At 40.3% G+C, this 72089-nt stretch overlaps 1 long non-coding RNA gene and 2 pseudogenes across 1 annotated transcript; all 3 read right to left on the bottom strand.

Moving 5' to 3' along the window:
- Positions 1 to 11704: 11704 nt before the first annotated feature.
- LOC121445645 lies at positions 11705 to 21637 on the bottom strand. The gene is made up of 3 exons (XR_005973977.1): positions 21608 to 21637; positions 16659 to 16707; positions 11705 to 11814 (listed from the first exon to the last, which is right to left on the bottom strand). It is a non-coding gene; the product is annotated as an uncharacterized LOC121445645 (long non-coding RNA).
- A 3015-nt stretch (positions 21638 to 24652) lies between these two features.
- On the bottom strand, positions 24653 to 24991 carry LOC121445647 (annotated as a pseudogene).
- A 12501-nt stretch (positions 24992 to 37492) lies between these two features.
- LOC121445646 lies at positions 37493 to 48924 on the bottom strand (annotated as a pseudogene).
- Positions 48925 to 72089: the final 23165 nt, after the last annotated feature.

The following is a 72089-nucleotide window of genomic DNA, read 5'->3' as shown; positions in this document are numbered from 1 at the left end:
GTGCCAGCTGCACAAGTAATGACCATGTATAAAAAAAAGCAACTATTTGGCTTCTTTGTCAATGGGATCAGGAGTTATATAGCCCTTGATCTCTTTTTAAAATTGCTGATAGAACTAAACTTAGCTCATGATGCTATGAAAAAGGATTTTTTGAGTAAAATAAAACCTAACATTCCATTTCAAGTATTATTATTCGATACTTATCAATATCATACAGGCATTTTAGCCCAAGATATATTTCCCCTTGAGTGGATTTACAAAAAGCATATATTGTCTTAATAAACAAGTTATGAAGAAATGTTCGTCTATGGAATACAACAACAAAGTCTTACTTTCACAGGTCTAGATTGTTCTACTACCATTTTTGCATTGCCAAAGGAAAAAGTAGAATACATGTTTCAGCTTTAAGAAGCTTTACAAAAGCCTGCAGTTTCTATTAATGAAACTTTGAATATCATTTCCCCAAATAAAATTGTGCAACCATTTACAAAAAAAAAAAAAGAATTTGTAATGAATAATACTGTAGCTTTCAGGGGATGGAAAGATAGCTCAGAGTTTAAGAGCACTGGCTGAGTTAAATTCCCAGCAACCACATGGTGGCTCACAACCATCTGGCGCCCTCTTCTGGTGCGCGGGCATACATCGATCAAGCCAGAATGCTTTATACATAATAAATAAATAAATCTTCAAAAAAAGTATTGTATCTTTCAATCCTTCACCTGATGCATTTACTATTTTTACTGATGGTTGATGAAACAAGTGCTAATTGGAAAGAATTTAAGTCCTGGGTAGAAGTTACAGATTACTCTTCAATATAACAAAATTAATTGTCTGCTGTTGTTAAAGCCAAGCAAGATTTAACTCCAGAATTAAATACTGTAGGTGATACAGCTTCTCTTGTAGTAATTGTAAAAAATACGTTTAATAACGTACATCATTCCAGGAAGCATCCCTTGTTAACTTTGTTTAAATTAGTATTAACTCTTAATCAAAATAAAAAATCTCGTACTCATGTACAAAAACACAAATTTGCTTGGATATCTTACATTTGAAAATGCTGACATGATGAATTAGTACCTTTTCCTCTGTTCAAGGAGAACATGAACATGTACATACTAATGATAATAATGTACATGTCCAACGTAAAATTCCATTTCAATGAGCTAAATCAATTATTTTTAATTCTCAAATTTGTCATCTGTTACATATCCATTCTATTCCTCAGGGGGTTAATCATCAAGGATCTCAATCAAATGAAATTTGGCAAATTCTTGTTACTCATTTCAGAATTTGGACATTTATCTTTCCTCCAAGTAGCCATAGATACACTTTGATCATTTATGTGGGCTACTCCTTTAGCTGGAGAACACACAAGTTATACAACACTTATTAAAAGCCTTTTCCATCATGGCTGTTCCCTCTTTTACTAAAACAGATAATGGACCTACTTATATAATTCCAAAAAATTTCCTAGGTTCTGTGAATCATATATCATTGCTCCTGTTACAGGTATTGAATATAATACACAAGAACAAGATATTGTTAAAAGCGTCCATGATACACTAAAACAAATTAAAAAATCAAAAATGAGGAAAAAGGAACATTATGGTATGGAATTAATGTGGGATTTTCAGAATAATCTTAGAGCCAGTTTACATCAAGCGTTGCTTATATAAAATTTCCTAAATACACCGCATGCGCATATTTTAACCCACAAAGAAACGTTTTATAAACACCACAAATACAGAATATGAAAAAAAATTAGGGCAAAAATGCAAGATAATGAATGGCAGCTGGCATTGCTAACGATGAAAGGGAGAGGATATAGTCTTCCCTCTGCAAGATGGGCGTCAGTTATGGATCAGAGTTCGGAAAGAGCAGAAACTATGTAGTCATGATGGCACTTCTGTCAAAGAAGACATTCTAGTATTGCCCGTGGCACAATTCTCTCTATGGAAGCGACCTTGATGACATAGGTCCTCATCCAAACCGACATGGGGTCAGGTGAAATCTCTTGCAGCTTAGGTTCAGATTATTGTACAGCAGTCCAGAATACCTGTTATGGATGAACATCATTTTCCAGCCCTGATCGCTCTGCTATCTGTCTCTTCAGTTCGGGGATCAGATGTAAGTTAATGGGCTTATGTCCCTAACCCACCAATGTTTGTGCCTGTCTTTTGGGGAGATACTGATGTGTTAGTGTATACCACTCCCAGTATCCTTACTCCTCCTTGGAATAATTTGACTTATGCGAATAATTTTGACAGGACTCCATATAATATTACTTTTATGGATAAAAGGGAGCCAATACAATTTGGAAATGGTCCTTGGTTTTCAATGGGATTTCAGCAATGGTCACCACCTGGTATTAAAATAGGAAAATCTGGCACTCATCCTCAAAGACTCTGAGCATAGTCCATTACTGAGACCTAGGATAATAATACTGAAAATTATGAATTTGCACATCCTCTATGTCCAGATTTTAAATATTATAGTTTAAAATATCAGCCATTTATTTGGAAAATTTCTTTTGGCAAATTTGGAAAATAATTCAAAATAAATGGATCAATTGGCGTCCATATGGCGAATTTATTAACACTTGTTCTGAAAGGAATATTACCACTTGTGATTTGCTTAATGGTACCAGGATGAATAATAAAACGATAAATGGAAGCTGTTGTCTGGCATGTGGAGATGGAGGAATCAGTGATGATCTTATAGCCTTATTGACAGTGCAAACTGCAATAAAGATGCATAATTGGCAAATCGCAGCCACCGTAAAACCTGCTCAGGTTTTTAATGGATCATTAGTTGGAACAGAAGTATCTGCCTCTACTTATATATTTACCTTATTTAGAAGTCATAATGTTACTGCTTCTGTGCCGCTACCACATGTATTTTTTTTTGAAAGAATCAATTGTACTATTGGAATTAGTTTTAATGATTAGCTATTGTAGTCATGCATTGATTCCTCTATTCAGTTAAATCCTCATCGTCACTTATGATACTAGAGCAACATACACAAATTTAGCTGTCTCTAAACTTAGGTCATGCTTGGGATCAAAATTGTGTAGATCATATTTTTGTTGAATTTTTCACTAAGATATTGAAAAGAACAAAGTTCATGTTAGGTTTAGTAATAGCTGTAATTCCTGACCTTGTTGCTGTTGTTGATACTGCTAATGTGGCTGGTATTGCTTTACATACATTATTGCAGACAAAAGACTTTGTAGAGCAATGGCATATACTCATAAACTAGTTTCAGCAAGTAAAAATATATGCTTGACTTTGAACAGAGATTGATATACCAAGGCAAACTGTGGGTTCACCAAGAAAAAAAACTTGTATCGCTACAGGTACAAATAAAATTACTTTGTGTTGTGATTGGAATTCAACCACTATTTGCATTACTGATTTGGATTATAATGATTTTTTACGGGAATGGAATAATATTCCAGCTTATCCTTTGGGCAATACCTCTGCTCAATCTTTCAATGATCTCTTACATGATCACTTCAATGATCACTTACATAGGACTTTTGTTGAATCATAACCCTCGAACATTGAACAAATTCTTGATGACAAATTGGCAGGTTTAGATCATAAGGGATTCTTACAAAGCATTCTTCATACCTCCAGTGGTATGATTATCGTGATCATGCTTATACTCTTTTATGTTTGATTATGTATCAGTTTTATATTTGACTAAACATAATAATTAAATACTTCATGGCTAAAACACCATTTGAATTAAAATTAAAATAAAAAACAATGAAATTGTGGAGACACAGAACTGGCTCAAAGTGCAGGCTCCTCCTGGGGCAGATGCGATGAAGCTGGGAAACATTTGTTTTGCAAACAAAGCATAGACAAAAGCAAACTTTCTCTGCCCATTTTGCAAATGTTATGTCTGAATAAGGACCCTGGATTAAGGAATGGACTTTGAGCTCAGTTCTTCACACACTACCAGTTATAAAACAGTGCTTTCCTTCTGTATTCTTTTTGCCTTATTTCTATGTACTTCTTTTCATTTTTATTAGTGTTATTAATTGAGGTATTGTTTCTTGCATGGAGAGGCAAGAGTTTCTCAAGACCATGTATGTGAGTTGGGGGGGGGAGTTTAGAGTTAAGGTACTGCTTTTTACTCTGTATAAAAGGTCATACTAAATGAATCTTACTATACCTTTGTTCATACTCTTCATCATGTGGACTGATTTGCATGAGACACATACCCAGGGACCACGAAGCAATAGATGAATACAGGGTAACAATAACCAAAGTCGAGGACATCTACAAAATTAACATTTAGCTTTTGGTGAGAGAAATTGAAGAATACACCAGGAAATGGAAAGATCTCCCCATGTTCTTAGATAGTGAGGATAAACATAATAAAAATGCCAATCTGTCCAAAAGGAATCTATAGATTAAATGGAATCCATACCAAAACAACAACAAATTATTAATGTCAGTTTAAAGAGCAATAATCAACATCAAAAAACCAATGATAGCCAAAAGAACCATCAACAGGAAAGTAACTTCCAGGGAAATGGCAATCCATCAACCTCCATTACAGAGATACAATAATGGAAACAGCTTGGTATTGGCATAAAAACAGAGACTTGACCACTGGAATCAAGTCAAAGACCCAGGTAGTAATCCACACAGAAGTTCAGCTGACTTTTGCCCAAGAAGCTAAAATTATACAATGAAATAAAGATAGCATCTTCAACAAATGGGGCTGGCATAACTGTATGACATGTAGAGGAATGAAACTAGATACATATCTATCAACATGCACAAAACAAATGTCCAAAGGAATCTCTGAAATATATAAAGAACTCAAGAAATTAGACATCAAAAGATGAAAATGCCTTACCTTCTCTGAGGACTGAATGGATATGGTAGGGAGGCTGTTTGTTTGTTCCCAGATGCTCAAACCTAAATAATAAAACAGAAACCATATTGCTTGGAATACTCATTGGACAATAGCTTAAGTGTATTTATGGCAAACTCATATCATAAATTAACTCATATCCATTAATCTGTATATTGTCTTCCCTTGTAAAGTTCCAGCATCTGTCTCCAGACAAGCTACATTGCTTTTCTCTGACTCTGCCTTCCTTCTATCAACATTGACTTTCAATTTCCAGACTGGCGCAAACACTGCAAAGTCACTATCTGAAACAGATTTGTTATTAACCAATGGTATTCACAGCACAGACAGATGGAACTCTCATATCACCTTAAGCTGAAGAGAAAGCTGCTAACAGTCTCCTCTCATTCTCCTATGGTTAGAACCATATATTTCTTTAATTCTACTTCTCCATTTGTGGAACCCACATTTTTATATTCTTATCCTTATGATTTTTGATTGCCAACAAGTCTGCTTCAAAGTGAGGAAATAAAAACTCCATTAATACAAAATGCAAGGGGACTGAAGCATTGGGGACAAAGTAGTGAGGGCAACTGTTGCAGTACTTTGTCACACTAAGCATGCACCCAAGCAAGTTCGCCATTTTGTCTGCGAGGTCCCTGGCCAGCAAGTGGCCTTATCCCATCCAAGTTTTCCACCAAGGAATCCTATACATTTGCAGGGTGTTGAGGTCCACCATCACAGCCTACTCTAGGGTAGAGTGGATGTAGGAGAATCCAGAGCTAAGAGAACTAAGAGAAGGCAGACCAAGAAAAAAACACAGGAACACAGGTAGCCACAGCAAAGATCGTACCAAGCAGCCTTAATAATCCAAACACAAAAGATACAGTATTAAGAAGGAATATAAAGAGCAGCAAAGGAAAAAGGTCTAATACTAATTAGTAATATATAACAAAAATGACTTCAAACTTAAAGCAATCAAAAGAGAATAAGATGGAAACTTTATACTCATAGCACAAATATTTCATCAGGACGAAGTATGAATACCAAATATAAATTTCAGTAATATAAAACCACCCACATTACAAGAAATAAATGTATACCTCAAACCACACTAATAGTAGGAGTCTGCAGCACTCATCTCAACAATGGACAGGTCAACCAGACAGAAATATAACAGAGAAATAAGAGAAATAATGTAGATAATTAAATAAATAGACCTAAAAGACATCTGTAGAACATCCAACCCAAATATTAAAGAATATACCCTATCAGCATCTCAAGAAACTTCTCAAAAATTGACCACATACTTGATAACAAATAAACCTAATATGCCACAAAAAAATTTTGCTGAGGCAGGAGGATCTCTGTGAGTTCGAGGCAGGCACGGTCTACAAGAGCTACTTCCAGGAAAAGAACCAAAAGCTACAGAGAAACCCTGTCTCGAAAATCAAAAAAATTAAGAAAAAAAAGGGGGGGCTGGAGAGATGGCTCAGTGGTTGAAAACATTGCCTGCTCTTCCAAAGGTCATGAGTTCAATTTCCAGAAACCACATGGTGGCTCACAACCATCTGTAATGATGTCTGGCACCCTCTTATGGCCTGCAGACACACATACAGACATAATACTGTATACATAGTAAATAAATAAATAAATAAATATGTAAAGAAAATTTGGCAAGCACATGAGCCTTATCAGATCAACATGGATTAAAGTATAACAACAATTATAACACCAGAAAGCAAACAAACTCATGGAAACTGAACAGTCAACCACTAAACCACCCCTGGGTCAGGGAAGAAATAAAGAAAGAAATTAAAGTCTTCCCTGAATTCAACGAAAACAAAGACACAACATAACCAAACCGAAAGCGGCACTAAGAGGAAAATTCATCGCACTAAGTGGCCACATTACAAAAACAGAAAAATCTCACATTAGACACCTAACAGCACAGATAAAAGCTATAGAAAAAAAAGCATCCTGACCCAGGAGTAGAAGGCTGGAAATTATCAAACGGAGGACTGAAACAAACAAAATATAAACACAGGAAACAATCCAAAGAAATCAATGAAACAAAGAAATGGTTATTTGATTGAAAACAAGATTCACAAGGGCTATCCAATGCAATAAAAAGGTACATAAAGAGAACACGCAAATTAACAGGATAAGAAATGAAATGGGGGACATAACAGACACTGAGGATATTCAGAAATAATTATATCTTAATACAAAGACCTATATGCCACAAAGTTGGAGAATGTAAAGTAAATGTACTTGTTTTTAGATAAATAACATATACCAAAAATCAATAAGACAAGGGAAACAATGTAAATAGACTGTGAAGCGGTGAGGAAATATAAGCATTCGTAAAAAACCTGCAAACCAAGGAAAGCACAGCACCAAGTAGTTTTAATACAGAATTTTACCAGAAATTCCAAGACGAGCTGATACCTAAACTCCTTAATGTGTGTCACATAATAGAAACAGAAGAGTCATTGCAAAGCTTTCTATGAAGCAACAGTGTTACCATGATACCAAAAAGAAAAAAAGAAAAAAATCCACCAAGACAGAATCCCAGACCAATCTCGCTCATGAACATCGATGAAAAAATTCCTAATAAAATCCTGAAAAACGTAATACAAGAAGGCACCAAAAAAATAATAGGAGGCTGTATCCCACAGATGCAGGGCTGGTTCAACACATGGAAATCTATCAATCAAATCTATCATATAAATACACTGAAAGAAAAAGAAACCATATGATCCTTTCAGTAGATGATGGAAAATCATTTGACAAAGCTCAACACTCCTTTATGATAAAGGTCTTGAAGAGGGTAGGGTTACAAGGATCATATCTAAATATAAAAAAGCAACATACAGCAAATCAACAGCAGATTTCAAAGTAAATGTAAAGCAACTCAAATCCATTCCATTTCAAATATACATGTCTGTCTCCTGCCCAGCTGCCATGTGTATACCTGCCTGGTACCAGCCACTGCTCAAGGACAGACATGCACCTCTGCCTGCGACTGGCTGCTCTCACAGCCAAGTGCCTGCCACCACATGCCCTGCAACCACTGCTTAGGTCACTGCTCTGGGACCTGCAGCCATCTCTGCCTGGGACTGGCTATTCCCAGGGCACACTGTCTACTGCCACATGGCCCGCCATCACCATTTGTAACCTACAGCATTTCCGCAGGGGATCTTGCAGCATTTTTTAAATATATATATATATATATATATTAAAGTAACCTCCATGCCTCCGAGGACACACAGGTATGGAATGTCCTTTCCAGGAAAAATTTGATCTACACTGATAAGGTTTTTTAGTTTCCCCCTGCAAGGTGAGTCAAAGAGCTCAAGCGCTAGCGGTTGCCAAAGATAAAAACCAATTTAGCAAAAAATGCCGCAACTGATCGCAAGCACTGCGACACTTAATCACAATACAGGGACACAGGGCCCACAGCACTCGGCCTATTTATCAGCAGTGCAGTGGCTGTGCCTTGCCCATTGGCCACTAGAAACTCTGACTTTTGGTGCTCTGTGCCTGGCCTATGGATTTTATCTCTGTGTCCATCTGACCTCTCAATTGACTCGTTTTTTGCCAGTACGACCAAAAATAGCAGAGCATATTTGAAAACAGGAATTGTCAGGATGCAAATTAAACAGCGCCATCTGCTGGACGACAGTTAAATTGCATGTTTCTTTTTCATTCTCATTCTTTTTTTTTTAACTTTTTTTTTATTGAGAAAAGAGAAAAAAAAAAAACAAATTTCCTCCTCCTCCCAGCCTCCCATTTCCCTCCCCCTCCTCCCACCCTTCTCTCCCTCTCCCCACTCCTCTCCCCCTCCCTCTCCAGCCCAGAGAGCAGTCAGATTTCCCTGCCCTGTGGTAAGTCCTAGGTCCTCCCCCCTCCGTGCATTTCTAGGAATGTGAACATCCAAACTGGCTAGGCTCCCACAAAGCCAGCACATTACGTAGGTTCAAAACCCCATGCCATTGTCCTTGGGTTCTCATCAGCCCTCATTGTTGGCCATGCTCAGAGAGTCCAGTTTTATCCCATGCTTTTTCAGTCACAGTCCAGCTGGCCTTGGTGAGCTCCCAATAGATCAGCTCCACTGTCTCAGTGGGTGGGTGCTCCCCTCGTGGTCCCGACTTCTTTGCTCCTGTTCTCCCTCCTTCTGCTCCTCATCGGGACCTTGGGAGCTCAGTCCAGTGCTCCAGTGTGGGTCTCTGTCTCTGTCTCCATCCATCACCAGATGAAGGTTCTATGATGATATGCAAGATATTCGTCATTATTGCTCTAGGATAGGGTCATTTCAGGTTCCCCATCCTCAGCTGCCCAAGGAACTAACTGGGGAGCTCGGCTTGGGTATCTGGGAGCCACTCTAGGTTCAAGTCTCTTGCCAACCCTAAGGTGGCTCCCTTAACTAAGAACCGTGCTTCCGTGCTCCCCCATCCAACCTTCCTTCATCCCAATCCTCCCCCTTTCCCAAGCTCCCCCCCATTCTCCCCTTCTCCCCCCTCTCTCCCCATCTCCCCTTACCCCCATCCCACCCCACCCCCAAGATCTCAATTTTCTCCCCGGCAATTTTGTCTACTTCCCATAGCCAAGAGGAAAACTATATGCTTTTCCTTTGGTTCACCTTAATAGAAAACACTATCCTGAGTGAGGTATCCCAGAGCCAAAAAGATGAACATGGGATGTACTCACTCATAATTGGTTTCTAGCCATAAATAAGGACCACGGAGTCTACAATAGGTGAACCTAAAGAAGCTAAGGAAGAAGGTGAACCAAAGGAAAAACATATAGTCGTCCTCTTCGCTAAGGGAAGTAGACCAAATTTCCGGGAAGAAAATGGGATCTTGGGGGGGGTGGGATGGGGGTAAGGGGAGATGGGGAGAGAAAAGGTAGAAGGGAAGGAGGGGGGACCTGGGAAACGGGAGAATTGGGATAAAGGAAAGGTGGATAGGGGAGCACAGAACCACAATTCTTAGTTAAGGGAGCCACTTTAGGGTGGGCAAGCGACTTGACCCTAGAGGGGCTCCCTAGTGCCCAAGATGAGGTTCCCAGTTAGTTCCTTGGGCAGCTGAGGATTGGGAACCTGAAATGACCCTATCCTAGAGCAATAATGACGAATATCTTGCATATCATCATAGAATCTTCATCTGGTGATGGATAGAGATCGAGACAGTGACCCACACAGGAGCACTGGACTGAGCTCCCAAGGTCCCAAGGAGGAGCAGAAGGAGGGAGAACATGAGCAAAGAATTCGGGACCACGAGGCGTGCATCCACCCACTGAGACAGAGGAGCTGATCTACGGGGAGCTCACCAAGGCCAGCTGGACTGTGACCGAAAAAGCATGGGATAAAACCGGACTCTCTGAACATGGCGAACAATGAGGGCTGATGAGACACCAAGGACAATGGCAGGGGGTTTTGATCCTACTTAATGTGCTGGCTTTGTGGGAGCCTAGCCAGTTTGGATGTTCACCTTCCTAGATATGGACGGAGAGGACCTAGGACTTAACACAGGGCAGGGAACCCGGACTGCTCTGTGGACTGGAGAGGGAGGGGGAGAGGAGTGGGGGGAGGGGGAGAAGGGTGGGAGGAGGGGGTGAAGGGTGGGAGGAGGGGAAGGGAAATGGGAGGCTGGGAGGAGGTGGAAACTTGTTTTTTGTTTATGTTTTTTTTCTTCTTTTCGCAATAAAAAAAAACTAAATAAACAGACTTTATAACACCTACCAAATTAACTCAAACAGACACTAAATTTGTTATGTTTCTGACTCTCCAGCTACAGATATTTCTTCCAAAGAGAAGCCCATGTTCTAGAGCCCACTCTACAAATGGAGGTAATCTCCTGCTATGGCTCTGAAAACTCTCATGCCCCTTGAGGTTTCAGATAAACTCAGTCTCAAAGATGCCCTACACACTAAACAATGTCAAAGAATAATCTAATGTCTATTTCCTGCAACATAGATTATGGTACAAGTTGTGGAATCTATTTTATCCACCCAACTAACACCAAGCATAACAGAAAAATCTCTGCAGCTCAGAAACTCCTTTTCTCCCCTTCCTAGACGCAGACAGGGCCATGGTCTAGGAAATTTGTAATTTAGTAGAAATTCTTCCAGTCTTGTACACCTTCCATTACACACTCAATGTCCAGTGCAGCCAAACACAAGTCACCCTCTAACAGTAACTGTTGTTACTGTGTAACTAATTGTTAAAGCAAAAAGAGGCCATGAGTTAGAAAACAATGAGGGTCATGGTAGGGCTTAGAGGCAGGAAAGAAACTATATATGATGTAGTTATAATCTCAAAGAATTATTTTGAAAAGTTGAAACAGGCTTTATGACCATGTTCTCCAGAGACTAGGGATTTGAAAGAGAGCACATGATGGGTTACTCAACCTTTGCTCCCAGGATGTGCATCTCAAATCATAGCCACATAATTTAGCCAGATCTTCTAGTCTACTTGAACAAGTGTAACTATAGTAATTTGACAGGGTCAGATTTTATCCTGATTCTTGATTGCCCTCATCTGTGAACACCAGTAAATGGTCAGTCAGGATATTTGTTGATTATCTAAACCTGACTACCTGATCCACATTGCTAACCTCAACTACTGCAAAGCAGGAAAGCTTTCAACCTCCATCCTATCCCTCCCTTTCTGCACTGTGACTACATCAGCTTCAAAGTTGGTCATTGAACTCAATTCTTGAACAGGTCACTCTTCATTTTCCCAAATAAAAGCCAGAGATGTTGCAGGACACTCATTAACTGGTCTATGTTTCTTTCTTACTTACCAGTCAAGGCCCAGCCTGGAAGGAGCTGCAGAACTGTCTTCCCAGCACTGGACAGCAGAGGAAGGAGTAAGTATTCAAGTCAATTATCAACTTGACAGTGTGGTGCAAGCCTGGGATTGAGAAGGCATTGCTCTAAACAGAAATAAATCAATAGTACTTGAGAAAATGAAATGAAATTCCTAACGACTGAGAAACACTGGAGAACAGAAACAAATAGAGATTAGCACAGTAATGCAATTAAAAAAAATGAAATTTTCAAACATGATACCAGTAATTGGCATTTTTAAATGGTGAAAATGATTTATTTTTAAGATAAAAAACTTAGCTATATTGACTTAGAAAAAGAGTAGTCCTTTGCCTAGTAGAGGGAATGCCATTAATAAGAGACTGATAGATGTTGGCTGCTGAAATCTGTAACCTGACAGAGTAACAGTCAAAGTTCTGTTTATCAATCTTTGTGTCAAGCAGGACTGAACATATTTGCAGAGAAAAGTTCCCTAGGGCTGGAGAGATGGCTCAGAGGGTAAGAGCAATGGCTGCTCTTCCAGAGGTTCCGAGTTCAATTCCCAGCAAGCACATGGTGGCTCACAACCATCTGTAATGAGACCTGGTGCCTTCCTTGCCAGCAGTACATTGTATGCTTAAGAAAGAAAGAAAGAAAGAAAGAAAGAAAGAAAGAAAGAAAGAAAGAAAAGTTCCCTAATTGGAAGATCTTTATATTTGGCTCAAGCTAACCTTCTCAATGTGGAAAAACTACCAATTTGGTCTGCCTTCATTCACAGGACGTGAATTAATACACGCTTGGAAATTACAAAACTACTCCCCCTGCCACAATCAAGTCCTTTTTCATAATTGTGACTCCAGCAGCTAATTGTTGACCTTGTTTCCCCTCTGCAGTGTACACCATGAACTATTTTCCCTATTCTAGTGTGAAGGCAGAAGCCATGCTCCTCATGGAAATCTTTTCCTGTGACTGCAATAGGTAGTTAATAATTTAAAAATTTGAAAATTCCAAGGTAGTACAGTCATTTAAGAATTTAGGAAGTGTACTATAGAGGATAGCAAGGTCAATGACCTGGAGAGCAACAGACTGGGATCAAGGCTACTGGAGTCAACAACATAGGAGAGCTTGTTTCAGAAATATTTTTCTAAAAGGCTGGAAGTGCAGATGTTCTAGAATTAATATGCCTTCCCAAGAAGAAATCACTCTACACACTTAAGAGTTTAATAAAGAAAACTGCTTTAGTACTAGTATGCTTCTTCACCTTACTCTAATGCTCAAAGAGGAGCCAGCTTAGAACAGACTTTGCATTACAAACTTCCTGTCATTCTTATTTTAGGTTCAGGCACCAGGTCACACTTTGAACAATTTAAATAGGGACAGGAACTTAGCACATGGAAGATTTACACAGCAAAGATATTCCCAGAATTATTTCTTAAGTATAACAGTGACATAAAATAACAGGTTATTCTCCAGTGACAGGGTCCTGAGGTGGAGGTGCCAGAAATGAGAAAGATAGGAAATGGAGAAGGTAGAAAAGATAAAGGCTGGGGTGAAATGGTCCTGTACAAGCTATGCCTCTTACCAAGTAAGCTTCTTAAAAACAATAATATCGTGTATACTACTTCTAGGGGGGAATGGAAAGAAATGGGAGATTTTTATGAAGTCAGCAGAAACTGTCATGAGCTATTGTGGGCCAGGATGCAAATGCAGCAGATAGCAATTGATAATTCTGATGTCAACCCACCAGATGAATAATTCTCTGATGGAGGAGAACCTTGTTCAAGCAAGGCTTATGGAACTACTGACTCTGGAAACTGTTGTTTCTCTGTAATTCCACATGTGCAGAAACAACTGTGGTATCTCCCCAATATCTGCACTATAATGTGTATCTCATATGATATGTATATGTAATCTCATGATTATATCTCAATCTTGTGAACACATATATCCATGGATAGTCAGGAAGATGACTTCTCATTAACCTGTATAATTTTGAAGAACAGAAATATGCTAGGATATGCTTCATAACTGGTCTATTGTCCCATAAGGTCTGGTTTTTTTTTCACTCAGAATAACATAAGAAAATAACAATTTCCCCCAGTCTAAGACAGGCTACACACATTTAGCTGATCTGAAACCTCAGAGCAATTTCAAACTAGACTGAGTGGGTTTGTATACACATCGTAATTTAAAACATGAAAAAGGACAGTCGTAGATGTCTAACCAAGGCTATTAATACAAAGCAATCTAAAGTACTATGACAATTCTTTGCTTACTAAAAGTCTAGCTGATAAAGATCACAATCACTCCCTGTATGAATTCCTCAGCAGGGTGTCTCACAAGGCAATGTGGCCCCAGGTTCAGGATGGGAAACTAGGGACCTTGAGCTCAGGCACTGCCATGGTTACTCACTCCCCTCAGTTTTTGTAATTTTTTTTATTGCAGAAAGTTTGTTGTTGAAATAAGCTGTGGAGAATTGGAGCAGAATGGAATAAAGAGAACAAGGAGAATAAAACAATGAAGAGAACTAGAGCTGAAGAAGAATAAAAGGGAATGATCCTCAGATTGTATGAATCTTCTTAAACAGGAAATCGTTTTAAGCCCTGCTACTCTAAAAAGTATTTTCTTAGTGACCCTGGGTGCAGCCCTGAGAGCTGAACTCTCCCAGGCTGCAAAAGAAACTACCATACAATGGGACAAATTCAGGGAGGTCTAATAAAATAATGCCGTAAAAGGGGAACACAGTGTATCTTAAGAACATTACTGACCAAGCCCACAGAGGCCTTGGGACTGAGAACCATAGCTCCACGTGATGGGAAGAGTTGGATTCTCAGGATCTGAATCAACCCCTCCCACAAAGCCCTGGCCCCAGATCATTACCAGTGAGAAAGCTTGGGGGGGGGGGGGGCGGTAGATCAGAGCCAAGACAGGCTCTCCTAGTAGCCCTAATAGAGATCAGGCCTTAGTTTCGGTTCACTAAAATGGGACAGAGCTAAACAGACAGTCATCAGAAAAACCACAATTTAGGAGCAGGCATCCCAGTCTTCTGCTAGCTCAGCAGTCACCCCATGGCCCCTTCTGCTGGCTCAGCACATGACCCCCAGTCTCCTGATAACTAAAGATAGCTTTCCCTACCCTGCTGCTAGAAGGTCCCTAAGCACTAGGACCTCCCTCTAACCAATCAGACCCCAGACTAATCTTTCCTCCACCAATCAGTCACAGATTAGTCTCTCCTCCCTGAAATTTCCCAAACTCTGCTTAAAGGAGCTTGTGACCTTTTTTAGTGGCCGCCAAGTGCTACATTGGAACCAATAAAGCACTCTTGTTATCACATACATGGCTGTTGGTCTTTTCTTGGAGGCTTCTCTCAGACCCTAACAATTGGTGCATTGTCCATAAAGTTCCCCAGAAAACCCCACCATGATAAGCATCTGATAACCTGGCTGGCTGGTAAGTGAAGTGAGCCCTCTGTGTCTGGGTCTGTTCTGTCCCTTGTTCTGTGGTTTGTGGTTTGTTTTTTTTTTCCCCATCTGGGTGGCTCAAACTAACTGAATCTGTAGGCTGGGGTTTTGACTGATGGATGCATTAGAGGCCACGTGGGCTGGGAGATGTCCTGGGCCCACCTAGATGGGACAGAGGGTCCCTTTGGTTGAACAGGGAACACAGGTCACACCTGTTGCAAAACGGAACTCCCCAGGGAGACATGCCATCAGCCTACTTTGGTTCCTGGTTTCTTTCTTAAGTGCTGTGCTGATATATTTCTGTCAGTGTTATTTTTGTGTTTTCCTGTTGTTTGTAATGTTACCTCATTTACTTCTCTTAGGAGTGGATCAGTCAAACTCAACTTCTTCCCTGGAGTCTTATTTTGGACCGCTCCAAGGACTTTCAAACCCAAGTCAGTGACTTAGGGCTCATTATCTGGAGGGGGTGAAAGCATTCTTGATAAGGACATGGCAGGACTTTGGGTGCCTAACAGAGAACCAATGGCTGATCACTGTGGTGGCTGGGGAAGCTGATTATCATTGGTTAGGGTGAAAAAGAAAACCCTACTGCTAGTCTTAGATGTTTCTCATGGTACAAGTTTTACTGTGATGATGCAAATTTAGAGTTATTTCTGCTTTGGTATATGTATGATTCTGTTCTTTTTTTTTTTTTTTTGTGGTTTTTCGAGACAGGGTTTCTCTGTGGTTTTTGGAGCCTGTCCCGGAACTAGCTCTTGTAGACCAGGCTGGTCTTGAACTCACAGAGATCCGCCTGCCTCTGCCTCCCGAGTGCTGTTCTTGTTTAAATATTAAAGGCATACAATATTCTAGACTACTAAAGGAAACCACAAGAAGAACTTTGATAAAAAGTTTTCATGTCTAGAAAGTAAGAGAAAAGGCAAGAGACTAAAATAATAAGGAGAAGAGAAATAAAAGATAAGGCTGTCTGAACAGAGATAGGAACCTGAGGATGTATAGTAAGTTGTAAAAGGCCAGAGGAGGTATGAGATTTGGCCATGTTATGTTAATTCTCATTCATTTTATTTAAAAAAAAAAGCTGATGATTCACTACAAAATGTTTGTGTTAGGAATGGGGTCATTCTCTTTAAAGGAGAGAGGGGGACAGACCACTGCCTACCACGCCCCTGTACCCTTTCTTTCTCCAGGCAACAGGGAGAAAGGGTGCTTTTCTATCCCACTACTTTACCCCCAGGTACCCCAGGATGAGAGGTATGGGAAGGCAGAGGGGGTGGGATGGAGGAGCTCCCCACATACACACCCATTCTCAAAAGGAGGAGTGACCAGCTGGGGAGAATTCCGTGGCCCTTCCATTGCATGCTGTGGACCAACCTGATGCTGGGGACAGGCAACATCTAGTCACCAGCCCTTGGTCACCAGCAACCTTTATAACTGGAAATTATAAAATCTTAAGTTTTCTGAGAAGCCAGCAAGGCTCACTGAACCTGTTGTATTCAGTTCTTTTCACTCACCAACCAACTTGGGATGATTGTTTTCAACTGCTCCAAGTCCTCTTCACTACTGAGGAGAGAGACAGGATTAGAACAGAAGCTTAGAAATTGGTTCTAGGCCCAGATGGAAGACTGGCCACCAAATCAGATCTCATAAATGTTGGGTTTTCTGTGATATGACTCAGTTGGGATTCTACATAGAAAAATGTAGGGAGAGGCTGAAAGTCCACCTCCAGACTCTAATGGGGGTTTCTGTCCAAAGTTAGTCAGGTATGCCAGGGCCTGAAGAAACACCAGGAGCATTCCCTGAGAGGGGGACAGAAGTTTATAACACCTATACACCCTGGAATCTGGAAGCACCAGAGAATTGGTCTGTAGTCAGCCCAGCTTTTGTCAACCAGTCAGCACCAGATATTCACCATAAGTTGCAGAGACTAGAAGGTTTTAAAGGTAAGAGGTTGGCTGAACTCATGGTGGCTGCTGAAAAATAATAGGGAAACCCCAGAGGAAAGGCAGACAAAAGGGCTTATGAGAGCTTTATAAAGACAGATTTGGAGTCTCATTCTGAGATTCCTGGAGGCAGGATTGCTATTTTTGGAGGTCAAGACTACATTGGGGACCTCTGCCAGATCCACCAGGCAAAGTCCCACTAGCCTGTCCACACCCGACCTCTGGAAGAGTCAGCAGACAAGGAAGGCCCTCCTGCTATGTCCAACCTTAGCCAGATCTAGCAGGCAAGGAAAGCCTGGTTGTCCATGACTAACCACCACCTGAGCCAGCAAGCAAGGGAGGCCCGCCCATTCCTGACCTCTGCTGGAGCCAGCAAGCAAAGATGGCCCAGCAGCCTGCCCATGCCCGAACTCCACCAGTGCCAGGAGACAAGGACGGCCCGCCCATACCCAACCACTGCTAGAGTTAGCAGGTAAGGAAGGCCCACCCACTCCTGACCTCCACCAAAGCCAGCACACAAGGAAGGCCTGCCCACCCACGCCCAACTTCCACTGAAGCCAGTAGGCAAGGAAGGCCCACCTACCTGCCCCTAACCTCTGCTCTGCCATTGAGCAACATCTGTTGTGACTGGAACCATAACCCTAACTCCACCACAAGGAGAGACCATCTGAGCCTAGGATTCACTGGCACGCGGAAGACTGACCACCAGAGACACAACCCCAACTACACCAATTGGAGGAAAAGATGGGTAGACTGAACAACACAAAGGGGAACACAGCACCATGAAAAAAATCAGTGGCTCTAACAGCAGCAAGACTTGAACACCTCAACACAGAAGAAGCAGAAAATGCCCAAAAAAATAACTTTAGGAAAATGTTTCAGGCCCTTAAAGAGGAAATGAAAAATTCCCTCAAAGAAGTGGGGGGAAAGACAAACAAAAAATTGGAAGAAATCAACAAAATCCTTAGAGAAAACCAAGAAAAAGCAATCAAACAGATGAAAAAAAATGATTCAAGACTTGAAAACCAAAATAGAAACAATAAAGAAAACACAAACCGAGGGAATTCTGGAAATGGAAATTATGGGTAAATGATCAGGAACCACAAATGCAAGCATAAACAGCAGAATACAAGAGATGGAAGAAAGAATCTAAGGTACTGAAGACACAATAGAGGAAATAGATTCATAGGTCAAAGAAAATCTAGAACACCAAACTTAAGAATAACAGGGATAAAAGGAGAAAAAGTCCAACTTAAATGCCCAGAAAAATATACTCAACAAAATCATAGAAGAAAACCTAAAGAAGGATATGCCTATGAAGGTAAAAGAAGCTTACAGAACACCAAACAGACTGGACCAAAATAATGTCCCCTTGTCACATAATTATCAAAACAATAAACATACATAATAAAGAATATTAAGAACTGAAAAGGAAAATGTCCAAGTAGCATATAAAGGCAAACCTATTAGAATTACACCTGACTTCTCGGTGGAAACAATGAAAGCTAGAAAAGGTCCTGGTCAAGTGTTATGTAGACATAGAGACCACAGATGATGTGTTCTTGGATTCAGTTTGCCAGCATTTTATTGAATACATTTGCATCTATGATCATGAGAGAGATTGATCTGTAATTCTCTTTCTTGGTTGAGTCTTTGTGTGGTTTCAGTATCTGGGTAACTAATCTCATAAAAGGAGTTTGGCAATGTTCCTTCTGTTTATATTATGTGGAACACCTTGAGGAGTATAGGTATTTACTAACTAGGCACACCTACAGGTGGAACAGTGTGTCCAGTTGGCAACATTTGCAGTTACATCATGATGCAAAGTAAAAGAGAATTTCAGCTCTAATCAAATCTAAAATCAACTCAGTCAAGGCTGAATAACCTCAGTCTATATTGAATACTACGCTGTCTCCTATAAGGGACATACCAGGCTTCCTCTTGTCATCCTTTTAGCTACATAACTAAAAAGTTTGCTCTTAATAGTTGGCACTGCTGGTATTCCTCATTCTCATATCCCCTTCCTCTCAGCTTCCTACAACACTGGCTCCTGCAGTATTGACACAGAGAAATTAGGGCATTGTGGGTTTCTATGATACTACTTCATTCCTTGTTCTTAAATTCTTCCTATTAACTCTTGATATCATTTATTCTTTTGCATTACTCTTAGACTCCTGTGGTTAGAATCATTCTCTCAAGGACAATCATGCAAATATGTCATGTCTTGAACTACTGTGACTCTTTCAGACTACTCACAAGGTGCTTTGGAAAGGCAGCATCCTGTTCTTGAGAATCCTGAATTCAAGGTAATACTTCAAACAACAAAGGCTTTAAGAGCTGAATCAGATCCACTGTATATTTTTAACAACATCCCCTCTGGCTCACCCAGAGAAGAATCATCAGGGGAAAGTTTTCCTAATAAAATACTCATTTCATCTATCGCTCTAAGAAAGTGACACTAAAGGCAATCAACAATAATTTTTGTAAGGAAAGCAAGGAGAGCAGGTAGCAATATGCTCCTGGAGTCATGCCCAGAATTAGACAGCAAACTATATATTGGCCTTATCAAAAATGTTTTAAATTCTCCTTGGCCTTGCCAAAAGGAAAACTTATTCATGTTTTTCTCAGGCCTTGTCCCCCAGTGAAGTCATATTGTTCCCAGCATTAATGAGTGCCATTAATAAGAGACTGTATGACTTTGTCCCATGTAAAATGTTAGCTGCTGAGTGCTATAAGCTAACACAGATTTCCAGCCAATGGCCTGTGTCTCAAACCTCTGAGCTAACTTACTGTGTCAACCAGGATTGCACACATCTGCATAAGAGAGTTCCACAATTAGAAACTGAACATTCAATAGCTCAAGCTACCCTCCCTAAATTGTACACCCATTAATTCTGTCTGTCTTCATTCACATGGAAGAAATTAATGCATGCTGGGAAATTACACAGAATGTTGTTCACCCTGCCCTTTCAGGTCATTCTTTATGATGAAGACCCCTGCAGCTTCAGTCTGTGATCAAGCTATTGTCTAGTCGGTTTCCCCCTGCAGTGTACACAGCACACTGATCTTCTTTCATTCTACAGGGAGAAGCCATGCTCCACGGTCAAATCCTTTTCCTGTTACTGCAATGGATAGCCCACTATGCAACTCAAACTGGTAACTTTAGAACTGTGGTGCTGCAGACCTGTAAACTAAGAATTGAGGGTGGTCAGTTGGGAGGAGAGCCAAGGGCAATGCCCTGTAGGACTACAGACAGGGTTCAAGTCCACCTCAATCAATATGAAAGACCTTGACTCTAAATGATTTTCAAAAAGACTAGAGATGCAGCTGTTCTAGAATTAGTATACCTTCATGGCGCACCAGGACTTAATGTTGACTGTACCTGGAATGGCCCCTTGACAGCATTTAGAGGCCTGTCTTTTAACAAAGGGATGGGCCTTTCTGCTGACTATAAATCAGGGTTGTCTCCCTTGTTATGGGAATTCAGCTCTAAAGGTGATTAATACTGTTTAACAAAAAAAATTACTGTTTAACAAACTTTCCATCTTCCCATACCATTCTCTAACAGGCATGGTTAGTGTACTACTTATCTTAGGGGTATTTGGGATGGAGCCCGCCCTTACCTAAATTCTACTTTGTGACTTAAGTTCTCCTAAGAACAGGTAAATCCTTATACCATCAATTCTATTACAATTAATTCTACTCTTCTACATCACAGTCTAGACTCTATGTGATGTTAAGTTGGGAGCGTCATCCCCGCCCTTGATATCCATCCCAGCCCCCAGGCCTAGGAGTTGCGTTGGTCTGGACTCCAAATCCCAGCATTCCAGGGAGGGTTCAGGACCACTCCCACCGGGTATTTACGTGGGCGCCCAGAGGAAGAACACGTGGGTCCCGGATTTTGCACGTGCTCTCGGCCACCCGAGAGTGTGCACTTAATAAAACACGGGCGTTTTAATTTGGTTTGATTTGACCTGATTGGATTTCTTGGCGCCGGCGGAGCTGCTCGTCTTTTCCTAACAATCTACACAGGAGATAATCGTTTACAAGCCCCACAAAATTAACTCCAGGCGGATCCGAAACCTAAATGTTAAATGTTAGAAATGTAGAACTTTTGGAAGACGCTAGAGACCAGGGTTCTCCGAGCTTGGCAAATTTGCCTTCCACACTGACAATACAAGGACTACAGCGCGCCTTTCATAGTGACGTCAACAACAAGGATATTTCTAAGTACAGTCCTGCTCCCAGTGCTGTGTGCAGATGCAGCCAGCGGAGTGAGGTTATTCAGGGGCTGCCTCCCTGGGCCAGGGAGTTGCAAGGATCACGCAGGACCACACAGAACCAGCAGGAACACGCCGAACTCTGTCTAGCCCCCAGACTCCCACCAAACCAGGGGAGGACTCACCACACCACCTCTCGCAGCTCAGTCAGCCGCGCCACACAGTCTAGAGACAGCAGCCTCTTTCTCACCAAGGCCAGCCACTTCTCCCTATCTGTGGAGAACAGGCTCTTTTACTCACCATGGTGCAGTTGCCAAGCTAACCCGCTTTCTCCCCACGATGGAGCCCAAGGCACAACACACAGTGCAACTTCTGACTTTCACAGGAAACAAGCTGAGCCAGAAGCCTGGCTCCCAGAAGTACCCTCCCATCTATCTGACTGGTGGGTCCGCAAGAGGCTCTGATTGGAGAGTGAGGCCTGAATGACAGGACGGTGAGCTGAAGGCACAATGCACAGTAGTTCCTAGCTCTGGCTTCCCCTTTTAGGACAGACCTATCCATGTTGGCTGGAGATTTGTGCCAAATTCAACACCAATGGGTTCAGTTTTACAAATTCAGAAGGAGGCTACTTAGACAATTTTGCACGAGAGGAACACAGGGTAACTCAAGGGCATTATAAACAAGGTCCACAGTGGCCTTGGGATGGATAACCACAGACCCAACTGTAGAAAAACGTGGGTTCTCAGGATCTGATGCCACCCCTCAGCCAAAGACCCTACCATGCAATTTCCCTGTTTTAGAGAAGGTGTTCTCTTACTTTCTCAATACATCAGGACCTTAGATAAAAATTCCAAGGACTACATAGGTTGCCAAACTCAAAGGGGCCTAATTTCAAGTGTCTTCTAGAAGTTCTCCACTTCAAATTTGACATTTAGATGTAAAATTCTTCTGTTTTCACAAACCCAAAGAATTCTTGTGAGTTCCAGGGAGCCAAATTGAAGTATCCACCTTAAACAGGTCAGATACACCACTCTCAATTTCCTGATCCTAATTTTTTTTCCTAAACTTAACTTTGTTCTTTGTTCTGCCAATACATTAAAAAAGTATTAAGAGACTATCTACCCAGGATGTGACCAGCACCCAGCTTTCTTACCCCCCCCAAGATGACACCCACAAATAAGCAGGAAGCACTCTTGAGAATCTACCGCCCTAATTCCTTTAACCTGTTGTGCCTAACCTCCTGCATTTTTATTTAAAAAAGAGATGGGTATGTAATGGTCTGTCCTGTCCCTTTAAGAGACAAGCCACTCCCATCACCCACCCCCATCTGCTAAGGCAAGCTGATCTTCAGCTTCCAATCTGGGTCCACTGAAGGAGAAAGATGCCAGAACATTACAAGTAAGTCATAGACTCATGGCAATACATAGATTAATAGAAATGGGTTCATCTAAGATCTAGCTAGGAATATGCCTAAGCCATTGGCCAAACTGTGTTGTACTTAATATAGTTTCTGTGAAATTATCCGGGTCTGGGTGACCAGGAAACTAAAGCGCAGTCTCTGTCTACAGTCTACAGATGGTCTTTCTGTGTCAGGGTCATCTCAGAAAGAGAAAATGACTTACAGCAGAGAATAACCAAAGCCTCTACCCTACATCTCTGGCTGCTGAGCTTTTAGAAGCCCTGGTTTGTCAGCACCTGTCTGTGAACCCACAGAATTACTTCCTCTACACTTGTATTATCTGACTCACCTCCAGTCTCTCTAAGTTCCAGGGAGAGCTTTACAATAATAAAACAGTCAGTCATCTGGATGAAATCACTTCCCCAATATACTTGAGATCTGCCATGGTAAAAGGGCAGCTTCAACTGTCCCTCTTATGTCCAGGCTTCCACAGGAAAAGTCTTCACGGAAAGCATGTGGGCTCTGCTGCAGATTCCATTCACTGTGGCTCCTCTGGGGCTTCCTGCTTACACTGCTTAGCTGGAGCTTTTTCTTAGTATCAAGAAGCATTTCTTACTCCACTCCCAGTCCCCAGAAGGGTCATCTCAACTCTGCTTTCCATCATCAGGTGGGCCTAATCTGCACTACCATCCTAGAAGAGAGGTGACAGATCTGCTCCAACTCTGATAATAAATGAAGCTGGGACATGATCCTGAACCCACAGAGATGTAGTAAGAAGGGCCCTGAAATAATCAGACAAACTATATTATTTAAATCACTGCTTAGCCCATTAGCTCTAGCTTCTTATTGGCTAACTTTTACATATTAATTTAACCCATCTCCATTAATCTGTATATTGTCATGTGGCAGTGGTTTACTAGGTAAAGTTCCATTCAGCTCCAGCAGGGCTACATGGCTTCTCCCTGACTCCACCTCCTTTCTCCCAGAATTCTGCTTAGTTTTCCCTGCCTAGTTCTGTTCCCCTATAGCTCTGCTATAGGCCCAAAGCAGTTCCTTCATTAACCAATGATATTCACAGCATACAGAGGGGAATCCCTCCTCACAGAGAGAAGTGGGTACACCGGATCCCTGTATAGATACCTGGTATCTAAAGAGTTAGCATGCCTACCTCATGTACCTGTCCCTACAGACCAATACAGCACATGGTACTGTAAGGACAGGAGTCAAATGCAGGTGCTGGAGAGATGTCTCATAAGAGCATTTACTGCTCTAATAGATTTTCTTAAAAAGAAATTTCTCCTTACATGTGTTTTTCTTGGGTTTAATTACATACCTAGTGCCTATGGAAGTCAGAAGAAGGGACTGGATCCCTTTAAACTGGAGTGATATAAAGTAGCAAGATTCCCTGTGGGTGTTGCGAACTGAATCCAGATCCTGTATGAGAGAAGTATGCTGCTATTGTCCACTGGATCATCTCTCCAGCTTCCATGTTGTTTTATATTATCTCTCTCACTGGTGGGGTTTTCCAGCTTGTTTTCAGTCAGCACTTTCAATGTGGCAGCTCACTGACTTTTAGTGTCCAAAGATTTTCTTCTATAAAATCTGTTGGTAGTCTTTATTATGGATCCTTGTATAATAAATGGTAATTTTTCTTTTCTGTTTCCAATATTATTCTTTGGTGATAATTTGATGTATAGACAAAATTCTTGTTAGTTTTGATTTTTGAAACAAAATCTCATAATGTAGCCAAGGCTTAAGATAGATTAAAATGTCAGGGGAGCGCTTGGAAAATGAAATAAGTGGGGCAGAAACAATATAAAAATAAAGAGATAGCCAACTTCACAAAGTCACCTTCTGTCCTCCATGTGAATGTTGAGATATGTATCCACCACCCCCTACCATATACCTATGCAATAATAATTTTTTTTATTTAAAAAACCGCACATTTATTTCGCTTTCTGTCTCTGCGCTTGTGCCTTCAACACTTTCACAACAATTTTCTGCTCCTCAATAAGGAAAGCCCGCTTGATCCTGTCACGGACACACTTGGCACACATGGAGCCACCATAGGCCCGGCTGACATGCTTCTTTGTCTTCAACAATCTCATGAGGACTTTCGGTCTCATAGCACGAACCCCTCAGAGTCGGCCTGGGCACACACCGCACACTGATTTAGGTGCTTTTCCAACCTTCTTGGTGTAAAGGTAAACAATCCTGTTGCCAGGGGTTCGAGACAGCCTAGTTTTGTTGGAGGCTGTGTTGTAGGATGTCAAACGCTGGACCATTCTGAGTGCCTCTAAGCACCGTCCCCAGAAGAGGAAAAAGGCATAATAATTTTTTTAAAATAGGCAAATTACGTCTGGTTGTGAAAACTCCAGCTAAGGGCTGTGAATTCTAAAGCAATAAAGGTGGAGTACACAGTCTATAATCATCTTATATAGAGATTTCAATTGAGAATGTTAACACTGATGAACCACACTAACCAGATGACCTTAATTTGACTTTTCCCAGTTGTAAACCTAAAACTCAAAGAGATAGTAAGGTTTCTTTTTGACATTCAAAAGTTATGTCTTAACCCCTTGTAACCTGGTATATTAAGAACAGCTTGAACCCTTGTCATCTATGGACTCATCCAATGATCTCATTTAACAAATACAAAAAAGGATAAGTAGGGGTGAAACTTCACTGAACAATTCTCTTAAAAAGCCACCCAAATTAAATAAAAACACTTTACTTAGTGAGATAACCCGGACCCAAAAAGATGAATATGGTATGTACTCACTCTAAGTGGATTCTAGCCATAAATAAAGGACATTGAACCTGTAATTTGTGATCCTAGAGAAGCTAAATAAGGTGAACCCAAAGAAAAACATATATATATATATATATATATATATCCTCCTGGATATTGGAAGTAGACAAGATTGCCAGGCAAAAGTTGGGAGCATGGGTGTGGGGGTGGAGGGAAGGGGAGATGGGGAGAGAGAAGGGAGAAAGGGAGGATTGGGCAGAGCTTGGGGGAATGGGATGGTTGGGATGGAGGAAAGGTGGATATGGGAGCAGGGAAGTAGATATCTTAATTATGGGAGCCATTTTAGGGTTGGCAAAAGACTTGACTCTAGAAGGGTTCCCAGGTGCCCAAGGAGATGTCCCCAGCTTGTTCCTTGGGCAGCAGAGAGGGTGCCTGAACTGGCCTTATCCCATAGCCACACTGATGAATATCTTGCATATCACCATAGAACCTTCATCAGATGATGGATGGAGATAGAGACAGAGACCCACATTGGAGCACTGGACTGAGCTCCCAAGGTCCAAATGAGGAGCAGAAGGAGGGAGAACATGAGCAAGAAAGTCAGAAATGCGAGGGGTGCATCCACCCACTGAGACAGTGGGACTGATCTAATGGGAGCTCACCAAGACCAGCTGGACTGGTACTGATGGAGCATGTGATCAAACCAGACTCTCTGAATGTGGCTGACAATGAGGGCTGACTGAGAAGCCAAGGACAATGACACTGGGTTTTGATTCTACTGCATGGACTGGCTTTGTAGGAGCCTAGTCTGTTTGGATGCTCACTTTCCTAGACCTGGATGGAATGGGGAGGACCTTAGACTTCCCACAGGGCAGGGAACCCTGACTGCTCTTAGGACTGGAGAGGGAGAGGGAGGAGGAGGAGTGGGGTAAGTGAGAGGAAAATGGGAGGAGGTGGAAATTTTTAATAAAGAAAAAAAAGCCACCCAAATCATAAACATGGCTATTATTAAGACACTTGACTTACTTTATACCTAGTTGTCCTGAGAATCTTTTGTGGCGTGGTCCAGAATCCCAGCATCAATGACAAAAATTCACTGAAAGAACTGGGGCTGAGACAGGCAGCAGCACACAACCTATCTTCTCTTCCAACTCCTGCTGCCACTGACAGGATAGCCTGGACCTCCCAATACTCCTGCTTTGGCCTCTCAAGTGGTAACACTGCATGTCTGTCACCCTTGGGCAGCATTTTAAATTACTGCTAGATATTGCCTCATTGTCCCGAGAAACTGTTGTACCAACTTCTATTCTCACCAGCCTTGTGAGAATGTCTTAACCCTTACCAACAGTAAAAATGATCACTCTCCCCCACACCTCTGTCATTCAGTACCAAGGACTGAGCCCAGAACTTGCCATATGCTAGGCAAGTGATCTAATATCCAAATACATCTCATTCAAAGACTATGTGGCTCTCCTTTGTAACAGAGTTAGTAAAAGGAGATAATCTACAAAGTTCTAAAGGCTTGAAAATAACCGCAGATCAAAGATTTCGAAATCAGCTTTTGTTTGTGAATTATTCACCCACACCACTATTTAAGGACTTTGAAAACATTAGATGTGTTATGTTCATAGGAGGATACTGTTATTTTAGATTTCCTTACTATCTGCATTCTTTATCATGTATATGACTGTCCAGTTGCATGGAGGGACCAGAGCTTCCATCATAGAAAAATATGTCCACTATATAGAATAATCTCACTAGTAATTCTAGCAAATAAGTAACTTTTCTAAATTTATTGAGATTTTAATAGGTTTTTGAATATGGTTCAAACACAGACTTTTGTAAGTGCTAGGCATAGGCTCTATTGTGGTCCTTTCTCCCTAGCTGGAAATAGAAAATATTTTTGGTTACTTTTAAATTCCTATCAACATCATTCAGAAAATCCAAATAACAGATGTTTGTTTAGTTATTAATCATACAAGCTGTATCATGTCAGTCCTGAATTTAAATGTGCTTTTCAATGATTTTATGGATATTTTTATAATTGTTCTAGAGAGAAAAAATAAAAATTATCTTAAAAATTAAATGGCTGGAGATATAGCTCAGTTGACTGAGTTACTTGTCTGTACTCATGAGGTTCAGAGTTCAATCCCCAGCACTGCATAGAATGAATATAGTTCACATGCCTATCATCCTAATACTTCTGAGTCAGTGGCAAGAAGAATAGGAGGTTCAAGATTATCCTTGGCTATAAACCAAGTTTCTAGTTCTAATGGTAGTAAGGAAATATCAACTACCCACTATATAAATACAAAGGATGAAGGAATAGAACCTGAAGCCAAGTGAATATCCTCATGTGTATTTATTTCCCAAGGACCCGAGGCCCCTGTGCATTAAGGTCTTTATCTGCTGACCTACAGATGACCTGTTTCACCCTGGTCCTCCACCACTGAAGAGTTAGCTTCCTATCACACAGCAAAGACCTTCAGCACACAACATTCAGAGCTACAGCTGGGTAAGTCCTGCCCTTAGTCTCTCCAGCGATGTCCACACTGAGCATTGCAGCACTTGTAGAAGGTGGTCATTGGCTCATCTGCGGAACGGGTCTGAAGCTGCATGAAATAGGCACGGGGATGTTCACATTTTGGACATGGCTCTGACAAAGAGAAAAACAAGTCATCCACATTACACAAATACTGTTAAGTATGGGTAAATATCGCATCCCCGCATTCATCCAGACTACTTTGCCAATGGTAAATTTGCCAATAGCAACATCCTACCCACAGCACACCAATACTAGGGGGACTGGAGAGACTGTGACTTTGAAAGCACCTCCATAGTATCACTTTCTTTCTCAAATTTTATTGAAGACTGGCTGGAAGCATAGCATGGGAAGGGTCTTTTATAGTCTGTTTTGTGGGGCTATAACAAAAATACCTGCCCAGTGTGGTAGCACACAGCTATAAAACCAGCATTTAAGAGACTGAGACAAGAGGCTTGCTATAAGGCCAGCCTGGGCTACATAACAAGAGTCTATCTCAAAAATAAACAAATAGATTTAAAAAAATTAAGCCCCTACTCATTTTCCATTTTCAAGGTTTTTTTTTAAGATTTATTTATTTATTATGTGTACAGCATTCCTTCCATGTATGCCCGCAGGCCAGAAGGGGGCGCCGGGTCTCATTATAGATGGCTGTGAGCCACAATGTGGTTGCTGGGAATTGAACTCAGGGCCTCTGGAAGAGCAGTCAGTGTTCTTAACCACTGAGCCATTTCTCCAGTCCTCATTTTCAAGGTTTTTGTTGTTTGCTTTTATAAAACAAGTTCTTGGAGTTGGCCTCAAGGTCACTAGGTAGCCAAGATGACCTTTAGCTCCTGATTATTTCAGTCCCCACCTCCCAAGCTGTACTAGCACACCTAGCTAATTCTAACTTTTAACATAAAATTGTATATTTCCTTATAGAGAAAAAGACTGCTAATCACACATGTGCCTTCCTTCTCAAACAGATAATATTTAGGGCCCTATTCTTTCTTTCCATTATCACATTTAAGTCTATCAAACATAAATCTTTTAATTTTTAAAAATTATTTTATGTGTATGTTTTGTTAGTAAGTATTCTATGAACCATGGATGCCAGTAGAGGACACTGGATCAAGATGGAAACCACCGAGTCATTTCTCCAGCCCTACTTTTTCTGTTTGTTTTTCAAGACAGGATTTCTCTATATAGTTTGGAGCCTGTAGACCAGGCTGGCCTCAAACTCACAGAGATCTATTTGTCTCTGTCTCTTGAGTGCTGGCACCACCCAGCTTCCCCAAAACTATTTACTGATTGACAGATTGATTGAGATAGGGTTGAGAGTACTGGCTTACATGCTTGAGCCACCATACTTCACTTCCAGCTATAAAACTTTTAAATCCATATAGAATAAAAAAGACCAGAGATGATCATTTTTTTCAATAGTGGTATTTGAAAATACATACAACAGAGTTCTCCTAAGAAGCCTATACCTACGAGAGCATGGATGACTGCCCTCTATGTATCTCTCTGCCCCTCTCAACAACCATCAATATTTAAGTTGAAACCAACACTGAAACTTTTTTGTAATAAACTCCGAATTTGCTTCAAAAAGAGAATATATACCAGATTTTTATACTGATCTAATCTGACCTGGAGAATCGAAATGAAACAATGGAGTGGGTATCAGTATGGTGATTTTCCTTTCAGAATATCTTTCCTTGAAAGAACCTACTTTAAATTTTTTAATACAGCCAGATGGTGGTACACACGCCTTTTAAACCTAGAACTTGAGCCGGGCGGTGGTGGCGCACACCTTTAATCCCAGCACGTGGGAGGCAGAGGCAGGCAAATCTCTGTGAGTTCGAGACCAGCCTGGTCTACAAGAGCTAGTTCCAGGACAGGCTCCAAAGCTACAGAGAAACCCTGTGTCGAAAAACCAAAAAAAAAAAAAAAAACACCTAGAATTTGGCAGGAAGGCAGGTGAATCATCTAAGTTCGAGGCCAGCATGGTCTACAGAGGAGGTCCAGGACACACAGGGCTACACAAAGAAATCCTGTCTCAAAAAAAAAATCCACAAAAAACAAAAATCAAACAAACAAAAAAGTTTTAATGCCTTGCTTAGAGTTTAAAGAACGACTACATTGTAACTAAAACATATCATCAAATACTTCCTGTAGTGGCAAACACAAGCTATTTGTAATTACTGATATTTGCCATTATTTATATTTCCTTAAATTCTTTCATACTTACTGGGGAAGAGTGGAAAACAACTTTTCATGAATCAGCTATCTGAGCTCCAAGGATCAAACTCAGGTTGACAGATTTGGCAACAAGAGCTTTTACCCGCTAAACCATGTCATTGGTCATAATAATATAAAGGGTTGTATTATAATAAATGCATTATTATTAAATATAATAAGTAATAATAAACAGGGTTGAGTCACTGGCTTTGTAATGGAAAACTTCCCACCTGCAGTGGAGTCCACGTTCTCCCAGGCAGCTGCTCCCCCAAGCACATCATCCACCTCTTTCAGCTTTGAATACTTTCGGTTTGTTACCTGACAAAAATAAACCAAAGATTTCAAGTAATCATACAGTTTAAAAGGTGGGACACCAAACCATAACCCCTCTCCAGCATTTCCTCTACATGGTAAATGGATACAAAATTTATCTTCTTCAGAGAGCACCAAAAGCCATTAAAATGTTGGGGTTTTATGACTGGGATGTTCCCAAAACAACCCAGAGGTCCAATGTCAGAGCCCTCTAGAGACTGGAGGAAACACCAGGCAGAGCAGGAAGAAGAGTTGAGTTAAACCCTACTCTTTTCTCATACCCCTAAAACACCTAATAATCCAATATGAAAGACACAAAATAAGCCTAGCAGTATCATTTATCTGGGTATCCCAGCATTCCCCGGGGACACATTTGGCTGCTTTCCTAAATTTAGCAGTCAATCTCTCAAACTTCGAAACTAAGTCACCATTCATCTTATCACAAATCCAGACTCTAAACTCCATATAGCTCTAGGAAAGTGCAAACATTAAGAATGAGGGTGGTGGTGGCGCACGCCTTTAATCCCAGCACTCGGGAGGCAGAGGCAGGCGGATCTCTGTGAGTTCAAGGCCAGCCTGAACTAGTTCCGGGACAGAGAAACCCTGTCTCGAAAAACCAAAAAAAAAAAAAAAAAAAGAATGAGGTGTCACCAAGGCCTGGTGATGCCGTCTGCAATCACAGAACTCCGGACACCAAGGTAAGGAGGAACAAGAGCCGAAAGGTAAACAAAACACCAAGGGCTGAAAACCAGCTTTCTGAGTTCCGATCCTGGGAAAAAGATAACAGGAATGAGGATAAACTGGGAGAACTGGATTGTGGTTTGTTTACTTAATTTTCATATATATATGCCATGCAGCCCAGGTGAACCTTGAACTTATTCTCCAGCCACAGCCTCCCCAAGTGATAGAATTATAGGCACGTACCAACAGCCAAAAAGGCTGGAATTTAAATAGGGTAGTCATTATTTTAAAAGATAAGGAGATAAAGGAAAAGGAAGAGAGAAACAGAGAGATATACACACACCCAAAAAAGAGAGAGGGGGGCGAGGAAGGGAGGGGGATGGGGAGAGAGCAAAAAGAGCTACAAAAAGAACATAAAGATTTGAGATGAGAGGTGATAAGCGGACTGGAGTCTGGCACGCCGGGAACAGCGTGTGGGGACTGAAGGTTTTAAAAGCGTGGTTCAGCCTAGAGGTATGAACGGAAATTCTCGCAACTTTTTTGAGTGTCACAAAACGAGCAGCACAGAGCCGGAGGCAGAAATCTCTGTAGTAACCGAAAGAACGGCTTCGATTTGGTCGGAGCGACGCCACTGGATTAGCAACTGCTGGACTTGGGGAACCGCTGCTGCGAGAGACAAAAAACCTACCGCCCACAGGAAGGTCTGAGCTCAGAGAGCCGAGGAGGCGCTCGCCTCTGGTACTCACCTTGCGTGTGATATTATGCACGTAGGATTAAATGATTTATGAAATGTCACCTAGGTTTTCAATACCAAGTTAATCTGAATTTGGGAATATTAAATCATTTTTAATAAGCATGCTATCCTATGTACTAAATTGATTTTTTGACAATATACTTTTCTAAAAGGCACAGAGATGTACAAGGATTACGTATAAAACATGCTTATTAAGTATAACATAGAAACTAGTTTTATTTAATTTTATAAAATAATTATTAAATATTATATATTAGTCTTTGCACGTAGGGGCAAGTGTTGCAGGCGAAGCGATGGCAACGCTGTCCTTCCTCCACAATCAGTCCGTTTCCGCAGCTCGGACAGAAAAGCAGCATTGCTCCAGCTTCAGCGTAAAGGTTCTCAATGTCTGGCGCTTCCGCCGCCGCAGACGCCCCTTGGAATCGGTCATTGGTACGTTCCCAGAAGGCACTGCGGCGGGCAGCCTCGCACACGCCATTGGTCAACGCAGATAATCCTTCCCTAGCTTTCCGTACAGGGCCTGCGCGTGTGCACGGGGCTCTCTGCCTGGAACACCAGCTGTTGACAGGAGAAGGCTGGCGGCGGGCGGCCCTGAAGTACCCTGGATCGGAGGGAGGTACCAGGTGATGAGAAGAAACTGCCACACGCCGAGCCGTGGAAGGGTTCCAGGAGGGTCTCTGAGCCGGGACTGACAGGCAGAGCCTACCCAAATGTCTCAACTGCTGTCTGCCTAACGTATGGCTCCGTTTAACCTTTTCTTCACCTGGTCTTAATTCTGTCATTTCACTTAGCTAGATTCAGCACTACAGACCAACTCTGACCTACAATACCAGCAGTTCCTCTCCACAGACCTCCAGCTGGTTCTTTTACTCGTTCCTATAGACTTCTTTACATTTCCCAGCTCTCGTTTCTCAGACCTCTTTGAAATAAATGCCTTTCCTCGTTAATCCTCTGCAGTCAACCTACACGGTTGGGGGGGGGGGGGAGTGAGTCCTAGTTGCTTTGTTTTGTTGTTTTTTGTTAACTTTACACAAGTTAGTTATCTGGGAAGAGGAACCCCAACTGGCAAAATGTCTCTATCAGACTGACCTGTAGGTAAGTCTGTGGGCATTTTCTTGAACGTAAATTGATAGAAGAGGTCCTAGCGCATTGTGGGCAGTGTTACCACTAAACCAGTGTTCATGAGTGAAATAGGAAGGCAAGACGATAGAGCTGGATGGTTTAGCCTTTAAGAGCACTTGTTCTGCCCTGCAGTAATGGCACGCGCTTTTAATCCCAGCACTTGGGAGGCAGAGGCAGGTGGATCTCTTGAGGCCAGCCTGGTCTACAGAGTGAGTTCCAGGACAGCCAGGGATACACAGAGAAATCCTTTTGGGGGTTGTGGGGTGGAGAACTTGTTCTTGCAGAGGACAAAGATTCGATTCCCAGCACCCATAGGGTGGCGTCATAAATGTCCATAAAAACTTCAGTACCACAGGATCCAAAGCCCCTTCTGACCTCCATGCATGCCTATGGTACAAAAACATACACATAAACAAATTTCAAAACAAAATGGAAAAAAAAGGAAAGCAATATAAGCAAGCAAGTAAGCAGCATTTCTCCATGGTCACTGTTTCAGTTTCTGCACTGGCTTCAATAAACAATGAACTATCATCTGTAAGCCAAACAAACCCTTTCTTCTCCAAATTGCTTTTTGTTCATGGTGTTTTATTACAGTAATAGAAACCTAAACAAATATACATACTGTGTGGCTTTTAATGTGTGATTTAAGAATAAGTTCTTTAATATTTTTAAAAACTTTTTGTCAGCCACGATTACCAAGGAAAACAGGAATACTTCACAGTTGCTTTCACTGAAACTGTTATATCTTGTGAATTTACTGTTATTAAATAAACTCTGACATTGTAAAGACATAAATATGTTTGTCTATGATTCTGATATGGCACAATCATGGCAACTGTGAAAATCATCTTACTAGGTGTGTATGAAATGCACTGTCTTAAATATAGAAAGGTTAAATTTTACAACTAATTATTTTATTTTTTGATGATTTATTTTTATTTTGCCTGCATGTATGTTTATGTACCTTGTGCACACAGTGAATGCAGAGGCCAGACAAGGGCATCAGATATCCTGGAACTGGAGTTAGTCAGTTGTGAACTAGAAATGCAGGTGCTAGAAATGGTCCTCTAAATATAAGAGCAGACAGAGCTCTTATTTTATTATTTTTATTATTTATTATTTTAATAAAGATGGATCTAGATGTTAAAAATTGCATAGTTATAGTAGTGTCTCTGAGCCTACTCCTAACATTATTCCCCAATTGCCTTCCATTTGCATGTCAGAGCTGGGAAAGAATGATTCATCAGACATAGCTGTATATGTTCTCTCATCAGCCCAATGGTGAGCTCCAAGTCACATTCTCTAGGACACAAAAAAAAGTGTCGCTCAGATTCTTTGACAGGTTGGAAACTGACATGGGCATGATGGATTTTCATAAAGACAGAGTGAGGAGCTGTCATGAACCTGAAGTTCTACCATCTCACTTCCAACTTTAGTTATGAAGAACTGACCTAAAATACGGCTGGATGGTAGAGAGTTACATACAGTGATAGCCTGGGCAGCATCAGGTGAAATCTACCATGTAGACACTGGAGGCCAGTGCTCAGCACCTGCACAAGTATCCTCCTTGTACCCAAGTACTTACAGATGAGGGGGCTAAAGAGTGGAGCTTCCAGAGAAGGTCTCTGCTGGTAACTGTTTCTTTGAGGGATTCTTGATGGGATGATGAATTTGTGGGTTCTGATCAAGTCTGCATGTGGAAAATATAGGCAATGATGTGATTTCATAGTGGGAGACCTGGCTTGCTCCCTGGAAGAGTCAAATACTAGATCTGTTCATTAACTTGACAGTAAGGACAGGGTCCAGAACAAAGCTCTAATGCCTGCTGGACTTCTCCCACTAGTGATATCATTTCCTGTTCTTTATGCTACTAGGAACTGAGAAGCAGCTCAGTCAGGTGGGAGACCCATCATTATCTCATGCAAGGATTCTTGGCCGACAGTAGAAGTGTGAAAACAGGGTTAAGAAGAAATCTCTTTGGATGAGTGGACAGATATCAGCCTGCTGAGATACTTTAAGAGAATCACCACATAAATAATAATATTTCCTCTGAATCAAGCAAAAATAACAAGTATCTATATAAAAAGTATCCATATTAATCATTAAATTTTTTAAATATTATGGAGTGGTCAGAGTGTCAACTTGATTTTTCCATCAGTCTGGATATTTTAAAGGTTCTTAATATTGTTTTTTGTTAATTAAATGAAAACAGGCTCTTTTACAGACTCTTAGAATTATGTACTGTTTTGAAGGTAATCTGATGGATGATGGATTTTGATGGCCAATTTGAATCTAGCTTTGGGATGGCATCTGATAAACTCACTTCTACATGTGCTGGATATGCCAACACTAGGGTGTTTGCAGGTGTGGAATAATTACACAATGTAAAAAAAAGGAACTGACATTTGGAACGTGTACAAACTGCAAGCCCACTGAACAGAATGGGATTTTAGCAAGATGTAAATGCAACCAATTCCATACTCAACACAGAAGCAATGCTGAGAATAAAATGTCTTAACTACTTTTTTATTGATTCACTTGAGTTCCCCATGTGTTTCATCTCATTGAAAAAAAAAAACCAGTGTTTCTAAAGTTCTTAGATTTTCTACTTTAAGTTGCACATTGGCAAATCTATTTTTATGTATACCTTTGATTCTTACATTAAAACCGAAGTCACATGTTTAAAAATAACCACTCCTTAAAACAAAAGCAGTTATCAATGTTGTTTACAATACAAATCCTGAAGACATTTGATTACATTAAGATTTAGTAGTCTAAAAAAGAATGCGGTACATTATACTAAATTCTGGCAACAAAGTGTGTTTACTCACAAGAAAATTCCAATTCTTCCCTGGTTTTATAAAGACCAATCTATTTCTCACATGTTATAACTCTATTCAATTGAATTATGATTTAAATGCAGAGTGATAACAACTACAAAATATAAATACAAAATGCTAAGAAAAGTTTATCATGTAAAGGAAAATGTCTCATGCATTATAATTTTTTTAATCCAGCATAAAGGCAAATGTGGTTTTTCAAAATGCAGCCCACATTCAATCACAGGAAAAAATTCAGTCAAGCCACCTAATATACAGACTTTACAGATTTATTTAAATTTATGTTCAAAATTCCAGTAACAAAAGTCTACCTAACAATTAGAGTTAACATCAACTAAGATCTGCAAACCACAAACATTTGCAAGCCAAGTTAGAGCATGCAATTCTCTCTGAAAGAAAAGAAGTCTGACGTGGAGTTAAAAGGCAGGTAAAAACAACTATGAACTTTCTTTAAATAGCTTATATTTAAAGTAATGTAAGTGTACATTATATTTATAATATAGGGCAATATATGTTTTACCAACTATACACGCAGACTATACTGTGTGGTAAAATGATTCAACTTAAAAAAGAAAAAGAAAAAAGATCCAAAATATCCATTTAAGCTGGAGAAATCACAAATCAAACCTCTCCCTGCAAGTCATGTGAGGCTAACCTGAAAATAAATCATAAAATCTCAGTACTTAAATCCTAAATTAACACTCTAATTTGGGTTTATTGTTAACAATTTACACTATTCTTTTCTTTGGGTTAAAAAAGATTTTTTTTTAAGAGCCAGCTTTTGGAATCAGCAATGTAACTTCATGTCCTGCCCTCTGACAGCCAGAAAGGTTGCTTTTTAAAAAAAAATATTGATAGTTCTCAACACCAACACCCTGGAGGTAATAAATTTCACAACTCACTGGGTTAAACTGCTCTAATGCAATGGAGCTAGTAAAATACATATATCTGTTCTTAAGAAAATTTACAAAACTAACAATTTTTTTCCAGAATTATAAAAGATAAAAATCTATGAATTGATACTCTAGTATGATCACAGAAAGATAGCAAACTAAAGTCAAGAAGTATGCAGGGAGGGGGCTGTCTGTAACACCCTGCAGTCTCTCTACTTGCTCTGAAAATTCCCATTTAAATACCTTAGAAACCTGTTCTGGTCTTTGCAATTCAGTGACTAGTTTATCACTCACACATTTTTTTTAAGTAAGAAAAACTTGTTTTCTTTTTAGACTATCCTGTAAGAGATTACTTGATGGTGGTTCCTATCAAGTAACAGAGGGCATGAGGGAGAGAGGGTCAACTACTTAGAAGCCTTTGGAAATTTCAGAAAGACGTCTGGCAGTTTTATATTTTATTCCTCTTCCTCCTGCATCTCATTTTCTTTTCCTTTTAAAAATTTCAAGTTGATATTTCACATAAGATTTGATTAAAATTAGAGAGGCTTTCCAACATTTCCCAACCTAGAAAACAACAAAAGTCAGATGAACTCAGTGCCAGCAATAGAATCACGACATAAATTCAAGCTGAGTAGTGGTATGTCACACCCAAAGATGCCCGCACACCTTTCCAAACATGCCCCTTGCTTCACACAGGATCCAATACAATTCAGTTCCAGCCTCAATGTATAAGTTTGCCTGCATGAGGAGCAGATATCATGCAGGTCCCAGTGAGTTCAAATTACAGCAAAACCAACAAGATGCACACCCCACCCCACCCCCGCCACTGAGGAAAATAATTCAATGAAGTTTCTTGTTGGATTGTGCTTAAATAAATCACACCATTGCATGAAAGTTTTAGAGGATAGTCAGGAACCAATGAAGGGAAAAGACACGTGTACCTGGCCAGCGGTTTGTTCTGGGTATCCTGGTCCCACTCTCCCACAAGCTCACTTTTCCCTGTAATACAGCAGGTAGTACTTCAGGGGGTCGGCAATGGGAGGCGCAATACCCTCTGGCGAAGGAAGTTTACTGGTGGCTCAGGCTTGGCCTCCCGTAAGGTCCTCTCTGCCACTTCCCGCCGATCCTCCTCTGCATCCTCACAGCTGGTGTCATCAGAGGGGTTGGAAATTCGACTGGCAAAGACTTCTTTGTCCAAAAAGACAATGGTCTCCATTCGCCGACGACGAAGTCGCCTTCTTTTAAACATAGGTGTGCTCTTCAGTCCACCTCCTCTGGTGGCTTCCTGGCGCATAGCCCTCTTGATGCTGCCACAGATAGCAAGTCTGGCCAGGTCCTGCAGGCTGCGCACAGCCAGTGGTGCTGTGGACAGGGGTAGAGCCTATGGGCATGGGCAAGGTCAACCCTACACCTAACTTGCTGGAAGAACTTCAAAGAAAGGGAACATTCTAACAAAATAGGAACTAGTGGTCTACTCTGCATGCGTGTTTCTTAGACATATCCACATATACTAATTCTAACAAAATAGGAACTAGTGGTCTACTCTGCACCATGCGTGTTTCTCAAGGACATATCCACATATACTAATTCTTAACTCTGAAAAGGAAAGAAATACTGTCTAGCCATACATCAGTCAACAGCAGAATTTGGAACCTTAGGGTTTGTTCTTGCAGACTAGTTTATAACTCAATTTACTCTGCTCAATGACATGATAACATCTACTCATCAATACAGTAATCTATATTTCGAACATCCTTTTATCTATTTTAATAGTTTCATAGTAATTTATATATTATTTTTCTGCTAAAGTAGACAAATGAAAATCTAAAACCATTTTAAGGAAAAACAAAATTTCCAAATCACACCAAAGGGAAAAAAAATGGAAACCAAACACAACTTTAAGCTAACAATAAACACATAGCAGTAATAAGGGTTTTTCTCAAAGTAAAAGGAATTAGAGACCAAGGGTTTAAATACATTAAACAGAAAATCTATAACCCTTTTTCCCTCCAGTGCACATAACCTTCTCCAAACAAGATGCCACCCTATAGAGAGGACTCTCGTGTTATCTGCAGCATTTGCTACCTAAATCATAAACCCTGCCTAAAGACCACCAGTATCCTCTGCCCTGCAGAAATGCAAGTCTGTAGACCAGGTTCTAACAGCAAACAATACCTCCTCCCTCTTTCAGAGGTACCAACCTTTCTCTCTTTTCCTCTGTCCCTGAGAACATGGGGCTGTGCTCTCTCTTTGGGATGGTTCTGCAGTATCTTTCCCGCATCCCCCAATGTAGTTCAACAAATGACCTGTGGTATATCCTGCTCTCACTAACTCAATTCAAGAAAGACTAGTTCTAGAACCTCTGCAATTCAGCTGTTTCCCCGAGATGCTAAAAACAGTCCCTCACTGGCTACTGGGCTCCCAAGCACCAACTCTGGCCTACTGAGCTTTCTCTAAGGACTACCAGGAATAGCTTGTTCAGTTCATATCCCTTCTCTATGACTTCTCTTCCTTGGGCCTTATGATACCTCCAAAGGCTCCAGTATCCACTCCGCTTCTCTCTCAGTATGATCCTTGGTTTTATATCTATTCTATGACTTTAAGTAATACAGACCATTTCCCTAAGCTGAAATTTCGTCCCAGTCAAGACAATCCTACCCCACACTTAGCATAGACAATAATATCAATACCTTGGGCTCTCCTGTTGCTCCTCAGAAAGGTCATGTATCCCTGAACCCTTCCTGCTGAGGCTAGTGTAGTCTCAATCTTTGTCTCTTGCCTGATGGGGAAAACCCCAACTTCCTGCCTGATGTCTGCCTCCAACCTGAATACAGGCCACTTAGGAGGATGCTCCAGGCAGTGCATGTCCAAGTTGTTCAGCATCATTGTGGGCTGGCTTTGCTATACGGTTTCTCTTACTTCCTTGGTCTCATAAAAATCAGTGATCTAGGAAAATCTGGGAAGACAGAAACTGCAAATACCCTACCCAGCTTTGGTTAATGCTAACCAAATCACATGAATGTTTATCACTAAACATTCACAGTGAGCATTTGAGAAGGCAACACATATCCAGGCTTGACAAGTCCTCATACAGAAACACTCATTTCTAACCAGATCTTCAAAGTCTTCCAAATGCTCTCATGGGTCCTTGTCTTCCACCAAATCCAGCCACTATGCCAGAAGATCATAGGCCACATTTGTTGAAAGAATAAAATTTCAGAGCACCAGTCTGACAAATTCACCCTCCAAATGATGGCATTGCAGCATCTTCAATAACATCTGAGGCTCTCCACAGCCATACAATGAACTAAAACCCAAACTACACATAAGTCAAGTTTTTCCAACACATCCCACGACAACACCACAGAGTGTATGTCTCTATTGCCTTGGTTTTCCTGGTTCTCTTTTTACTCCTCCTCTCTTAAGGGAATTCCTTCTCACCCTCAAAATCAAGCACAACATAACAACATCTTGTACATGCCTTCCCTAGTCTTTATAAACTCCTTGGTATGTTTCACTGTTAATTGTAAACTGAATTTCATATGACACACAAAGTAGGACAATTTGTTAAATGACTATTACAAATTGAAATGTTTTGTAAAAAAATCACCAAAATGTATTTGTTTTCAATCTATAATAATTCACATTTCTATTATATTTTTCTCCCTCTCTTTCTTGCATACACACACACACACACACACACACACACACACACACATTTTCTAAATGTTTTAAGTGATCAGAAAGCATGATGAATAGTCTTCACTTGGAAATCCTAAATCTTCAAAACTTTGAAATCCTATTTCTGTGAGAACTGTTTAAAATATAAAACAGTTGAATATAAAACAGAATGAATATCACCCTATTTAAGCTCCATGCTGAGTCTACATCTTAGAAATAAAAACACAAAGGTTTAGAGCATATGAGGCTACCCCAAATTTCCTAGTCACACAGTAGAACAGGCTCCTCATCCATATTGCTTACAGCAGCATGAGACAGGTACTGTGAGAAAGAGAAAACTGTGTGCGGGTGCCACTACACATTCCCAGCAGGCAAAGCAAACTGCCTGAGCTTCCCACATGGCAAAATTAGCTCTTCTGTGAATCTGCTACTTTCAAATGCATGATCAGTAACAACATTGTATAGATTTAAAAGAAGGCTAAAATTTAGCTCTTCTGTGAATCTGCTACTTTCAAATGCATGATCAGTAACAACATTGTATAGATTTAAAAGAAGGCTAAAATCATCTAAGATGGGTTAAATAGAGAGACTTTTTAAATGCCTAAAGTATCTTGTATAATTTGTGGGCTGAAATAAGGGAGGTTAACACTCTTTAATATCAAAGGGATTTTTTTTGTACTTTTTTTCTATTCTGATTTTAACCAGACATAAAAGACAGGTAGATGCTTATACTCATGTAGCTGAACAAGTCTGGGTTGTCCTGACTCCGAACGGCAGGATTGGACCAGAGGGGCGAAGGAAACAGCCAGAATCTTTTTTGTTTCCCAAGCAGAGGGGCCTGTGCGTGTTATCTTGGTCAACTATCTCAAAGACAAAACAAGAATATCCAAAGGATTTGGCTACTAGACAACTTACATTTAAGTATAATCGTTTCAATATATGAAATCTAAATATGAAATAGCCTGTCTATATAACACCTAATGTGATGTAAATTACAACTAACAGCAATATATTATTATGCAATGCTTAGCATGAACATACTCAAACTCCTTAACCTACCTTCTGTTTACAAGAAATACAAATGATAAGCAAGTTAAAGGGCTAGAAGAGAATGAGATAAGGAAGAAAAATTCTTACCAAACAATTTTCTAGGGTTCTTCAAAAGAGTGATTGGGGATAAGTTGGGAAGGGTCTGTCCTCAGTAAAATAATCAAAGATGCACAATAGCCACAATATTTCAACCATACAAAACCCTGAATTCTGTGCTGATATGGGATGTCCTTATGTGTATGTGTTGCTTTTACTGGATAATGAATAAAGCTGTTTTGACCAATGGCTTAGCAGAGTAAAACCAGGCAGGATATCCAAACAGAGATATAGAAAGACAGTAGGCAGAGTCAAGGAGACACCATATAGGAGACAGACGCAAGAACCTTACGGGTAGGCTACAGCCTTGTGGTAATATATAGATGAATAGGAATGGGTTAATTTAAGATGTAAGAGCTAGCTAGGAATACACCTAAGCTACTGGCCAAAGAGTGTAATAATTAATATAGTTTCTGTGTGATTATAAAGGTACAAACTCTGCTTTCAGTGTGCTGCTTTCAGGAATATAGCTACAATGGCATCTGAGGCACAAAACATCTAAGGTGCAAGCCATCTGCACCTGTAACAGGAAGGGAGCAGGAGAGGCCAGACACTACCACCATGTTGATGTGACTTTATTCAACATAAATGTGTCATTTTGGATATCTAAGCAATTGTCCTTACTCTCGCTAACTGCACTTCAGAGGTGCAGTGGAATATGTTATCGGATACACAGCAATGTAGATCATTAAAACACTTTATATTATACAATTAGTACCTAAGAATCCAATTTAACAACAAAGTCACATTTGTTTAACATGACTAGGACAGTCTGTAAGTAGCCAAGTAAGTCATAGAACTTATACGTTTATATGCTTATCTTTTCTAAAAACATCTAACTCAGAAAATCATCCACAATTAAGACTCTTTAAAAGGATTAAGCAGCACAATATATAGAAAAAATATCTAAAGATTAATCATATTCAGGGATAACAGCAGAAACATTCTTTCAGAAAATTTTGAAGATTAAAAAAACATGTATGTGTGTGTGCAAAGGTTTGTGCATGAGTGCCAGTGCTCTCAGAGTCCAGTACAGAACATCAGAATCCCTAAAGCTGGAGTTACAGATCTTCATGAGCTCAGTTCCTTTGTAAGAACAGTATGTTCTGGGAGGGGGGAGGAGTGGGAGGCTGGGAGGAGGCGGAAATTTTTTTTCTCAATAAAAAAAAGAGAATAAAAAAACAATATATATTGTATATATGTTTTGCTTACAATATATTGTAAATATATACATATTATTTACAATAAAAAATCAAATAAAAAAAAGAACAGTATGTTCTTAACCGTTGGGCCATCTCTTCATCACCTAGAATCTTTTTTTGTTTTGTTTGTTTGTTTAAGAAGAGGGTTTTTGTTTTTGTTTTTGTTTTTTTTGTATTGCCCCGGCTATCCTGGAACTCGCTCTGTAGACCAGGCTGGCCTCCAACTCAGAGTTCCACCTGATAAAAGGCATGCACCACCACCATCCAACTACCCAGAAACTTTCTTTTTAAAGGATAGTTTCTAGCTAGAATGAACATCAAACATTTAAGCATAGTACATAAATGACATGTAAGACCTTAAATAAAACTATAAGCCTGTATTTCATAATCTAGATGAACAGATGGAGATAGTATGAGGATGCCCATCCTTTTCAAATTAACTAGAGCTAAAATGATCTCAATCAAAATTAGTGATACTAAAAGACAAACAAAGCCTTATTAGTCACCTCCCTTTGATAAAAAAGGGCAAATTACTTAGAAAATTAATAAGCAAACATTAAGAACCAAAATTTATCCTATATGTCTTACATAATGTATACTTCAGGGGGACCAAATCAGTAATAAGCAGTTTTCTCTTTATCAAAGTTAACCAGCACCTAAATACAGAAAAAAATGAAAGAATTTAAATGTATTATTCTATAGTTCTCAATGAAACAATGGATCAGGCTACTATCATTTTACAAGGATGAGTAAACAGAGAAGCTGCTTGTACCTACATACTTAAGTAGAACTTATCCTCGAGATCCAAGGTTTTTAACATACAAGCAATTATATACTAAAAATATTCAGAAATAATTGTCTACTTCTGAACATGTACAGACTTTCTGCTTGTCATTATTCCGGCAACACAATAACTATTTATATAGTACTGATTGGTGTGGGAGAATTGTCTGTATTCTGTCAATCATGTTATAAGTAAACGTTGATTGGCCAGGCAGGAAATACAGGCAGGAAAACCAGACAGGAAGAAGAAATGATGTAATGAGAACAGAAGAATTCTGGGAAGGAGGAAATTGATTCCTTCCACTCCTGCCTAGACCACCGAAGCAGCAGGATGTAATCTGCCCCACTGTAAAAAGGTATTGAGCCACATGGCTAACATAGATCAGAAAAATGGGTTAATCAAGATGTGAGAGTAAGCCAGTAAGAGGTTAGAGCTAATGGGCCAATCAGCTTATAATTTATGGAGACCTATGTGTGATTTTCTTTGGGGCTAAACAGTTGTGGGGTACTGGGCAAGACAAAAACCCCAACAAACAAGCAGACTGGCCCTCCATGTTACAACTGATACTCTATCAGACATTACAAGTAATCTAGAGGAATTCTGAAGCACACAGGAGGATGTGTGTAGTCCATATGCCACTATCACATGACATGATTTTATAAAAGGATCTGAGGCATCTCCATATTTTGTCATCATGAGTGGAAGAAAGTGATCTCAGAAAGAATCCTTTGTATACTGAGAGCAAATGTCTATTTTTAATACATGGATTATATTCTTTTGTTCTCCTCCATCAAAATATGACAAAGGTAAACTCTACCAAGCCTCTAGATATAATTACCAATAGGTAGAAAATACAAAGGACAGAAGAACATGCATCTATGGACTGAAAAGTCCAGAGTGTAGGAAAACACTACGAGACCAATAACCTACTCTCCTGAATAAATCAGTTGTAAAGAAAATATGAATAAGAAAACCAATAGATTAAAAAATAAGAAGGAAAACTGAGCTAGGAAAATAGCTCAGTTGGTAAAGTGTTTGGCATGCAAACAGGAGAACCAGAGTTCCAACCCTCAGCACTCAATTAAACATTAAGGCAGATGGTGTGATTCACCTGTAATCCCAACAGCCGGAAGGTGGAGACAAGGAATCCACAGAGCAAGCTGGCTAGCTAGATTAGGCAAACTGGTAAACTCTGGTTTCAAGTGAGAAATCCTGCCTCCATACATAAGGTGGAAAGCAATCAAAGAAAATACCAGATGTCAAGTCTCTGGCCTCCACATGCACATGACATACATACCTGCACACTGGAAGATATACGTGGCCACACACTTGTGAATACCCATACATAAACACACACACCTAAGACATGCATCAACCAAATGCAACTTTTAAATACCAAAATGATATAGATTCAAAATTAGATGACTTAAAATTCCATTCATGACCTCTTTTAAGTAAAGCATTGTAAGTTACAAGACAATCTATACAAGAAAATTTTGGAAAAGGAAAAAATGTGTAAAATACTTTTCATCAAGTATTGAGCAAGTAGACCATTATAAGACAACAAAAACAACAAAGGGAGCTAGGATGAAGATGAAGAGAAGGAAGAAGAGGAGGGAAGGAAGAAAATTAGTGGTGAGAAGGAAAAAAGAACAAAAAGAACAAATCTAAGAGAAAAAGGAGGTAAGGGAAGGTTCAGACATAGCACCTAGGGTTTGGAAGACCTAGGCATATCCATCCTGCCCTCGGTTAATAAAACGGCAGAAGCTATTGCAAAAGTAGTACAGATAAACTGACTGTGAAGGAGAGTATACACAACATCAGCTGTGTAGAGAACCTGACCTTCTCTTCCAAGGGCATGACAAGGATCCCTCCAACTTTAAGAAGATTCTTCATGTACTCTTTGTGTTCTTTCTGCACACCTGCTCCACAACACACACGATCATACTGACAACAATCTGGAGCAATCTCTAGGCAATTGCCAGTTACAAACAAAGGTTCACAGAAGTCAAATCTGCGAAGAAAGTTTTCTGTAACTATATGTGTCATTGCAACAAGTGCATAAAACAAACTTGTGCTTACCATAGGTTATGTTTTAATTACAAAATCACAGACAAGGAAACACTTTCTGGATCCAGGAGCTAGAAGCTGTATTACTATATAAATAGATCCTTAGAAATTACAAACAAAATAAAATGAAAGTGAATGTTCCAACATGATCTAAATATAAAGCAACAGCAGCCATCAGTTTTCACTGTTTTTACAATGTGCAACACCACATTCAGTTGCATGACAAGCAGATTTTGATTATTTCAGTGTGTGTGTGTGCATGCATGTACCGTATGCATGCATGAAAACTTCAGAGGACAACTTGTAGAAGTCAGTTCTCCTTTCACCAGGTGGTTCCCAGAGATCAAATTCAAATCATCACTCTGGGCAGCAAGTTCCTTTACCTACCCTGAGCCATTCTGCCAATCCCAACAGTAAGTTTTAAAGAGCACTTTCTCTTTTTGGACAGGCACTCTCTACTGTCTAGCCTAGAAACTGACATGTAGACCAACTTGCTCAAACTCACAAAGATCTGCTTGCCTCTGTCCACAACTACCAGCAAAAAAAAAAGCACTTTTTATTCTCTGAAACTCCCATTCTTTAAGAAGTTTAGTGCATGTTTTAAACACCAAGAGCTACTTACACAAACTGTTCAAAGACAAACGTAACTATTCTATTGTAGAAACCATTAGGTGATAAAAGTTTTCTATACTGGAATATGAAAACTGAATAAAGTTTTTGTTCTCTTCTCTTACTATACTGATGAAAAGTTAATGTAAGTGTCATAAGTTATAAAACACAAAGCTGGCTGGAAAATGGTGGCCCACACCTTTAATTCCAGCACTTGGGAGGCAGAGGCAGGAGGATCTCTGTAAATCCGAAGCCAGCCTGGTCTGATTTCCAGTGTAGTCAGAGCTGTAAAACAGAAAAACCATGTCTCAAAAAATAAAAAAACAAACAAACAAAAAGCTGCCCAGGTGTGGTGGTGCATGCCTTTAATCCCAGAACTCAAGAGACAGAGGCAGATGGGTTTATATAAATTTAAGGCCAGCCTGGTCTACATAGTGAGTTCCAAGATAGCCAGGGCTATGTGAGGGTACTTTTTCTCAAAAAACGAAGAAATAAAATAAAATAAAAACCATAAAGCCCTTAAGACTAGAGAATATTAAAATAGTGCAGTAACTAGGGTAGATACACATATAACCTAGGATCATCTCATCATAATTTGTTTATTGATCAATGCATATTAAACAGGCTTTTTCTATCTATCATTAATGTCCTTAGTTGAACCAATGGGTTGCATCTGACCATACTTGTCAAAACTATCACTTGTTCTGATGAAGACATCCAGTTTCTGCTTGGCATACTCAGTCACATCTCAATGAAGCTCCACCCCATGGTTCACACCAAAAGGACCTGAAAATATTGAGAATAACAAAGCTCTTAGAATAGGAAAAGAACCCTTGTTCATTTGTTTTTCTGTACTTTACTAATTACAACACAGATAATTATGTAATGTATAATTACAGAAATTCATGAGGTTTTAATGTCTCAGCACATTTGTGGCTCTAAATCACTCAGGGAGTCTTTCTATTCATTAACACAGTATTTGTTTTGATGCCTGGACTTTTCAAACATCAAAAGAACAATTTTTTAAAAATTGCAAATTGAAAAAAAAAGCAAGAGAAAAAGAAATTTTTCTGAAAAATTTAAGAAAAAATCTATATTTACAAATAAAACTTATATTAGGCTTTCTCTATATCTCACAGCACTTTCATTATCATTACTGGCGGTATCGAGTGGCAGTGTCTCCAGACTTACTCTCTTCACAGGCATTAAGGCTCACTCTGTGTGTGTGTGCGTGTGTGTGTGTGTGTGTGTGCGCGCGCACACATACGAGTATCCATAGCACAGAGATCAACATTAGGTATCTCCACTCCCAAAGTTACTGTTTGAGACAGATTCTCACTCAGCTTAACTGGCTGGCCAAGAAGCCCCTAGAGCCTATCTCTGTTTTGCAGCACTGAGATTACAGGCACACACTGTTGCACTTGGCTTTTTATGTGTTCTGGGGATTTAAACTCAAGTGTTCATGGTTGTACAGCATCTCCTAAGTTCCCAGGATCTTTTCATTAGCATTTCTAATCTAGGTGGCTTTATTATCTATTCCCCCCAACAAAAACCACTACCATAGTCAAGGTAAAACTTTTCAGGTAAAATCAAGCAAGTCAGAGGAATGATAAATAATCTGGGCCTGTGTACTTTTCTTAAAGCATGGAAACCACGTCTCAATCAAAGACAAATTAAGATTAAAAATCATTTCAATTGAGAAGAAAAACAAGCAACATCTAAAATCTTTGCCCCAATATACATTTTACACAAGGCAGGAATTCAATAGCTCTTTGGTTGGTAATCCTGATAATAATATCAGAAATGGCCATATTCATACATACATTCTACAACTTGTAGAGAATACAGCCTAAATGACTCCACACATGATAACCTAAGAAATCCCTTCCATCTCTGAAAATGCCTTTAAAATACATAAACTTTTTACTCCTTTAGTAGCAAACAACAAAACAGAAACAGCTACAATGAACTTCAACTACCAAAGGATTTTAATGAAAGTGGAAAAAAGAGCAAAAGAATGATTAAATTAAATTAAGAAATCACATAAAGTCAAGATTTATACACTTTTGCTGTTTTCCATCATTCATAGCAGAATGCAGCAGCACAGGTAAGAGGAGACAAAGAAATGGAAACCCCCCACTTACAACTCATCCGTCTTCCACCACCTGTAGCTAAGCTTCAGGCAACTGATAGGAGGTTCATGGTCTTCACCAGGGGATGCAACCAACCCACTACATTTTCTATCTCAAACGATAGACATTGTTCTAACGCAGAGAGGACTCAAGCTCTGTATCCACACTCACCTAGAATGAGGCCCACCATGGAGCTGAGGTAGCCAGTACCACTGCCCAAATTGAGAAATGAGAGCCCAGGCTGCAGATCCAGAGCCTCCATCACCTCTGAGTAGATGCAAGGGGCTGAGAGATGAATGTTTCCATGCTTCCATGCCAAGTCTTTGTACGCATTTTCTTTAAATTCTTCAAGGTAATAATCTGCTCGATCGATAGCTCGGAAAGCCTGCTCTACTAAGTCTGTCCGGATGTACTGGGCTTCCTTCAAATTATCAATGAGCTCATCGTTGTCCTCACCAGCACTCACAGCACCGCCCATGTTCAAGATTACAATCAAGCAAGACTACAATTAAAACATTAATAACTATTTACATTAAAGTCAAGAGCAAAACAATAAAACCTCTAAACACATGTTATTTTCACGAATATAATAATAAATAAGAATGTAATAAAGACAGAAGTATCTTTTGTCAATAACTGCTTCACCCTCCAAGGATGCTGGTATTGGGAGCGGGGATTACAGGGCCAAAGGAATGGTTCAGTGGGTAAAGTACTTGACACAGAGCCAATAACATTAGTGCATTCCCCAGAACCTACATAAAGATGAGAGGAAAGAATCCAACACCACTGGGTTGTCCTCTGATCTCCTCATCCACACAATGGCATGTGTGAGCCCACACACACCATAATTTTTTTAATTAGGAAAAAAAAATCCTAGTACCACTAGAACATTAAGTCAACAGCAAATAAGCCATTTGATGTTTGACTGACTCAATTTTTTTTAAAAAAAATACATTTATTATTTGGAGGATATGTATAGTAGTCTATTGCACCACAAAACACAAGTGGAGGTCAGAGAACAATTTGCAGGAGTGATCTCTAGGGATCCTACGGTACCTTTACCCTTTGAGCCATCCTGAAATTCAAAATTAATGGTATCCCAATGTTAACTAGGGCATTACATCTCAACGTACACACAAACTCATCCACAACAAGCAATCCATCCAACCTGACTTGGTTACTCTGATGTTTAAACTGTAGGTAAAAATATCCACAAAACTTTCTTCCCAAATAGAACACACTGTGACAAATACCTAATTGTAACAAACATAAAATCAGTTTCAAGGCTAACGTTTAGCAGAGAAGTTGTCCCTGCCAGCACTGTGTGTCCTACATCCCTAACACAACTTCCCCTCGCCTCTAAGAAATATACCTCTTATCTTTTCCCACAGTGTCTTGCTGAAGAAAGCATTCCTTTTAGGTCCAATTACTAATATACAATATGCCCTGGTAAGTACACAGAGAATATTTTTTACCCTGAAGAAGTCTTTTGCTTCATAGAAAAATAATATCCTCCCCAGTTTTATACTGACCTTGGGTGACTTTTCCAAACTAATGACTTTATTTCTTACAAGGTGGTGATGCTGGTATAAACTGCTGAAGACTATGGAGTCACAGGAAGATCTGTAGACTTTCTGAATCAAAACAGCCTCCTGTTCAGGAGTTCAAGGTCATCTTTAGTGAGTTCCAGGCCAGCATGGATTACATAAGAACCTGTCTCAGACCAGGTGGTGGCACATGCCTTTAGTCACATCACTCAAGAGGCAGAGACAGGAGGAGCTCTGTGAGTTTGAGTCCAGTCTAGTCTACAGAGTGAGTTCCAGGACAACCAAGGCTACACAGAGAAGCCCTGTCTAGAAAAATAAAAAGGAAAATAAAAAAAAGAAGAACCTCAATAACGACAAAACTACCATGGTTCCCCTCCCCTCTCAGTCTTCTTTCTGGAACACTAGAGACAACCACTATACACATCCATGTGCACAAACGGTAACAGCGCTACCTGGAAAACTAAGCCTAGAAATGAAGATACCACTCTGACATCTTAAGACAGGTGAAAAACTATGTCTTGATACATATTTGTTTCTATTTTATGACAAAATAGTCCATCTTCATAATCAAGACAAATAATATTTTTCAACTCATGATTCAACTATTGAAATTTCATCTACTTCTAAAGTAGATTCGGAGCTCTTTCCCCCAGCTGTAACTAGTCCTTAATGCTAATACGGCTGGGCTTAATCTTGGATAAGTCACTTAGTCCTACTGCTACACTATCAATCTAACAGGGTCACCTTAAAATTGGGACACTAGTTGAAAATAGAGTAACGTATTTATATGCTTACAAGCCAATCTAGGAAAGAACCTTTAAAAACCACATAGCTACTGAATCAAGAAAGTCATCCTCTTCACCCTGAATATGTCACTCTGCCACAGTTCCAATATTTAACAGTTTCTAGCAGGTACCACAAACCATGTTAGATATGTTTCATTTAGTACTAGATGTTTATCTTACTGAACTTTTCCTCACATGAAAGCTTATTCCATATTAAAATAACAGAATTTCGCCAGGCGGTGGTGGTGCATGCCTTTAATCCCAGCACTTGGGAGGCAGAAACCAGTCTGGTCTACAGAGTGAATTTTAGGACAGACTCCAAAGTTACAGAGAAACTGTCTCAAAAAACAAAAAACAAACAAACAAAATAAACAAACAATTTCAGTAAGAATAGCAGCCATCTTTTCTAACAGTTACCACCATCCAGTCAGCACTACACTAAACATCTAAAGGTGGAATAAGCTAGCTGGACTTAGTTACTGCTGCTCAGTCACAGACTGCAAGAGGAGTGTGGTGAAAACCAGCACTGTTTAGCTAAAGGCTTTTGTTTTGTGCACACCAAGGGTACAGATGTTAAAGACTCACACGAGAACAACATTCTTTGTTAATTTTTTGTTAATATTTTCATAATCAAGTATAATGTGCATTTTACTGGTAAACTGTTCTGTGCTGTTTAAGCTTGTTCAAAATGGATGATGAAAGCAAGGCCTCTCTTGTACCAACTCTAGCATATTTGTTTCCAGTGGTCTCCAAATGTTCTCCAAAATACCTTTTTCTAGGGCTGGATGGGCACCTAATTCTATGAATGGAGGAAAGAAAGAGCAAAACAGCCCAGGAATAAAATACTGTGTCCTTGATAATGACTAAAACGCTAACCATTTCCAAGACTATTGTTTATCAGATGGTATAAAAACGCCTCAGTAGGAACAGGAAGCCAGAAATTCAGCCATGGAAACCGCACCCATGGAGCGAAAGTTGGCTTGAGAATCCAGATGACCGCTTCAACTTCTCCAGTCATCTGCTTCTTGCTATTCTTTAAAAAACAATAAACAAACAAAAAAACAACAACTGGAAAGCCTCACCTGGGTCTCTCAATCAAGAATTCCAAATGGCTGCTTCAATTAGGACTTTTCCAGATGATTTCTGTCATTATCTTTTGTTTGTTCCCTCAATGGCTACTCGAGTCATCTCTATTAAATGTGAGTACTAAATCTGATGATGTTTTGCTATTTATCTTCTATTGCTATCACTACTCACTACTTGTCATATCACATACAGGATATGACAGTCTTGTTTTATCCATTGATGCATGCTCTGTATCTCTGTCAGTGGTTGAGGTATGGGCATTTCTTTGCCCAAAGGCCAGTTCTGCCAAATAGAAAGGCTCCAGGTGGAGGGTCTTTGGTGCTCAATATTCTCGCGGGAATAGAGCAGTGTTGCCAGGAGCAATTGTGTCTCACTATCACGAAACTCTGAATTAGATTAAAGGCCATTTTCTACAGCTCTTTGAAGAAGTTGAAGATTATCTATCTATACTGAGTATAATCTCTATATATCTAGAGAACCTGATTAGTCTAATTATAAATGACAAACTTAGAGGACTATTTATCTATATAATTCTCAATATCTATCTAACTTAAAGACTAAGACAATAAACAACTGTGTAACAAATGAGGATAATGACCTCCAAATATAAACACTGTACAAATAAACATTGCAATATGGCAAATATATATTAATACACAAACATTATATAAGTATCTTAATCAGAGGTAGAAATGTAAACTGCAATATGGTAAATATATACTATATATATATATACAATATATGTCAATACATAAAAATGTTTTAAACAGACATAGAAACATGCATGCATACAATAGTCAATATAATTTAACTTTGTATCAATATAGAAGAATCAATACCAATATATTTGTCTAAAAGCAGTAACTCACAATTATAAATCTATTATCCCATCATCCCTCTTTTTTTTTTCAAAATGATCCCTGAACTTATAAAATTCCTCCCCCAACCTCCCAACCCCTAAATGATGTCCCTAAACCCAGGGGTAAACTTTACTGGGAGAGGGGATGTCATCCTCTAGAATTACTTCCAGCTGTCATAGGGGCAATGTTCTTTCTGGGGGATCCTGTGAAAGTAAAATGATGGTTAAATTTCAAGATCAATGTCTTTTAAAATTGCAAATAGTCTCTGAGTATTTTGTGGAGGTCTGGCCAGAATGTTGTACAAGATATGCACCATTTCAGCTAACCAAGTTGGGATCGTCTTGTGCAGCTGGTATCCAAAACAGGTCTTGTAGTACAGCTATCAGTATCATGACGTCATATCAACCAGGTAGAGTTGTTGTTGTGGGGCCCCATCTTCTTCCTGGAAACTTCAAATGTCACTTCAGGAAAAATTCATTGTTCATTGTGAAAAACTTAAACATTAATCATATAGACATGCATATATATATTCAATGAAAGGCATGATAGATATATTCAATGAAAAGTATGATAGATATGAAGAAAAGCAAAGATGTTTTCTAAACTCATATTTCTTTCTGAAAGTCCCATATCATGGCTCTTGACATGAGAGAGAAACTCCAGAAACTCTGGGTTTTTCTCTTACTAACAGGCTTGGAATTGGAGAGGGACTGAGCCAGAGTCCAACTTCAAAACCAGCTCTATATATTTATAAAGAAATGTTTAATAAGACATATATAAAAATTAATACTTACAAAATGTGTCCATACATCAGTAATTAAATATTCAGGGTCCCTCAATTTTTGTGAAGATGAGTATTTTCCTCTGGAGATAAGAAAAGAACCCTGCCTCCAACCTATCTGTATTTCTTACCATCAGTATGTTCGCCATCCTTATGAAAGAATTGTTATTTATCTTTTCCAAGTGGCTTCTCTTCTTCAAACTGAACCTTTATTAATTTTGATGGTATCCAAAATTGAATAACCTTGTTGATGGCCCTGAGATCTGTCACCATTCTCCATTTACCTGATTTTTTCTTAACCACAAATACAGGAGAATTCCAAGGGCTGGTAGATTCTTCTATATGTCCAGCATCTAATTGTTCTTGTACCAGCTGTTCTAAAGCCTGTAACTTTTCCTCAGCTAAAGGCCATGGCTTTGTCCATATTGGTTTCTTAGTTAACCATTTTGGAGGCAAGGCTGTTGGTATCTCTGAAGGGACATCAATTGCTTGTTCTTGTACAGCCCAAATGGCTGGTTTTCTCCATTTGTAATATCGTTTAATATTATTCTCAGAAATATAGGCTCTAGAAGTAGCAGGAATGTTAATTTCGTTATTCCATTGTTGTAATAGGTCACGACCCCATAAATTCATTGCGATATGGGCTACATATGGCTTTAATTTTCCTATTTGTCCCTCTGGCCCTATACATTCAACCCATCTCGTGCTCTGCCTTACTCGAGATAGGGTTCCAATTCCCAGGAGCTGAACATTTACATTCTGAAGAGGCCAATACAGATGCCAAGATTCTGGGGTAATGATACTTAACATCAGCACCTGTGTCCAGCAGGCCAGTAATAAAAATGCCATTTACACACACTCTCAGTTTAGGTCTTTGATCATTTATAGAAGTTTGCCAAAACACATGTAACTTATCTTTCTGATCATTATTGCTTGTAACAGTAGGCATGGGGCTTCCTAATTGTCCTGATGAGGCACGTTCTCTGCAGAAACTGGAAATGACTGAACCATGTTTGCCATGGGGGCCTGTGAGGCCCCCCTCTCACGTTTCCCAACTGTATCAGGTTGCCTGATACAAGAGATAGCTCTTGTAGGCCTGCATTCATTCGTCCAATGTCTGCCTTTTCCACATCTTCTACATAAACCTGAAGGCTGAGTCCTCCTATTTCTGTTATTTCTAGAAGATGCATTATTATTATTATTTCTGAAAGATGCATTATTATTATTATTTCTGAAAATCCGTTGTCTACAATTCCTTTTCATATGACCATTTTGCCACAATTAAAACATTTGGTATTCTGTGTCTCCTTTTACCATTGGAAATTGCTTCTTCTACCCATGCTTCAGTGCCATAATCAAATGTATCAACATTGAGTGTATGCAAGACCCATTCTTCCAAGGGCACTGATCTGAGCTTTAAAGGCCCCAAAATCCTTTTGCATTCCACATTTGCATTTTCATAAGCCAAAGACTCAATCATTATACGTCTTGCTTCTGGGTCAGATATCCCTATTTGTACAGCCTTAGTTAATCTTTGTAAAAAGTCACTAAAGGTTTCTCTCTGACCCTGTTTAACTCTGACAAATGATTCCATTCTCTGTCCTGGGTCTTGTACCCTGTCCCAAGCCCTTAAGGCTGCTGTAGTACACATGGAGAGTGTGTTTTCATCCAAATCAGCTCGTTCCTGAGGGTCAGAAAAGAGCCCTTCACCTAGAATTTTATCTAGGGAAATGTCAATTCCCTTCACTTTTTCCTGCTGTTCTAAGAGTCTAGCCTCTTGCCTGAATAAGCATTTCCATTTCAATTGCGGTCCACTCTCAAGTACCGCAGAGCTCAGCTGGAGCCAGTCCGAGGGGGTTGCTCTGCATGTCGTGGCCCAAGATCTTAGCATCTCTTTAACAAAAGAGGCTTGCATCCCAAAAGTCATGACAGCCTGTTTAATTTCCTTGAGGTCATTCATACGGACAGGCTCCCATGTATCCTCCTTGATGACCCTAGGGTTTCTGGAACCAATCACCTTCTCTGTTGTTATTACTGGAAAGGCAGGTAGAGATGTAGGTAGAGCTTTGTGGAAATTGTCCCAGAGAGATTTACCCACAGATGTAGTTAAAATTTGACTTTCTTCCCTTTGCTCTTCTTCATCAGAATTTAGAAATTCCTCAATCTTTTCGATTCTATTCACCATTGCCTTCTGCAATGTCTGAATCTCCTGTCCAGAATTATGTTCCAAAGCCTTCACTGAGGATTCTAAAGTATGAAGTTTGTCCGTTAGAGATAACATCTCATCTTTGGACATAATTTTTATGGCATAAACCGTGCCTTCTTGTATTGACAATCTTTCTGTCAATCTGTCATAAGCTTTAGACAAAATCCGATTGTCACATTCAGCAGTTTTGATTCTCTCAGTTAATGTTTCATTTCCTACAGAAAGGGACTGAATCTTATGGTCCAAATCAGCTGTTCCCTCTTTTATAGTAATGAATTTCTCCTTAATATCAGCCACTAATGTTTCAGTTCCTACAGAAAGGGACTGAAGCTTATGATCCAAATCAGCTGTTCCCTCTTCCATAATAATGAATTTCTCCTTAACATCAGCCTGGAGAACTTCAAACTGATTCTTGAGAAGATTGTTATCAGCCTGGAGAACTTCAAACTGATTCTTGAGAAGATTGTTGTCATTCTCAATTGTTTTTAAGCATTCAATCTCTACCTTAAGAATCCTGGATTAGTCTCGTAAAGACTTTATCATATTTCTATTATCAAACCATTTAGTGCCAATGAAAACTATGAATCCCAGAAGGATCCATAGATGTTGGGTGATAGACACCTCTTGTAAAATCTCCCATATTGGTACAATTAAAAAAACTGTTAAATTCATGAACAGTAATGTGTTCAGACATTTTATTTATAAAAGAAAAATTTTTTACCTGCAAAGATCAGTTCCTGTCAGTGGTGGTCTCTGTGTTTTTGGAGCCTGTCCTAGAACTAGCTCTTGTAGACCAGGCTGGCCTCGAACTCACAGAGATCCGCCTGTCTCTGCCTCCCAAATGCTGGGATTAAAGGCGTGCACCACCACATCCTGGCAGGCCTCAAACTCACAGAGATCCGCCGGCCTCTGCTTCCCAAGTGCTGGGATTAAAGGCGCGCACCACCACGTCCTGGCAGGCCTCAAACACACAGAGATCTGCCTGCCTCTGCTTCCCAAGTGCTGGGATTAAAGGCGTGTGCTACCACTGCCTGGCCAGCCTCAAACTCACAGAGATCCGCCTGCCCTTGCCTCCCAAGTGCTGGTATCAAAAGCTTGCGCCACCACTGGCTGGCCAAGTCACTCAGACCAAATCTGACGCTGTGGCAGCTTTTGTTGCAAAACCGCAGGTACTTGAGCTTCTGCTAATTCAGGCAGTGGGATTCCGCAGCAAAACTTAGCCAAGGCAGGCAGAATGGGCCTGTGTGGCCGAGTATGTCTTGGACTCGGCACTGGGGCCGGAGTCACGAACTGAAAAACAGCACCCGGGAGGCTGCTGTGTTAGCTAGCGGCTACCCGCTTGAGTCGGGGACAAAATAGCCCCACGTTGGGTGCCAAAATGTAACAGTGTAAACGAATGCAGACAGATTGTAACAATATATATAGTTTTAATGTAGAAATAGACTTACAGAACCACCGTTCCCACGGAGACCAGGAAAGCAGAAGAGCCAGCTCGGAGCTTGCTCGCCAAATTTATAGCAGACATTAGCCCGAGGCGAACATGCCCCTTAAGGGGCGGGACTTATCCCTACACCTGTATGCCACAAAACTGGAAAATGTAAAAGAAATGGACACGTCCAAGTACCAAAACTAAACCAGGACGAGGTGAACAATCTAAACAGACCTGTCAGTCGCAAAGAATTATAAGCTATTATCAAAAACCTCCCTACCAAAAAAAGCCCAGGACCAGATGGTTTCAATGCAGAATTCTACCAGAACTTCCAAGAAGACCTAATACCTATACTCCTTAATGTATTCCACAATATAGAAACATAAGGGTCATTACCAAATTCCTTTTATGAAGCCACAATTACTCTGATACAAAAACCACTCAAAGACTAAACCAGGAAAGAGAACTACAGGCAATCTCACTAATGAATATCAACACAAAAATCCTCAACAAAATACTGGCAATCAAATCCAAGAACACATCCGAAAAATTATCCCTTATGATCAAGTAGGCTTCATTCCTGAGATTCAGGGCTGGTTCAACATACGAAAAGCTATCAATGTAATCCAGCATATAAATAAACTGAAAGAAAAACCATATGATCATTTCATTAGATGCTGAAAAATCATTTGACAAAATTCAACATCCATTTATGTTAAAAGTCTTGGAGAGATTAGGGATAAAAGGGTCATACCTAAATATAATAAAAGCTATATACAGCAAGCAGACAGCTAACATCAAATTAAACAGAGAGAAACTCAAAGCCATCCCACTTAACTCAGGAACACGAAAAGGCTGTCCACTCTCGCCATACCTCGTCAATATAGTGCTTGAAGTTCTAGCAATAGCAATAAGACAACATAATGGGATCAAGGGGATTCGAATTGGAAAGGAAGAAGTGAAACTTTCGTTATTTGCAGATGATATGATAGTGTACATAAGCGACCCCCAAAACTCCGCCAAAGAACATTTACAGCTGATAAACAGCTTTAGTAATGTGGCAGGATACAAGATCAACTCCAAAAAATCAGTCGCCCTCTTATACACAAAGGATATGGAAGCAGAGAGGGAAATCAGAGAAGCTTCACCATTCATGATAACCACAAACAGCATAAAATATCTTGGGGTAAATCTAACGAAGGAAGTGAAAGATCTATTTGACAAGAACTTTAAGGCATTGAAGAAAGAAATTGAAGAGGATACCAAAAAATGGATGAACCTCCCTTGCACTTGGATTGGGAGGATCAACATAGTAAAAATGGCAGTTCTACCAAAGGCAATTTATAGATTCAATGCAATCCCCATCAAGATCCCATCAAAATTCTTCACAGATCTGGAGAAGACAATAATCAACTTTATATGGAAAAACGAAAAACCCAGGATAGCCAAAACAATCCTATACAATAAAGGACTGTCTGGAGGCATTACCATCCCGGACTTCAAACTCTATTACAGAGCTACAGTAACGAAAACAGTGTGGTACTGGCATAAAAACAGAGAAGTCGACCAATGGATTTGTATAGAAGACCCGGATTTTATCCCACAAACCTATGAATACCTCATTTTCGATAAAGGTGCTAAAAGTATACAATGGAAGAAAGAAAGCATCTTCAACAAATGGTGCTGGCACAACTGGATATCAGCCTGTAGAAGAATGAAAATAGACCCATATCTATCACCGTGCACAAAACTCAAGTCCAAATGGATTAAAGACCTCAATATCAGCCCGAACACACTGAACCTGATAGAAGAGAAAGTGGGAAATACCCTACAACAGATGGCCACAGGATATCGCTTCCTATATATAACCCCAGAAGCACAGACATTAAGGGCAACATTGAATAAATAGGACCTACTTAAACTGAGAAGCTTCTGTAAAGCAAAGGATACTGTCACTAAGGCACAAAGGCAACCTACTGACTGGGAGAAGATCTTCACCAACCCCGCAACAGACAAAGGTCTGATCTCCAAAATATATACAGAACTCAAGAAACTAGACTTCAAAATGCTAATTAACCCAATTAAAAAAGGGGCACTGGTCTGAACAGAGAATTCTCAGCAGAAGAAGTTCAAATGGCCAAAAGACACTTAAGGTCGTGCTCAAATTCCTTAGCAATCAGGGAAATGCAAATCAAAACAACTTTGAGATATCATCTCACACCTGTCACAATGGCTAAAGTCAAAAATACCAAGGATAACCTTTGCTGGAGAGGCTGTGGAGGAATGGGTACCCTCATTTTTTGCTGGTGGGAATGCAATCTTGTGCAACCACTGTGGAAGTCAGTGTTTTGGTTTCTCAGGAAATTCGGGATCAACTTACCCCTGGACACAGCAATACTACTCCTGGGAATATACCCAAGATATGCTCTATCATATGACAAAAGCATTTGTTCAACTATTTTCATAGCAATATTATTTGTAATAGCCAGAACCTGGAAACAACCTAGATGCCCTTCAATGGAATAATGGATGAAGAAAGTATGGAATATATACACGCTAGAGTACTATGCTGCGGTAAAAAACAATGACCTCTCGAATTTTGCATGCAAATGGATGGAAATATAAAACACTATCCTGAGTGAGGTATCCCAGACCCAAAAAGATGAACATGGGATGTACTCGCTCGTAATTGGTTTCTAGCCATAAATAAGGGCCACGGAGTCTACAATAGGTGAACATAAAGAAGCTAAGAAAGAAGTTGAACCCAAGGAAAAACATATAGTTATCCTCTTGGCTAAGGGAAGTAGACCAAATTGCCGGGGAGAAAATTGGGATCTTGGGGGTGGGGTGGGATGGGGGTAAGGGGAAATGGGGAGAGAAAAGGTAGAATGGAAGGAGGGGGGACTTGGGGAAACAGGAGAATTGGGATAAATGAAGGGTGGATAGGGGAGCACGGAACCACAATTCTTTGTTAAGGAAGCCACTTTAGGGTGGGCAAGAGACTCGACCCTAGAGGGGCTCCCAAGTGCCCAAGATGAGGTTCCCAGTTAGTTCCTTGGGCAGATGAGGATAGGGAACCTGAAATGACCCTATCCTAGAGCAATACTGACGAATATCTTGCATATCATCATAGAACCTTCATCTGGTGATGGATAGAGATAGAGACAGAGACCCACACAGGAGCACTGGACTGAGCTCCCAAGGTCCCAATGAGGAGCAGAAGGAGGGAGAACATGAGCAAAGAAGTCGGGACCATGAGGCGTGCACCCACCCACTGAGACAGTGGAGCTCATCTACTGGGAGCTCACCAAGGCCAGCTGGACTGTGACCGAAAAAGCTTGGGATAAAGCCAGACCCTCTGAACATGGCGAACAATGAGGGCTGATGAGACGCCAAGGACAATGGCATAGGGTTTTGATCCTACTTAATGTGCTGGCTTTGTGGGAGCCTAGCCAGTTTGTATGTTCACCTTCCTAGATATGGACTGAGGTGGGAGGACCTAGGACTTACCACAGGGCAGGGAACCCAGACTGCTCTGTGGACTGGAGAGGAAGGGGGAGAGGAGGGGGGGAGGGGGAGAAGGATGGGAGGAGGGGGAGCAGGGTTGGAAGAGGGGGAGGGAATTGGGAGGCTGGGAGGAGGTGGAAACTTGTTTTTTGTTTATGTTTTTTTTCTTTTCTCAATAAAAAAAAAAGAAAAAAAATGGGCTACTGAACTGAACAGAGAATTCTCAACAGAAGAAGTTCAAATGCCCAAAAGACACTTAAGGTCATGCTCAACTTCCTTAGCAATCAGGGAAATGCAAATCAAAACAACTTTGAGATATCATCTTATACCTGTCACAATGGCTAAAGTCAAAAATACCAAGGATAACCTTTGCTGGAGAGGCTGTGGAGGAACGGGTACCCTCATCCTTTGCTGGTGGGAATGCAATCTTGTGCAACCACTGTGGAAGTCAGTGTTTTGGTTTCTCAGGAAATTCGGGATCAACTTACCCCTGGACACAGCAATACTACTCCTGGGAATATACCCAAGATATGCTCTATCATATGACAAAAGCATTTGTTCAACTATGTTCATAGCAGTATTATTTGTAATAGCCAGAACCTGGAAACAACCTAGATGCCCTTCAATGGAATAATGGATGAAGAAAGTATGGAATATATACACGCTAGAGTACTATGCTGCGGTAAAAAACAATGACTTCTCGAATTTTGCATGCAAATGGATGGAAATATAAAACACTATCCTGAGTGAGGTGTCCCAGACCCAAAAAGATGAACATGGGATGTACTCGCTCGTAATTGGTTTCTAGCCATAAATAAGGGCCACAGAGTCTACAATAGGTGAACCTAAAGAAGCTAAGTAAGAAGTTGAACCCAAGGAAAAACATATAGTTATCCTCTTGGCTAAGGGAAGTAGACCAAATTGCCAGGGAGAAAATTGGGATCTTGGGGGTGGGGTGGGATGGGGGTAAGGGGAGATGGGGAGAGAAAAGGTAGAATGGAAGGAGGGGGGACATGGGGAAACAGGAGAATTGGGATAAATGATGGGTGGATAGGGGAGCACGGAACCACAATTCTTTGTTAAGGGAACCACTTTAGGGTGGGCAAGAGACTCGACCCTAGAGGGGCTCCCAAGTGCCCAAGATGAGGTTCCCAGTTAGTTCCTTGGGCAGATGAGGATAGGGAACCTGAAACGACCCTATCCTAGAGCAATACTGACGAATATCTTGCATATCATCATAGAACCTTCATCTGGTGATGGATAGAGATAGAGACAGAGACCCACACAGGAGCACTGGACTGAGCTCCCAAGGTCCCAATGAGGAGCAGAAGGAGGGAGAACATGAGCAAAGAAGTCGGGACCATGAGGCGTGCACCACCCACTGAGACAGTGGAGCTCATCTACTGGGCGCTCACCAAGACCAGCTGGACTGTGACCGAAAAAGCTTGGGATAAAACCAGACTCTCTGAACATGGCGAACAATGAGGCCTGATGAGACGCCAAGGACAATGGCACGGGGTTTTGATCCTACTTAATGTGCTGGTTTTGTGGGAGCTTAGCCAGTTTGGGTGTTCACCTTCCTAGATATGGACGGAGTGGGTAGGACCTAGGACTTACCACAGGGCAGGGAACCCGGACTGCTCTGTGGACTGGAGAGGGAGGGGGAGAGGAATGGGGGGAGGGGGAGAAGGGTGGGAAGAGGGGGAGGGAAATGGGAGGCTGGGAGGAGGTGGAAACTTGTTTTTTGTTTATGTTTTTTTTAAATAATAATAATAATAATATAATGCATACTCCCCCCTTCTTCCTCCCTTCCCTCTTCAGACACATAACATCACCCAGCTCAGGTGTCTGGGCGCTGGGGCCGAATCCTGAGGGCCACCGTGTGGGCAGAAGCTCCTTTGTTTCAATATCCTGCCTGCAGCAAGCAAGGTAGGCGCTTTGTTTAGGAGCTACCCAACCAGCATGGAGATCTGATCTCAGCACCAGGAGAGTCATCATTGGGGTGAGTTTCGGACCCGTGGCAGCAGCCCGGGACATGGAACTCCGACGTTCCTCATCCTCCCTATACTTCATGGGATTCCTGCTGGGCCTATACTCCCAGCATAGTGCCTTTCTCTTCCTATCCCACCCAACTTGTATATAGAACCCTCCCCACTTCTGCATCCCTTCCCTCTTTGGGACACTGGGACTGAATCCTGAGGGCAACCAGGCGGGTAGGAGTACCTTTGTTTCAATAGCCTGCCTGCAGCAAGTAAGAAAGGCGCTTTGTTTACGAGCTACCCAACCAGCACAGACATCTGATCTCGGCACCAGGAGAGCCATCACTGGGGTGAGTTTCGGACCCATGACAGCAGCCTGGGACACAGAACTCAGACATTCCGCATCCTCCCTATACTTGCTGGGCTTCCTGCTGGGCCTAAACTACCAGCATACTACCTCTCTCTTCCCATCCCACCCAGCTTACATGCAGAACCCTCCTCCTTCTGCCTCCTTTCCTTCTTCGGGCACATAACATCACCCAGCTCAGCCTGTCTGGGCGCTGGGGCCGAATCCTGAGGGCAACCATGTGGGCAGGAACTCCTTTGTTTCAATATCCAGCCTGCAGCAAGCAAGGTAGGCCCTTTGTGTACGAGCTACCCAACAAGCATGGAGATCTGATCTTGGCACATGGAGAGCCATTATTGGGGTGAGTTTCTAACCCAGGACACAGACCTCAGAAGTTCTTCATCCCCCCTTTAATTCCTGGGCTTCCTGCAGGGCCTAGACTCCCCGCATACTGCCTCTCTCTTCCTATCCCACCCAGATTGCACCAAGAACCCTTCCCCTTTCTGCTTCCCTTCCCTCTTCGGGAACATAACATCACCCAGTTGTCTGGGCCCTGGGGACTAATCCTGAGGGCAACCAGGTGGGCAGGAGCTCCTTTGTTTCAATAGCTTACCTGCAGCAAGCAAGGTAGGTGCTTTGTTTATGAGCTACCCATCCAGAATGGAGATCTGGCGTCGGCACCAGGAGAGACATTACTGGAGCACCAGGAGAGCCATCACTGGGGAGTGCAATCACTGGGAAGGTACATCAGTAGGCAAGGAGACCTGATCCTTTAAAAGAAGATTCATAGGGGACCATTCGGAGGAAAAGACGGGTAGGCACCAATGCAAGAATTCACCCAACAATCTGAAAAACAACATGAAACCACCAGAACCCAGTGATCTCACAACAGGACATGAACACCTTAATCAAGAAAAAGTAGAAAAAAATGACTTTATGAAAGTGATTGACACCCTTAAACACCATGTAAAAAATGCCCTTAGAGAAATGGATGAGAAGTGAACAGAAAGTTTGAAGAATTGAATAAATCAGTGAACGATACCCTAGGAAACCACGGAAAAACAATCAAGCAGATAATGGAAACAGTTCAAGACTTGAAAACTGAAATGGAGGCAAAAAAGAAAACACAAACAGAGGGCCGGCTGGACATGGAAAATCTAGGTAAATGAATAGAGACTACAGAAACAAGCATAACCAACTGAATACAAGAGATAGAAGAAAGAGTCTCAGGTTCTGAAGATACCATAGAGAAAATAAATGCACTGATCAAAGAAAACATCAAATCCAACAAATTCTCATCACAAAACATTCAGGAAATTTGGAACACAATAAAAAGACCAAACCTAAGAATAATAGGAGTAGAAGAAGGAGAAGCACAGCTCAAATGTCCAGATAATACATTTAATAAAATTATAGAAGAAAACTTTCCCAACATAAAAAAAGATATGCCTATGAAAGTTCAAGAAGCATACAGAAAACCGAATAGACTGGATGAATAAAAAAACCCCTCCCCATATAATAAACAAAACACAAAGCATACAGAATAAAGAATATTAAGTGCAGCAAAGGAAAAGGCCAATATACATATAAATGTAAACCTATCAGACTTGCACCTGACTTCTCTATGAAAACCATGAAAGAGAGAAGTTCCTGGATAGAGGTTCTCCAGAAACTAAGAGACCATGGATGCAAGCCCAGAGTACTATACCCAGCCAAGCTTTCATTCACTATAAATGGAGAAAACAAAATTTTCCAGGATAAAAACAAATTTAAACAATCCGTAGCCACAAAGCTAGCCTTACAGAAAGTAATAGAAAGAAAATCACTAACCAAGGAGTCCAACAATGACCACAATAACTCAGACATCTAGAGACCCTTCACCAACACAACGGGAAGAAGGGAAACACACAAACTCTACTACCAAAAATGTGGCCGGAGTTAACAACCAATGGTCATTAATATCAATTAATGTCAATGGACTTAACTCACCTATTAAAATGGTCCTGATTTTAATGGGATGGCTTTGAGTTTCGCTGTGTTTAATTTGATGTTATCTGTCTGCTTGCTGTAAATAGCTTTTATTATATTTAGGTATGTCGCCTGTATCCCTAATCTCTCCAAGACTTTTGTCATAGAGGGATGTTGAATTTTGTCAAATGCTTTTTCAGCATCTAATGAAATGACCATATGGTTTTTTTTCTTACACTTTATTTATATGATGGATTACATTGATAGATTTTTGTATGTTGAACCAGCCCTGCATCTCTGGGATGATTCAATGCAATCCCCAAAAAGGTCCCATCAAAATTCTTCACAGATCTTGAGAGGACAATTATCAACTTCATATGGAAAAACAAAAAACCCAGAATACCCAAAACAATCTTATACAATAAAGGAACTTCTGCAGGCATTACCATCCTTGACTTCAAACTGTATTACAAAGCTACAGTAATGAAAACAGCATGGTACAGGCATAAAAACTGAGAAGTCGACCAATGGAATTGTATAGAAGACCCGGATTTTATCCCACAAACCTATGATCACATCATTTTGATAAAGGAGCTAAAAGTATGGAAGAAAGAAAGCATCTTCATAAAATGGTTCTGGCATAACTGGTTGTCAACCTATAGAAGAATGAAAATAGATCCATATCTACCACCATGCACAAAACTCAAGTCCAAATGGATTAAAGAACTCAATATCAGTCTGAACACACTGAACCTAATAGAAGAGACAGTGTGAAGCACTCTACAACACATGGTCACAGGAGATCACTTCCTACACATTACCCCAGCATCACAGACATTAAGAGAAACATTGAATAAATGGGACCTTCTAAAACTGAGAAGCTTCTGTAAAGCAAAGGACACTGTCACTAAGACAAAAAGGCAACCTACTGACTGGGAGATTTTCACCAGCCCCGCAACAGAAAAAGGACTAACCTCAAAATATATAAAGTACTCAAGAAACTAGACTTTAAAATGCTAATTAACCCAATTAAAAAAATGGGGCACTGAACTGAACAGAGAATTCTCAACAGAAGAAGTTCAAATGTCCAAAAGACACTTAAGGTCATGCTCAAACTCATTAGCGATCAGGGAAATGCAAAACAAAACAACTTTGAGATATAATCTTACACCTGTCAGAATGGCTAAAATCAAAAACATGAATGATAGCCTTTGCTGGAGAGGTTGTGGAGGAAGGGGTACCCTCATTCATTGCTGGTGGGAATGCAAACTTGTGCAACCACTTTTGAAGCAGTGTGGCGGTTTCTCAGCAAATTTGGGATCAACCTACCCCTGGACCCAGGAATGCCACTCTTGGGCATATACTCAAGATATGCCCGATCATATGACAAGGGCATTTGCTCAACTATGTTCATAGCAGCATTGTTTGTAATAGCCAGAACCTGGAAACAACCTAGATGTCCTTTAAAGGAAGAATGGTTGATGAAAGTGTGAAATATATACACATTAGAGTACTATGTTGCATTAAAAAACAATGACTTCTCAAATTTTGCATGCAAATGGTTGGAAATAGAAAACACTATCCTGAGTGAGGTAACCCAGACCCAAAAAGATGAACATGGGATGTACTCACTCATAATTGTTTTCTAGCCATAAATTAAGGTCACAGAGTCTATAATTTGTGATCCTAAAGAAGCTAAATAAATAGGTGAACCCAAAGAAAAGCATATAGTTATCCCCCTGGCTATGGGAAGTAGACAATATTGCCTGGGAGAAAATTGGGATCTTGGGGGTGGGGTGGGATGGGGGTAAGGGGTGATAGGGAGAGAAAAGTGAGAAGGGGAGGATGGGGGAACTTGGGGAAACAGGATGATTGGGATAAAGAAACGTTGGATAGGGAAGCAGGGAAGCACAAATCTTAGTTATGGGAGCCACCTTAGGGTTGGCAAGAGACTTGAACCTAGAGTGGCTCCCAGGAGCCCAAGGCGATGTTCCCAGTTAGTTCCTTGGGCCGCTGAGGAAAGGCAACCTGAATTGACCCTGTCCTATAGCAATACTGACAAATATCTTGCATATCACCTTAGAACCTTCATCTGGTGATGGATGGTGATAGTTACAGTGACCCACACTGGAGAACCGGACTGAGCTCCCAAGGTTCCAATGAGAAGCAGAAGGAGGGAGAACATGAGCAACGAAGTCAGGACCACAAAGGGTGCAGCCACCCACTGAGACAGTGAGGCTGATCTACTGGGAGCTCACCAAGGCCAGCTGGACTGTGACTGAAAAAGCATGGTTTAAAACCGGACTATCTGAACATTGCACACAATGAGGGCTGATGAGAAGCCAAGGACAATGGCATGGGATTTTGATCCTATGCAATGTGCTGGCTTTGTGAGCCTAGCCAATTTGGATGTTTACCTTCCTAGTCCAGGATGGAGTGGGGAGGACCTTGGACTTTCCACAGGGCAGGAAATCCTGACTGCTCTTGGTACTGGAGAGGGATAGGTAGAGGAGTGGGGGGAGGGGAAGAAGGGTGGGAGGGGGGAGGGAAATGGGAGGCAGGGAGGAGGCAGAAACTTTTTTCATTTTCTCAACAAAAAATTTTTAAAAATTGAAAAAAAGATTCATTAGAATGGTTATATGACAGGTTCATTTAAGGCTCTCTCTCCCCAGCTGCTCAAGGAACTAGTTGGGTACATCTCTTTGGACCCCTGTCAACCCCTATAGAGTCAAGGTTCTGGCCAACCCTAAAATGGCTCCCTTAATTAAGATATATACTTCCCTGCTCCCATATCCATTTTTCCATTATCCCAACAATCCTGTTCCCCCAAGCTCTCCCCATCCTCCCCCACTCACTTGTCTCTCCCCATCTCCCCTCTCCCACATCCCACCCCACCTGCAAGTTCTCAATTTTTGCCCAGCAATCTTGTCTACTTCCAATATCGAGGAGGATAACGGTATGTATTACTTTTGGTTCACCTTCTTATTTAGCTTCTCTAGATTCACAAATTATAGGCTCAGTGTCTTAAACCAATTATGAGTGAGCACATCCCATGTTCATCTTTTTGGGTCTGTGTTACCTAACTAAGGATAGTGTTTTTTATTTTCATCCATTTGCCTGCAAATTTCAAGAGGTCATTGTTTTCTACAATTGAGTAGTACTCTAATATGTATATATTCCACACTTTCTTCATCCATTCTTCCGTGAAAGGGCATCTAGGTTGTTTCTAGGTTCTGGCTATTACAAATAATGCTGCTATGAACATAGTTCAACAAATGCTTTTGTCATATGATAGGGCATCTCTTGCGTATATTCCCAAGAATATTGCTGGGTCATGGGGTAGGTTGATCCCAAATTTCCTGAGATATCACCACACTGATTTCCAAAGTAGTTGCACAAGATTGCATCCCACCAGCAATGGATGAGGGTACCCATTACTCGACATCCTTACAGCAAATGCTATTGTTGGTGTTTTTGATTCTAGCCATTCTGACAGGTGGAAGATGGTATTTCAAAGTAGTTTTGATTTGCATTTTCCTAATTGCTAAGGAGGTTGAGCATGACCTTAAGTGACTTTTAGCCATTTGAACTTCTTCTGTTGAAAATTCTCTGTTTTTTCAGTGACCCAATTTTTAATTGCATTAATTAGCATTTTAGTGTCTAGTTTCTTGAGTTCTTTATATATTTTGGAGATCAGATCTTTGTCTGTTGCAGGGTGGTGAAGATCTCCCAGTCAGTTGGTTGCCTTTTTGTCTTAGTGACAGTGCCCTTTTCTTTACAGAAGCTTCTCAGTTTCAGGAGGTCCCATTTATTCAATGTTGCCCTTAATGTCTGTGCTGCTGGGGTTGCATGTAGGAAGTGGTCTTCTGTGCCCATGTGTTGAAGAATACTTTCTAATTTCTCTTCTATCAGGTTCAGTGTGTTTAGACTGATATTGGGGTCTTTGATCCATTTCGACTTGAGTTTTGTGCATGGTGATAGATATGGATCTATTTTCATTCTTCTATGGGTTGACAACCAGTTCTGCATGCACCATTGCTTGAAGAACATTGTTGAAGATGCTCTCTTTCTTCCATTGTATACTTTAGCTCCTTTATCAAAAATCAGGTGTTCATAGGTTTGTAAGTTAAAATCCAGGTCTTCTACTCTATTCCATTGATCGACTTCTCTGTTTTTATGCCAATACCAAGCTGTTTTCAATACCGTAGCTCTGTAATAGAGTTTGAAGTCAAGGATGGTAATGCCTCCAGAAGTTCCTTTATTGTATAAGATTGTTTTGGCTATCCTGGGTTTTTTGTTTTTCCATATAAAGTTGATTATTGTTCTCTCAATGTCTGTGAAGAACTTTGATGTGATTTTTATGGGTATTGCATTGAATCGATAGATTGCTTTTGGTAGAATTGCCATTTTTACTATGTTGATCCTCAAAATCCATGAGCAAGGGAGAGCCTTCCATTTTCTGGTATCCTCTTCAATTTCTTTCTTCAAAGACTTAAAGTTCTTGTCAAATAGATCTTTTACTTCCTTTGTCAGAGTTACTGCAATATATGTTATGGTATTTGTGGCTATCATGAAAGGTGATACTTCTCTGAATTCCCTCTCTGCATCCTTATCCTTAGTGTAGAGAAGGACAACTGATTTTTTGGAGTTGATCATGTATTCTGCCACATCACTAAAGGTGTTTATCTTTGGTAGAGTTTTGGGGGTCTCTCATGTACACTATCATATCATCTGCAAATAATGAGATTTTAACTTCTTCCTTTCCAATTCTAATCCCATTGATCTCCTTATGTTGTCTTATTGCTATTGCTAGAACTTCAAGCTCTATATTGAAGATGTAAGGAGGGAGTGGACAACCTCATCATATTCCTGATTTTAATGGGATGGCTTTGAGTATCTCTCCATTTAATTTGATGATGGCTGTTGGCTAGCTCTAAATAGGTTTTATTATATTAAGATATGACCCTTGTAAACCTAGTCTCGCCAAGACTTTTATCATAATGGGATGTTGAATTTTGTCAAAGGATTTTTCAGCATCTAATGAAATTATCATATGGATTTGTCTTTCAGTTTATTTATATAATGGATAACATTGAGGCATTTTCATATGTTGAACCATCCCTGCATCTCTAGGATGAAGCCTACTTGATCATAATGGATATTTTTTCTAATGTGTTCTTGGATTCAGTTTACCAGTATTTTGTCGAGAATTTTTGCATCAATGTTCATGAGTGAGATTGGCCTGTAATTCTCTTTTTTTGGTTGGGTCTTTGTGAGGTTTTGGTATCAGGGTAACTGTAGATTCATAAAAGGAATTTGGCAATGCCTCTTCTCTTTCTATATTGTGAAATACATTAAAGAGTATACGTATTAGCTCTTCTTGGAAGTTCTGGTACAACTCTGCATTGAAACCATCTGGTCCTGGGCTTTTTTTGGAAGTGAGGTTTTTGATAACAGCTTCTAATTCTTCTTGAATGACGGGTCTATTTAGATTGTTTACAGGCTCCGGTTTAACTTTGGTATATGGTAGTTATCAAAAAGATGTTCATTTCTTTTTTCATTTTCCAGTTTTGTGGGATATAGGCTTTTGTAGTAAGATCTAAGGATTCTCTGAATATCCTCTGTGTCTGTAGTTATGTCCCCCTTTTCATTTCTGATCTTATTAATTTGCAGATTCTCTCTCTGCCGTTTATTAGTTTGGATAAGAGTTTGTCGATATTGTTGTTCTTCTCCAAGAACCAACTTTTTGTTCCATTAATTCTTGGGATTGTTTTCTGTGATTCTATTTTGTTGATTTCATCCCTTAGTTTGATTATTTCCAGCCTTCTACTACTCCTGGTGAGTCTGCTTCTTTTTTTTCTAGAGCTTTCAGGTGTGCTGTTAATTCTCCAATGTGCTCTCTCCATTTTCTTTAAGTGGGCACTTAGTGCTATGAATTTTCCTCTTAGAAATGCTTTCATTGTGTTCCATATGTTTGAATATGTTGTCTCTTTATTTTCATTAAATTCAAGGAAGACTTTAATTTCTTTCTCTATATCTTCCTTAACCCAGGTGTGGTTCAGCAGTTGACTCCCCAGTTTCCCTGAGTTTGTCAGCTTTCTGGGGGTAGCCTCATTGTTGAATTCTAATTTTAATCCATGGAGATCCGATAAAACACATGTGGTCATAAAGTTTTTTTTTGTATCTGTGGAGGTTTGCTTTGTTACCGAGTATGTCATCAATTTTCGAGAAGGTTTGATGATCTCCAGAGAAGAAGGTATATTTTTTCTATTTGGGTAGAATGATCAATAGATGTCTGTTAAGTCCATTTGCTTCATTACCTCCATTAATTCTCTTATTTCTCTCTTAGGTTTCTGTCTAATTGACCTGTCCATTGGTGAGAGTGGGGTGTTGAAATCTCCTACTATTAGTTTGTCAGGTTTGATGACTGCCTTGAGTTCTAATAATGTTTCTTTTACAAAAGTGGTTGCTTTGATATTAGGGGCATAGATATTCAGGATTGAGACTTCATCTTGATGAATTGTTCCTCTTATGAGTATACAATAACCATCTCGATCTCTTCTGATTGATTTTAGTTTGAAGTCAGATTTCTTAGAAATTAATATGGCTGCACTCACTTATTTCTTAGGTCCATTTGTTTGAAAAACCTCTTCCCAGCCTTTACTCTGAGTAAATGTCTATCTTTGTTGTTGAGGTGTGTTTCTTGTAAACAGCAGAATGTTGGATCCTGTTTCCATATCCAATCTCTTAGCCTGTGCCTTTTTATTGGTGAATTGATTCAATTGATATTAAGTGATATTAATGACCAGTGGTTGTTGACTCTGGTTGTTATTATTTTTTTCAGTAGTAGAGTTTGTGTGTTTCCCTTCTTCGAGTTATGCTGGTGAAGGGTCACTAGTTGTCTTAGTTATTATACGCAGGGTTGACAATGTTTGATTCCTTGTGTTGTGATTTTCCTTCTATTACTTTCTGTAAGGCTGGGTTTGTGGCTATGTATTGTTTAAATTTGTTCTTTTCCTGGAAAATTCGTTTTCTCCATTGATAGTGAATGATAGATTGGCTGGGTATAGTAGTCTGGGCATGCATCCATGGTCTCTTATTTTCTGCAGTACATCTATCCAGGACCTTCTGGCTTTCATGATTTCCTTA

Source organism: Microtus oregoni, unplaced genomic scaffold (genome assembly GCF_018167655.1).
Source record: "Microtus oregoni isolate MIOR12 unplaced genomic scaffold, Mior012 000242F_ref0000190, whole genome shotgun sequence".
In the NCBI taxonomy this organism is placed as follows: domain Eukaryota; kingdom Metazoa; phylum Chordata; class Mammalia; order Rodentia; family Cricetidae; genus Microtus; species Microtus oregoni.
Note: the sequence above shows the minus strand (reverse complement) of the source record. Positions and strands in the feature narration are given on the sequence as shown.